The 72,089-nt window shown below is 36.1% G+C and overlaps 1 protein-coding gene and 2 long non-coding RNA genes across 4 annotated transcripts; 1 reads left to right on the forward strand and 2 right to left on the reverse strand.

Annotated features, from left to right (window-relative positions):
• Nucleotides 1-21,051: 21,051 nt before the first annotated feature.
• LOC149550479 (uncharacterized) lies at nucleotides 21,052-21,697 on the reverse strand. Its single transcript, XR_016354524.1, has 3 exons — nucleotides 21,611-21,697; nucleotides 21,445-21,510; nucleotides 21,052-21,358 (listed from the first exon to the last, which is right to left on the reverse strand). It is a non-coding gene; the product is annotated as an uncharacterized LOC149550479 (long non-coding RNA).
• A 10-nt stretch (nucleotides 21,698-21,707) lies between these two features.
• LOC149550480 (uncharacterized) lies at nucleotides 21,708-22,526 on the reverse strand. The gene is made up of 3 exons (XM_089794477.1): nucleotides 22,110-22,526; nucleotides 21,946-22,014; nucleotides 21,708-21,854 (listed from the first exon to the last, which is right to left on the reverse strand). The coding sequence occupies exons 1-3, from the start codon at nucleotides 22,524-22,526 to the stop codon at nucleotides 21,708-21,710; spliced, it is 633 nt and encodes a 210-aa protein (XP_089650603.1).
• Nucleotides 22,527-37,345: 14,819 nt separating this feature from the next.
• Nucleotides 37,346-38,602, forward strand: LOC149550481 (uncharacterized). 2 transcript variants are annotated; one of them, XR_016354525.1, is made up of 2 exons: nucleotides 37,346-37,587; nucleotides 37,692-38,602. It is a non-coding gene; the product is annotated as an uncharacterized LOC149550481 (long non-coding RNA). The 2 variants fall into 2 exon arrangements; XR_016354526.1 differs by having other exon boundaries at nucleotides 37,751-38,602.
• Nucleotides 38,603-72,089: the final 33,487 nt, after the last annotated feature.

Consider the following 72,089-nt stretch of genomic DNA (forward strand, 5'->3'; position numbering starts at 1 on the left):
AGGTTAAAAATCAATTGAAAAAAAGGGCATTTAATGAATAGCTTGCATTTAATTTTTACAATGGATCAATGCATGGTGTGAAATTTTATTTGGGTTTTTTTTTTTTTATTATCATTATTAAAAATTAGATTTTTAGATCTAACCCTAGTTTTGCATAAGTTGGATATATATTGCATATCTTGTGTTTGCTTGTTTTGCTTGTTGCTTTGTTCATTGCAAGTGAGTGTTCAAGCGTAAGTGATAGGTACAACAAAGAAAAGATGCATTGCAAGGATTTTCAGGTATTTTTTTGGATCTCTATAACATTTGGATTTGGAATTAAAATGAACATCTCATGTGTTTGGCTTGAGTGCTTTTACATGCTTTCATAGATTCACACTTCATTTGGTGCTCTAAAATTGGATCTAGGTTTGCTTTCATGCATCTATGTTTCAAATAGTAATGAGGCCCTATGAACACTATTTGGGAGATCTTGAGAGACTCAGCTTCATTCACCTACTTGACATGTGAAGCTCCTCTTGACGATGGATCCCTTTGTAGTTAGGGAAGATATTTGTTATTATCTCACTATTCTGCTTGGATTTGTCCTCAACATCTATTAGTCCTCTCTCTTTTGAGATTGGTAGTATTTGTTGTTGGATTTTTCAAATAGTTTGTGAGGTGATTTCAAATTAGCATGTCAAAGAATCTTGTTTGCTATGTTTAAGTAAGGTGAAGAGGCTAGAGGAGTATGCTCTGTTCCCTTTTGGGCACATCAGAAACTTGGAACCCTTGAATCCAAACTAAGTCCCCATGTGGTACAACTTTGTGAGTCTTTCTTGGTTAGAGAGGGTTAAACCATAGTGGAAATTCTCTTTATTGGGTCAGCCACATGAATGGTACCTCAAGCGGTAATAGCCATTTTTGACGTGGTAGTAGCAACTGCTATATAAATGTCCTTGTGGGGGAAATCCTCACCAGTGTAGTCTTTTGTTGGGCTGTCAAATCTCCTCAGTATCTTCAATTGATTAAATTCTTGAAATATGTCAAAACCCTGATGCGGCGGGATTGGATTTTGCCCACTCTAGATTGCAAAAGCTACAGAGTTGAACATTACTAAGAACCATAGTGCTACCAAATTTTCTTTTCTAGGACTATGTGTGTGATTGGAAAACATTTTGAGAACATACACAATAGTGGTTCTAGGGATTAGATTGATACTACGACATGTAGTGCCTGCCCCTAAGTCACATTTCTGTCATCCTTGCCAAACTCTTTTAGGCCAATTTATGTTTGATGATTAGTATTATTATTTTAGAGATTATCAGATGTTGTTTTACACTCAGTTTATTATATAATGAGATTACTTGGTACTCTATATTTCATGCATGTATGATGATTATTCAATGTTTTCAGTTATCGATGACGATTAGTTAGATGGTTTATTATCACATGTGCCTTCTTATGGATACTTACCCCATACTACATGTGTATGGTGTGCGTGTTTGTTTTATTTATGTATGGTGTTTCTGATGTGGTTAAGGAAGGGAGTCGTAGTCACCTGCTAGTCGGGATCTACACAATGCACCACTTCCTGCCATTGTCTGTCTAGTTTAGAATATTGTGTTTGCACATGCGTGGATTTTATGCAGGTTGCAGGTACCAGGTATCGACTTTCCTGAATTGTCAAGATGAGCGTACCCTATCGCATTATCTCAATGGTAAGAGAGGGGAGACAAACTCTTAAGTCCAATTCCTAAACCCTTTAGCCAATTGTCCTAATTGATAATTAGGACAAGTATCTGAGTTAAGTACCCTCCGAATGCATCAAATGATGTAATTTCGTGATTATAACCCTTTTTGTTTGATTTAGTATCTGTTTTTCTATGTAGGGTTTTCGTATGTTGTTTATGAGTCCTTGATGTGTTTTCTATTAATTAAGTTTAATTAAAAAGATTAATTAATGATTTAATTTAATAGAGAATTAATATGATATCTTTAATATTTAATTAATTGAGAAATTAATTAAATAAAAGAATTAAATTTGGAGATTAAAGTTCAAAGATAAATTTAGAATAGGATAATATTTATTTAATTTAATAATAATATATTGGAGTTCATTTTTAAATAAATGCTAAATATTATTGTTAATTAAATTAATTAAATATGTTATCAATTAAGTTTCTAAAATTAATTTAAAAAGTTGAAAGACATTAAATTATTAAAGGATTCTAGATCGCATGATCTAAGCATGAGTTTAAATATGAGAATTAAATTAAAAGATTAAATAATAGAAATTAATAATGTTATTTTAATTTCACAAAGTGCACATGAGATTAAAGTAATAAATTAATTTAAAATAGAAGTCAAGTAGAATATTAAATAAAGTTATTTAATAAATCAACTTAATGTGCATAAAAGATGAATGCAAATTAAAAGAAAAGATAAGAAAGGTTAATTTGAGTTAACTCAGTTGTGCAAAGAGTCTTCTCGGGTGAACGCACAATTAGTGCCCCGGTTTGAGGAGAAAATTTTCTTATCACAACGTTGGGAGTTCATTCTTTGGGGGACACGAATTGGGACACGTTTTTGGACGGGAATTTTTGGGAGACTACTTTTGGAAGCGAATTTCAGAAGGCTGATACCAAGAAAGTTTTCCAGAAGAAGGTTACTGAGAGGAGTGAATTCTTTTACAATTCTTGGAGATTGCATAATAGCATCAAGATTATGTAGGGTCTTGTGTTTTTGATTATCGATTAAATAGGCAATTTTCCTTTTCTGTCTTCTTCGTGTTTGGGGTTTGTAAATTTGAATTCTCTATGATGAATGTTTAAACATTACAATATTGAAATTTATCAGATGCTTGTCAATAAAATTCTGTATACATAAGATTTAAATGGGAAGGGTTGAATCTAAGACTGAAATTCTAAATTAGAAGTTCGGATGGTTGGCTTATATTTTCTATATCAATATAAGGAAAAAAACAAGTTTTCAATATATTTATATATATTAAAAAGAATTATTTTATGTATACATTTAATAGATTGAATATCAATAAATTTTATTATAATTTTGAGATAAAAATATATATACATATATGTAAATTTTAATTAACAAATCTTTTTTTTATATACAAGTTCTGATATAAATAAAATAGTTTTTAAAAATATATATATATATATATATATAAATTAATAATCAAGTATTGGGGAGGGACGGCTTAACCACCCCCTGCCCCTTTATTATATGTAGCAGGCGATTGCTATACGCAGTCGTACCTGCTGACGCAGGACGACTGTGACAACAGTCCTGTCCTGCGTATAAGGCAGGAAGCGATTGTTAATCGCTTATGTTTTTTTTTATATAACCACTAGTTTGCCATTTCGGATTTCAGGTTTGGTTATGATAATTTTTAATATTATAAATTATAATTAATATTAATAATTTTTAAATTAAATTAAATTTATGATATTATTTAATATTAATTTCATTATTAAATTTCAATAATATTTTATAATTTGTTATATTAATAACAATTGTAATATATATTTAAATAAAATATTGATTAATATTAATTAATATGATTTAATATTTAATTAAGAATAGAAGTTATTATTATCGGGTATTTAATTATTGATTTTAATAAAATTGTAATTATTTTATTCAAATCATTAATGGATATTATTTGATAAAATCGTATAATTAGACTATTGACTTAATGAAAGTTATTAATGTGGGTTTAAATAAAGATGATTTTTAATAAAGTCATAATTGTTTTATTTAAAATCATTAAGGATCATTTTTATAACTTAATAAATAAAAGATTATCCTTAGAATATTTATAGGGTAATTGTACAATCATGTAAATATAGAAATGGGTTAATTGTAAGGGCTAATTGTGAAAACTTAGTTACTTGAGATAGACGTTAAACTGGAACATAAACCTTATCTTAACTCAATAATATACTTTCAAATCCAATCTGTGAGACTTTGATGTTTTCTATGTGTTCTCTGTATTTTGGGGTTGTTCTAGTATTGACCAGTTTAGGTTGTTACCAGAGGGTCGAGATTGTGAATGTGATGTCATGATGATTTGGTCTCGATCTTTCTTAACCCGACCATGGTGATGTGATGAAGTGCTCTATGACATGATTGTGTTTACTGTTTGTTATTGCTTTCCAGTTTCCTTGTGTGAAGCTGAGATGTGTGTATTTGAGATACCTGACTTAACCATTTTCAAGTCTCGATCAGTTATATTTGATAATCATTTTTGAGTCTCGATCAGTTATACTTGGATTGCTTTTCGATCGCTTGAGAGGACTGAAGTGTTTGTTATGTTCTTGATGATGTCATGTTTTGACTTGACCATTTTGGAGTCTTCGATCAGTATTGTAATTTACTATTGGGATACTTTCTGGTTGCTCATTGGAGAACCATTGGATTTTGTGATTTATCATCGATGCCTTCAGTTGCTGATAGAGAACTATTGTGATCATATGATTATTATTGGATGCTTATCAGTTGCTCATGAAGAAATGATGTAATTTTGTGGCTTATCTTTTATGATGTTTTTCAGTTGCTTGTATAGAATTGAGGTGATTTTATTATGATTCTTGATTTGTGATTTCATGAGCCTAGGGTAGGTTATCTATGTGTAGTGTCGGGAAGTGGCTTGCAATGGGGGGGTAAGTGCACCAAGTTGTGGTGCCAAAAGGGGGGTATAAGTGGACACCTTTTTCCTGAAATCAGCAAATTCTGGACTTCAACAAGAATTTGAAGATAGTTACGCTCAAAATTTTAAGATATGACAAAAACAAAAGTCGTAGTCCTTTGAATCTAGTTTCTAAACTACTAATTTTTTTTCAAAATGGTTTAGTTTTAGGTCCTCAAAAAAGGGGGCCACAAAAAGTGGTACTATTTATTCCAAAAAAACATAACATAGTACAAAGTGTGGCCCCCCTAAAATTTTAACTTTTTTTTTGAAATTCTTTAATCGCTCTGGTCAAAAGTTACCTAACACTATGCAGTTTATCCTAGATTTTTCAGGTAATTTTATAATGTGTATTTTTTTTTTAATGAATTTTTTAATTAGACCCATCCCAAAAACGTGAAATATCTGTGTGCTCCCCCTAGAAATGATTGAAAACTAATCTAAAATCAAAACTTCTTTTTTTCAAAGTGTGTAGAATGGAGTCTAGTTTCTAAAAAACTAAGTTGTTACAAAATTCGATGAATGAGCTAAAATCTACAGCCCAATTAGTACATGGTGGTTTTTGACAAAAAAAGAACATACATTCAAAAGAAATTATAGATGAAAGACTTAAAATAGTTCAAATTAAAAATAAATTATATGGTTAGATAGCTAACACAAAGACCTATAATGTTATGTAACCTGATCTTATCAATACCCAACCATGAGGAATCTTGAAGGGGAGCACACAAGAAAAATCAATCATTTTTTGTATGTTTGCTGGAAAACACGTCTCAGACCTATTTATAAACTCCAAACCTTTGGGTTGGATCTCCAAGGCAGAACCAAGCCTTAGGCTTGGTTTTAATGCAAAGCTTTGAATAGCGCATGTGCCCTATAGCGCGCACACGCTATTAAAACGCTTTTGAATTCAAAGTAGTGCGCACGCGCTATAGTGTGCATGCACTATTGAGACCTAAATTGCAAACCAAAACCAAGAGAGAGCTGGGGGGGTGGGGCGAGGGAATGGCTATTTGTGTGTGTGAGAGAGATAGAGAGAAAGTAGGGGATGGGAGAGGGGAGAGAGGAAGTGAGAAAGAGTAGGGGTGGCAAAGAGAGTATAGGATGGGAGATAGAGGAAATGTGAGAGAGTAGGGGTGGCAAAGAGAATACAAGATGCAAGAGAGAGGAAGTGTGAGAGAGAGTATGAGATGGGGGAGAGAGATTGAAAGTAGGGGATGGGAGAGAGAGGAAGTGTGTGAGAGAGAGAGATTGAGAGTAGGGGATGGGGGAGAGAGAGAGTAGGTGGTGGGAGACGGAGTGGGAGAGGAAGAGAGAGAGAGAGGAGGATGGGAGTGCATGTGTGTGAAAGAGAGAGAGTAGGGAATGGGAGAGGGGGAAGATAGAGTAGCTTGAGAGAGAGTAGGGGATGGAAGAGAGAGTAGGCGATGGGAGAGGGAGTGGGAGAGGGAGAGAGAGAGGGGGGATGGAAATGTGTGTAAGAGAGAAAGAGAGAGAGTGTGAAAATGTGAGAGAGGGTAGGGGGTAGCAGAGAGAGAGTAGAGAGGGAGAGAGTGAGAGTGAGAGAGAGAGTGAGAGTAGGCAGTGGGAGAGGGAGAGCGAGTGAGAGAAAAAGTAGAGGATGGGAGAGGAGAGAGGGGGGATGGGTGTGTGTGAAAGAGAGAGAGTAGGGAATGAGAGAGGGGAGAGAGAGATAGAGAGAGTAGGGGATGGGATAGAAAGAGAGTAGGCAATGGCAGAGGGAGTGGGAGAGGGAGAGAGAGGGTGGATGGAAGAGAAAGATATTAGGCAATGGCAGAGGGAGTGGGAGAGGGAGAGAGAGGGGGGATGGAAGTGTGTGTAAGAGAGAAAGTAGGGGATGGGAGAGAGTGTGAGAGTGTGAGAGAGAGTAGGGGTGGTAGAGAGAGAGTGAGAGTAGGGGATGGGAGAGAGAGAGAGATAGTAGGCGATGGGAGAGGGAGTGGGAGGGAGAGAGAGAGAGGGGGAATGGAAGTGTGTAAGAGAGATAGAGTTGGGGATGGGAGAGAGTAGGCAATGGGAGAGGGAGTGTGAGAGAGAGAGAGAGGGGGGGAATGGGAATGTGTATAAGAGAGATAGAGTAGGGGATGGGAGAGAGTGTGAGATTTTGAGAGAGAGTAGGGGGTGGTAGAGAGAGCCTGTACAGGATGGGGGTGAGAGAGAGAGAGAGAGTAGGGGATGGGAGAGAGTGTGAGAGAGAGCAGGGGATGGAAGAGAGAGAGTGAGAGTAGGAGAGAGAGATAGTAGGTGGTGCAAGAGGGAGTGGGAGAGGGAGAGAGAGGGGGGATGGGAGTGTGTGTGACAAATCTAGAGAGTAGGGGATGGGAGAGGAGAGAGAGAGAGGGGGGATGGGAGTGTGTGTCTATGAAAGAGAGAGAGTAGGGGATGGGAGAGGGGAGAGAGAGAATAGGAGATGGGGGAGAGAAAGTAGGCAGTGGGAGAGGGAGTGGGAGAGGGAGAGGGAGAGAGGGGGAATGGGAATGTGTGTAAGAGAGACAGAGTAGTGGATGGGAGAGAGTGTGAGAGTGTGAGAGAGAGTAGGTGGTGGCAGAGAGAGCTCGTATGGGATGGGAGAGAGAGAGTGTGAGATTAGGGGATGGGAGTGTGAGAGAGAGTAGGGGATGGGAGAGAGAGAGAGAGAGAGAGAGAGAGAGAGAGAGAGAGAGTAAGGGATGGGATGGGAGAGAGAGAGAGAGAGAGTAGAGAGGGAGAGAGAGAACTTGAGAGAGATCTAGTAGGCAGTAGGAGAGGGAGAGGGAGAGAGATTGGGGGGATGGGAGTGTGCATGATAGATGTAGAGAGTAGGGGATGAGAGAGAAGAGAGTGGGGGGATAAGAGTGTGTGTGTCTGTGAAAGAGAGAGAGTAGGGGATGGGAGAGAGTGTGAGAGTGTGAGAGAGAGTAGGGGGTGGCAGAGAGAGAGAGTACGGGATGGGAGAGACAGAGTGAAAGGATGGGAGAGAGTGTGAGAGAGAGTAGGGGATGGGAGAGAGTGTGAGAGAGAGTTGGGAATGGGAGAGAGAGAGTAAGAGTAGGAGATGGGAGAGAGAGAGTAGAGAGGGAGAGAGAGAGATAGTAGGTGACCTGGGAGAGGGAGTGGGAGAGGAGGAGAGAGAGGGATGAGAGTGCGTGTGAGAGATCTAGAGAGTAAGGGATGGGAGAGGGGAGAGAGAAAGGGGGGTGGGAGTGTGTATCTACAAAAGAGAGAGTTTAGGGGATGGGAGAGGGGAGAGATAGAGTAGCCCAAGAGAGAAAGATAGTAGCAGATGGGAGAGAGGGGCGGATGGGAGTGTGTGTAAGAGAGAGTAGGGGATGGGAGAGAGTGTGAGAGAGAGTAGGAGGTGGCAAAGAGAGAGAATGGGATGGGAGAGAGAGAGAGAGAGAGAGAGAGAGAGAGAGAGAGAGAGAGAGAGAGAGAGAAGGGGATGGGAGAGAGTGTGAGAGAGTAGGGAGAGGGAGATAGAGAGAGGGGGATGGGAGTGCGTGTGACAAATCTAGAGAGTAGGGGATGGGAGAGAAGAGAGAGGGGGGATGGGAGTGTGTGTGTGTGTGTGTGTGTGTGTGTCTGTGAAAGAGAGAGAGTAGGGGGTGGCAAAGAGAGAGTACGAGATGGGAGAGACAGAGTGAAAGGATGGGAAAGAGTGTGAGAGAGAGTAGGAGGTGGCGGAGAGAGAGAGAGTAGGGGATGAGAGAGACAGAGTGAAAGGATGAGAGAGAGTGTCAGAGAGAGTAGGGGATGGGAGAGTGTGTGAGAGAGAGTTGGGGATTGGAGAGAGAGAGAGAGAGAGAGAGAGAGAGAGTAAGAGTAGGGGATGGGAGAGAGAGAGAGAGTAGAGAGGGAGAGAGAGATAGTAGGTGGTGGGAGAGGGAGTGGGAGAGGAGGAGAGAGAGGGATGGGAGTGCGTGTGAGTGATCTAGAGAGTAAGGGATGGGAGAGGGGAGAGAGAGAGGGGGATGGGAGTGTGTATCTGCAAAAGAGAGAGTTTAGGGGATGGGAGAGGGGAGAGAGAGAGAGTAGCCCAAGAGAGAGAGAGAGAGAGAGAGTAGCGGATGGGAGAGAGGGGCAGATGGGAGTGTGTGTAACAGAGAGTAGGGGATTGGAGAGAGTGTGAGAGAGAGTAGGAGGTGGCAGAGAGAGAGAATGGGATGGGGGAGAGAGAGAGAGTGAGAGTAGGGGATGGGAGAGAGTGTGAGAGAGAGAGTAGGGGATGGGAGAGAGTGTGAGAGAGTAGGGAGAGGGAGATAGAGAGAGGGGGATAGGAGTGCGTGTGACAAATCTAGAGAGTAGGGGATGGGAGAGAAGAGAGAGGGGGGATGGGAGTGTGTGTGTGTGTGTATGTCTATGAAAGAGAGAGAGTAGGGGATGGGAGAGAGTGTGAGTGTGAGAGAGAGTAGGGGGTGGCAAAGAGAGAGTACGAGATGGGAGAGACAGAGTGAAAGGATGGGAAAGAGTGTGAGAGAGAGTAGGAGGTGGCAGAGAGAGAGAGTACGAGATGAGAGAGATAGAGTGAAAGGATGAGAGAGAGTGTGAGAGAGAGTTGGGGATGGGAGAGAGTGTGAGAGAGAGTTGGGGATTGGAGAGAGAGAGAGTAAGAGTAGGGGATGGGAGAGAGAGAGTAGAGAGGGAGAGAGAGAACTTGAGAGAGAGAGAGATAGTAGGTGGTGGGAGAGGGGAGAGAGAGAGAGAGAGTAGCGGATGGGAGAGAGGGGCGGATGGGAGTGTGTGTAAGAGAGAGTAGGGGATGGGAGAAAGTGTGGGAGAGAGTAGGAGGTGGCAGAGAGAGAGAATGGGATGGGAGAGAGAGAGTGAGAGTAGGGGATGGGAGAGAGTGTGTGAGAGAGTAGGGGATGGGAGAGAGAGAGAGTAGAGAGTAGGGGATGGGAGAGGAGAGAGAGAGGGGGATGGGAGTGTGTATCTGTAAAAGAGAGAGTTTAGGGGATGGGAGAGAGAGAGTAGCAGATGTGAGAGTGTGAGAGAGAGTAGGGGGATGGGGGAGAGAGAGAGAGAGAGTAAGAAGTGGGAGAGGGAGGATGGGAGTGTGTGTGAGAGATCTAAAGAGTAGGGGATGGGAGAGGAGAGAGGGTGAGAGAGATAGAGAGAGTAGGCAGTGGGAGAGGGAGAGCGAGAGAGAGTAAAGGATGGGAGAGGGGAGAGAGAGAGAGTGTGTAGGGGATGGGAGAGGGGAGAGAGAGTAGGAAGAGAGAGAGAGTAGGGAGAGAGAGAGAGTAGGGAGGGTGGAGAGTGATGTGTTCTCACATAGTGTGTACGCGCTATAGTGCGTACACACTATAGCACGTACGCACTATGTGAAATCACCTAAAAACGGTCAAAAAGCAACTTTGGGGCCTGTTTCATTCATTCTCTACTTTTGGTCTATTCTGCACTCTATTATCTCGACAGAAATCACGAGTTTCAACACAACAAACAGTCTTTCAAGGTGGAAAACACTATTTCAAGCTAACAAACACTATTTAAAGGTGGCAAATACTTTTGGAAGCTAGCAAACACCAAATTCAATCATTGGATACACGATTTGAAGACTTTTTGAATATTCCTTGTATAGAAAAGGTTAGTGCAATCTATTTTAAATATTGTTTGTTGATATATAGATACAAATTTGATTATAATTTGACATGTTGTTTAATATATAGTGAATTCATTGAAATTTGTATGTTTCAATGAAATGTTATTTCGAAATGGTTAGAAATTTGACAAGTCGTTTTATATATATATTGTGTATTCATTCAAATAATTATAATTTTTATATGTATTTGAATAATTTGTAATTTACACATTTTAAGTAATTCAAATGTTTGAATAATTTGACATGTAGAAATCATCATCATGCCAAGGAAGAAATCAAAAAATCAAACAAATGAAGATAGGGAGAGAGATTTGGCAATTAAAAGAGATAAAATGAAATTACTACGTGAGCAAAGAAAATTGCAAAGCAATAATGAAGAATTGACTTTTGAAGAGGATCAAGAACCACCGGTACCAAGAAACAAAGAGGAAGAATTGGAAAGACAAAGAGAACGAATGAGACTGTTACGCTCAAGAAGACAATTGAATTGTGAAGCTACACCATCTTCTAATGTTGGAGTCATATCGTCCGCTACACCATCTTCCAATGTTGAAGTCATATCGTCCTCTCATGTTGAAGAGACACTAATTTGTAGATCCAACAATATACACACTCCATCATGTCATGTTGAAGGCACAACATCAACACATCAAGTAGGTGATATTCCATTTTTTGCATCTTATTGCCAAGGCACATCATCTTCGATTCAAGGTACGCAATACACTCAACCTTATGTTGATGTTCAAAATGTTGAGAGAATTGAAGAGATTATAACACCTTCTAGAATTCATTTTAGAAGACCAAAATATTTGATTGATATTGATAGTAACATTTTGAAATCAATGCCTGACAAGATTAGCAAGTGTACTTGTCAAAGAAAAGTTAATCGTATGTGGAGATTATTTTTTGATGAATTAAATATTATAGGTCAATGCCAATTATTTGTTGAAATGATGAGGAATTTAAAATTTAGGCCTATCATGAAGATTCTTGGGCTAAGAACGATGGATGATTCAAATGAAAAAAATATTGTAAAGAATCTAATGAATGCTTATGACAAAGTGGGTTCTAAATCATGCACCAAAGATAGTAATATCGCAAGATGAGTACTTACATCGACAATAGTAAGTAGCCAAATGAAGAAAGCTCGACTCATGAGAAAGACAAGCAAAACATTAAAAATTGGTAGAGGTACTCTAAGGAGAGCCATGCTAAGGCATGAGAGATTGGAAGATCCAACAAAAAATGAGTTATGGACATTTAGCGGTAGACTACTGTGAAAGGATAAAGAAATTAGTGAAGCCTTGAAATCATTGATCGAAGATTTTTGGAAAAATAACACACGTGTTTCCCCTAATCAAAGAGATGTTGTAAGAAGGAGGATTGGTAGCCAGAATCGCGAACCACATGCGAAACATTTTTTGGACACAACTCAGACACAATTTTTTGCAAAATTTATTGGTATGTATCCTCAAATTCGAATAAGTCAAAGATTTTTTGAGATGGGTAAACCTTTTTATGTGAAGATAAATCACACACGCACAACTTGTTGTTGTAGGATACATATTGAATTTTCTAACCATTTTGATGTTTTTAGGCATATATGTGTAATTTTGCATTCTCAGTTTGTTTTGCAGGATTGTGACATAAATGAGCCACCAAGATCTTCAAGGGAATTCATATCCAACATTTTATGTGAAATAGGGGACGACCAAAAATTTTACAAGACATCATGCTTGGATGGTATGTGCTTATTTTGTGATTCTTTGCAACTTTTATCAACTTGTCAACATATGGATAGTACACATGCAATTGGAAATGAAATAGTAGATTACGGAAAATTTAAGATAGTGATATATGCTCTAAAAGATGGGAAACATGGTAAAAGATGTGATTTAGTCATTGAAAACATTCCAGTGTATGAGTTCATGAAGATTTTTCGTGAAAACATTATTTACGAGTATGCAAGGCATACCCATAGAGCTCGATGGTTGGATTTGCAATTCAAGTTGTGCAAAGATATGTTTCCACTGGATACCATTGTTTTGGTTGTAGATTTTGCAGAGAACTACACACTACAACCACAAAATAAGGTGTAAGAAAAGTATTATACTTCTCAACAGGTTTCCATATTTGTTCACATAACATTCATGCATTCACCTACAAGTACAGATAATTACAAGAAGATTTTGAGGGAGTACCATTTTTACATCAGCGATGATCGATCACATTCTACGGAGTTCGTACATGGTTGTTTTCAACTATTTTATGGAGATTTGGCTAATAGGGGTATCACATATCGTCAGCACATTATTTGGTCAGAGAATTGTGCATCTCAATTCAAGAATGCATGGATGTTCTATTGGTTGAGCAAGATGCACAAGTTGTGTAGAATTCAATACATGTGGAATTTCACAGAGGCTGGTCATGGAAAGGGAGAGCACAATGGTGCAGGTGCATGCATCAAAAGAGCCTTAGCTCGTGAAGAACTAAAGTACAAAGATGGAGCAATATTGACAAATACAAAATCCATCTTCCAGTGGTGTAACGCTACAATGGGTCCAGGTAAGGAAGGTGAGTCTACGGTTCGTAGATTTTTTTGGTTGATAGATAATACTAACATTGCACCATATCAGGATTGTTGCACACTAACAGGATCCAGTGAGTTGCACTCTTTTAGAAGCTCTGATGCACGTTCATGGAGTATCCACACACGAAAAATGGCATGCTATTGTCCATCATGTGCAGAGGAAAATTGGGATGACTGTGAGTCGACTAAATGGGTGGACAAATGGGATATACGGGTTTTGGACGCAATTGACACCTATCGTCCCCCACAAGCACTGGAAATGGTACAGATGGAATCGTCTATTGACTTTGACCACTTGTCTGATCTAGTGCAACCTGGTAATATATATATTTATATATCTTTGTAATTTCAATATGTAACTTTATAACTTTTACCCAAGTATTTTCTGAATTAATGACCGCATTTTGTACATTTGTCACTGCAGGCCATGTTTTTGCTGTTATTGCACCTGAAGACAATGAAGAAGGGACAGATTATTATTTGTGTTGTTGTGTTCAAGCCAAACAAAAATTGGATCACTCGGTTATAGATGGTGAAGGTTTAGAGTACCATGTCGGTGCGGTGGTTGTAACCGGCACATGGCCTAGACGATATTCTATGAAGAACCCTAACTTGTGGTTATTCGAGGATTGGCAAACAGAGAGGAAGATTCTTCATTATTCAAATCTTGTTGTCGCATCAAATGTCCACTTGATAAAATATGGTGGAAAACCACATAATAAGAATCTTTGGAAAGTTCGTGAGTCAGACCATGAGGCAATACTTGAGACATTAAAATGTCGAGCAGATCCAGTTGGCTCATTAGATTGAATACAGAGAGAGGGAGAGAGAGAAAGAGTGATCAATTGGATCCAAATACATTGTTGCAACCTCTTCCCCAAGACTGTCCACATGACTAAGGTGGACCGTATTGTTATGATGCGTAAGTGATGAGATTTAGTTTAAATCATAGATTTTATGTTTTGATTTGTTTAGAATCTAGATTTTATGTTTTGATGTCTCCAATTTTTTTAAATCTAGAACAATATTTTTCATATTTTCTTATTGTGACGATATTTTTCTTTCATTGCATGTTCTCTTGGATGACAGGAGGGAGAGAAGAAAAATAAGTAGATTTCCAAACAGCCAGCCACCCTTCTTCATGTAATTTATTCATTTAAGGTAAAAGTCCCATTTCCTTTGTTTGGCTTTGATATTTGGTTATTTAAAGTCATTATTCTAGTTGGACCTTCGTATGTTTGAATTTGGGATTGTTTAGTGTCTATTTTTTATGATTTTACTGAATTATTAATTCTATGATGTTTCTATTATTTAATTATTTAAAATAAATTAAAACTTTTTGTATAAAATTATTATTTTTTATTTCTATCTATTTGTTATGATTATTTCTATTATTTAAAATAAATTAATTCTATAATATTTCTATGATGAACTATTTATATTTCTAAACTTTACATATTTTAAATTAGATATCTCTCGACTTAATTTACCAAAAAAATTAATTAAAATTTTAGGTATGCTAGTAGTACACCATGACCAACAATCAAACTATTATAACAATACAAATACATTTAAATAGTAATGTAAGAATGGTTTAGTTCACATAAAAAATAAGTCTATCTTAGATATTCTAAATACATCACAAAACTTTATCGCTTCAAAAAAATTGGAATTTCTCCCATCTACTTGAGTTCCCATCAATTGTCCATAAAACTGGGAAAGGGAATAGGTGTTATGCTCCCAATCCCAACATCCTCCTATCCACTACTAGGAGATGTGTGTAATGTAGGATTCAACTCCATCAACTTAGTCATTTTTTTCACTAGTTGATTGGGACTCTCACCATGTGTTGCCAACTATGGTGACAATGCTTGGGGTTACACTTATTAAGTAAGAATATTTCCTAATCTAGGGATTAGAGCATTGAACATATTTTGTCCATTACTCTTCAACAAAGTGTTAATTGGTTCATCTAATAAGCCATTGATTTTTAGGAAGGATTCAATAGTGATTTCCTCCCCCTCGCTTTACAACTCATCAATATTTGCATCATCTACAGTAGTTGCATCATCATTTTCAAACTCACTAGGTGCTCTTGCACCATTCTCCCCATGTGACAAAGAACTCATGGTGGATAAATCTGAAGGAATACCTTTCTTTCCAAAATTACTCTCATCTATCCATGTTACTTCAGATTCTAGTTGATCCTTCCATTTGATAAGATGCTCCATATAGGTGCCATGACAAGTCTTCTTCTTGATTCTTGAATCCATAACCTTTTCAGCTTTTGGCTGAGATTATAATGGGATAGTGACTTTTTCAACCTTTGATTTTGTTTGTCCTTCTATGAATGTAGGCCCTTTATATTGAACTTAGTCCTTGACATTAAAGATAAGGTAAATTTCCAAGTTTGGTGGGAGTTCTATTTTGTCGGCATTAGAACCATAATTTGCAAGTACCTTACAAGGTCCTATCCTATGCATTTGTAGCTTGGTTGGAACACCTTATGCAAGTACCAAAACTCATCCTTGGCATCATACCATGGCCTCAACACCTTGGATCATCTCAAAACATCTCATCAAACATGTTCCAACTCCTTGCACACTCTCAGCAACTCATCTCTTACACTTTCTCAATTTTGCCTCTTCTAGGCTTGTTCCAACTAGCCCTTGCTAGTCACTAATTTGATGTTTTCTCCAAAAAATTTCACAGAACTTCCTAAACTATTGGGTGATTAAAATACCCTTTTCCTCACACTAAAATATACTCCAAAACCAACTACACTTGTTTTGTAAAATATCACTCAAAACTGGCTATTTCAGTCTGCCAACTAGGCCTAATTTGAGGCCATTTACAAAGCAACTCACAATCCCTTGACTTTTGGAACTCCCATGACCCAAAAAGTCTTAATACATGACTCAAATGCAAGGATTCTTCTATTTTTTTGGTCTCATGATCAACTTTACAATGGTTTTTATAAAACCCTCCTTTCTAGCCCCTTTACCCTAGGGCTTTCTAGAACTCTTACTTTGCAACGTCTCTAGAACCCCAAAATGGTTCAAACGCCTTCACTTTGGTTATATTAGATGACTTCAAACATAAAATGCAACTCTTGTTTGGAGAAAACACTAAATCCACCTTGGGAGCAATCACATACCCCTTTTTATGCACTCAAATTTTAGGGAAAACTATGCAAATACTTCTTAAATGGTTTCAACACTCAAATTTTCAGATGGAAATGGTTATTATAGACTCAAAACAACAAGAAAAATCCCAAACTTGAGGTTTCTCAACACTCAACAATCAAATTTCAAAACCGTTACCAGCACTTACTACTAGGACAATTTCTCGTTTTAACGGTCAAACTGCCAAACCATACAAAGGACCCCCCGCTGTTTTTGTATTTTTAAACACTCTTTTTGGAGACCTACAATAACCTCTCTCTCTTTTTGGATATCACACTCCGTTTTCATTTTACGATGCCATCTCGGGTGATGCTGAAACTTGCAATGTCGGCTAGTACAAAGTTACCAACTGCCAAATCTCTCTCACCTTTCGTCGTGGGATCGAACTGTCTGCTCCGTTAGCTCTGGGTGGCCGAGTAAACCTTATCCCCAACCTCGTCCTATCCCCTTCAGTGCTCGAACATTCTTAGGCATGCCAATCTCGGAATGTCCCTAAGGGTCACTAAATGCCATAGGTCTGCGATCTTTGACAGAGCATATCTCGAAGCTCGTGCAAGGTATGGATGTGATTCTAGTTCCTACAGGACCATGTTGTGGAGACCTACAATAACCTCTCTCAATTTTTGGAGATCACACTCCATTTTTGTTTTACAACGCCATCTCGGGTGATGCTGAAACTTGCAGTGTCGGCTAGTACAAAGTTGCAAACTGCCAAATCTCTCTCACCTTTTGTCGTGGGATCAAACTATCTACTTTGTTAGCTCCGGGTGGCCAGGTAAACCCTATCCCCAACCTCGTCCTATCCCCTTCAGTGCTGGAACGTTCTCAAGCACGCCAATCCAGAATGTCCCTAAGGGTCAGTAAATGCCATAGGGCTGCGATCTTTGACGGGGCATATCTCGGAGCTCGTGCAAGGTATGGATGCGATTCTAGTTCCTACAGGACCATGTTGCAGAGACCTACAATAACCTCTCTCACTTTTTGGAGATCACACTCCATTTTTGTTTTACAACGCCATCTCGGGTGATGCTAAAACTTGCAGTGTCAGCTAGTACAAAGTTGCCAACTGCCAAATCTCTCTCACCTTTTGTCGTGGGATCGAACTGTCTGCTCCGTTAGCTCCGGGTGGCTGGGTAAACCCTATCCCCAACCTCGTCCTATCCCCTTCAGTGCTGGAGCGTTCTCAGGCACACCAATCTGGAATGTCCCTAAGGGTCACTAAATGCCATAGGGCTGCGATCTTTGACGGGGCATATCTCGGAGCTCGTGCGAGGTATGGATGTGATTCTAGTTCCTACAGGACCATGTTGCGGAGACCTAAAATAAAATCTCTCACTTTTTGGAGATCACACTCCATTTTTGTTTTACAATGCCATCTCGGGTGATGCTGAAACTTGCAGTGTCGGCCAGTACAAAGTTGCCAATTGCCAAATCTCTCTCACCTTTCATCATGGGATCGAACTGTCTGCTCCGTTAGCTCCGAGTGGCCAGGTAAACCCTATCCCCAACCTCATCCTATCCCCTTCAATACTCAAACGTTCTCAGGAACGCCAATCCGAAATGTCCCTAAGGGTCACTAAATGCCATAGGGTTGCGATCTTTGATGGGGCATATCTCAGGCACGCCAATTCAGAGGGAAGTGACCATCTTACACTTATCCAAATGTTGTGGCTTATTTGTATCCATGAGAGGTTAATGGAGTTAAGCTTGTGAGCATTTTTGAAGGAGACAAATATGTTCACTAACAAATTTTTGGTAGCTTTTTTGGGGATTCAAAAACAAAGATCAGTGTAGGATTAGATATCCTTAGCTATCCTTTATTCATGCGAAATTGGTGACTCTATATTTTATCTTGTATAATATTTGAATAGAGGGTTTCATTATATACAATGGATTTGGTTGCGAGAGAACCATGGGAAGCTCATATTGGGCCCTTTGCTTTTTCTAGTATTCATCTTTACCCAAGGGTCAAGAGAAATCATCCCAACACTTGATGGAGGAAAAATACAAGATCTAGATGACCACATCAAAGAAGTTACAATTGCTTGTGGAATTCTTGGCGTGCAAGAAGAGGATGTCTTCATCAGATTATTTTCTCATGGCTTTATTGAGAGTGTTGCTAAATGGTTTTAGAATTTGTAGGATGGTTGTGTCACTTGTTGGAATGATCTCAAGGTAAGATTTATTTAGATATTTAAGCCTACAGCTGATGTTGGCAAGTTATTAATAGATTTCTTTCAAATTCAAATGAGGAAGAGTGAAATTATGAGGGATTTTGTATATAGATTCAATAGATGTACTAGAAAAATTCCTCCATCCTATTAACCAACTGAAAATAAGCAATTGTGTATCTTTAGAAATTGAAATTAAATTCTAGTTAAAGCTCCAAGAAATGCATAATTTGGAAGATGCTAAAAAGGAAGTTGCAAAGATAGATGATGCTATGCTGATTAGTAGAATGAAATATAAAAATTCAAGCTATGTGAAGGCAACACAATCTGAAAATTATCATAATCTTTATCCCAAAAAGATGCCTTTACAAAAGAAGGTTGAAAAGAAAGAAGAAAAACCTTCATCCCCCTTTCTTTTTCATTATAAAAATTTAATGATTTTCAATCAAAGAGACTTTCAAACACCTCATGTTGTTGAAGGGAGATTTTCTAACAGTGCAGGAGCTTATCATTTGCATGTTGAACATGACAATGAACACATCTCTTAGCCAACTGATTTGGTGACTTTCTTAGCTGTTTCTCCTATTGAGAAGGAACTTGTTGATAATAAAATTCATGAAAGTTTGTCAATGGATGCCCCTTTTCTAGAATTTGATTCTTTTATATTTGAAGCTTCTAATATCATTCCAACCATTGATGTTAATCCAAGAAACTTGATAGATCAACACAAGCAAGAAGGGATTGATGGAGAGAAGATAAAAGATATTCCTCACCCTAACAGACAGATAGAATATGAGGCTTTCTCATTTGATTATACACCAAATCAAGAAGAAAGGTTGCTACTAGAAGCATTGGAGGATCATGAAGACATTCAAAAGAAATATGAAGAAGGTTTATACATTTTTATGCCATCCCATAACAGGATTAATGGAATTATTCCAAGTGGAATACGAGGATGAAGTGCTTAGTACTTATTTGGTGTTGGAGATATTTATCTTTGAAGAAGAACTTGGAAGTGTATTCATTGTAGATGAAATTTTAGTGAGCCTATATTTAGACTACAAAGATAACACTCTAAACACGTCTTTCCCCAACCATTCTCTTGTCAAAGGCGTAACTAATTTTTTTGAGATGGTGGATCTTGGTGTTGGCAATACGAACTAGCTCATTCCAAATGATGCCAAAATGTTGCAACCATAAGTTTATAATGCAAAATGGCTCTTTGGGCTTGGTATATTTTTGAAGAAACTTAAGCAATGTGTTGTTATTGAGTCTTTTCTTATGATTGCCAATAATGATATATCTTGCATATAAAGTTACAGCTCCCTCAAAGGATATTCAATGAATAACATTGATGGTATGCCTTTAATCGGAAGGCACAGAAGACAAGCTATCATCTATCCATAGACATGAGGTAGATGAGAGAATTTACAAATAAGAAAATACAAACTAAGAACTCAAAGATTCTAAATTAAATATTCACAATCAGCAAATCAAGGGGAAAGATCAAAATGATTTATTTTAGATTGTGTGATACATGAAACTCAAAGTTTTCCTTATATGCACAAACACAATTTACTCTATAAAGTTTATCAGAGATAACCAAACTGGTAGAAAGAACAACACATCTCAAATGAATATATTTAAATACAAAGATTTGAAATATATTGCATCTCCTCTCTGATAAAAGATAACAATTCACAAACTATCGTTCTTATTCACGCAGAAAGCCCAATCTAAAAATGAAAAAAATGTTTATAATTTTCCCTCTACCATTATTACAAAACTAAAAAAAGAATCCCTCTTCCTCTTTTTTTGTATCTACTAAAGATTTTTGGGTTTGGAAACCTTAGAAACATATTGGTTGAAGTTGTTTAAGGTGTGTAGAGGTGGAGGAAACAATTGGTGAAGGTAAATCCAAGTTTGGAGTCTTTGGTGGCATTGTGTGCATTTGGGAACACCATTTTGGAAAATATCAGAGATCCTTCACGCTGCTCCTGTTTCCAACAATGTAAGAATAATAACAACTATTTATTACACTTTTATTTTTACCTTAATCTAGTTACTATAGAATAATAACAACGCATTCCAATCAACTGGTGATTATGTTACAATCATTAATGTATGAAAACACAAAAAACTATCAGTGATTATGTTACATTTATGATATTTAAAATGACTTTTTTTGCAAATAATCCATCTTTTCTCTACTATCTCTGACATTTTTTAATTGATGATAAAGAATGGTGGTTATGTATTGAAGCTTAACAAATGGAGAGCTTCTCAAGCTACTGATTTCTTTCATGGAGTTCCTAATAAATCTGAAGGTTCTCATTTAGGTGACCAATTGCCTGGAGGTCCACGAATATTGCCTAATAAAGTTTATTGCCAGGAGGTCCTAATCGATCTTGACTGATAAAGTTTATTGCTAATCAATATTGTATCAAAAATTCAAACTAATTAGGTATTGAATTAAACTTGATAAACAAATGATAGAGAAGGAAAACTTTAAGCATGAACAAGATCATAAATCATATGACAATGACCTATTGCAAATGATTAACTTATGCTTAAACAGTGATAAATTTTATTGTTACTCAATATTCTATCAAAGTTTCGAACATATTAGGTATTGAATTTAATGTCATACATAAACATATCTAATTTAATGTCATACATGCACATATCTAATTTAATGTCATACACGAACATATCTTATTTAATGTCATACATGAACAAACATATAATATAAAATGATAACCAATAATGTCATGTACATTAACAAATACATAATATATTATGATAACCAATAATGTCGCATATGAACAAACATATCATATATTAACCAATAATGTCATAAGTCGAATAATGTCATACATCAAATAAATGTCATACATCAAATATAAAATGTCATATACATCAAATGTGTATCGAATATGTCCACTGATGCCTATATATATATATATATGTCTAGATCAACTATATCTTTTCCTTCCCACGAGGGGAAGGAAACAAATCTCTTGACGTCTTCTGTCGTCATGTCGAGGGAGATGGTGGAGATGATAGGGTCCTCCTGACATGCTCGCTCGTCCTCTTGTTGAGGCTCTTCTCCAACTCGAGCTGATACAAACAAAGTAGATATGAATCAGTATTTATTATACATTGAAATCAAATATATGTACACACAAAATCAATTATTTTCTTACCGCCATCAAATAGTCACTCTGTACGTCCACCTCGAAGGCTCGTGGATGATCAGGCGTGACGAGACCCTACAAAAATTCAATAAATATAATCACTTATAAATAACATTAGAAATTTTGAGACTAACTATTATAAACAACAACTAAAATGGAGAAAATTCTTTCATACCTCAATCAATGGCTGTGAGCTAGCCATAGCTGCGGCCACTCCATGATCAACAGACTGTCGGAGATGAGGAGGTGTGTCCGACGTCATGAGTTGCATGTCATACAATACACGTTACATGTAACATGAAACATGAAACAAATATAATCAAATGAATTAAATTAACATGAAACAACTGTACCTGTACGAAGCTCGTACGATGTCTATGCTCTGAGTCCATACTAAAGTTTGAGGGTCCTGTGGAGAACTGATGCACATGCATAATTTTTTTTGTCAATCCTTAATATGATAACTTAATAAATATATGTATTAATTTAAATGATTAAATCGATACATACCTCTGGACTCGTGGAGGGGACAAAAAATGGGGCCGGAGCATCGCTGCTAGGCTCGGCAACACTCTGACCCTGAATTTTGAACAATGTCAATAGATGCTAATTAATTAATCATTCACTATACATATGAAATGTGATCAAATTAGTAAATTATAATTGTAATTTACCTGTGTGTCAATGCCAAATGTTTCGTTCAAGAACTGATCAGTGACGAGCCCATCATCCGCAGCATCTCCAGCATGAGTGCCAAATGTGCATAGGGATCCGCATGAAGTGCACATGTGACTACGATGCATAGAAGGCTCCCCCTCAACTAATGGGCCCGTGGAATGGATGAGGGTCTGCGTCAAAGCATTAATGGTCCCTAGAGTGCTAGCCTCTACATGTTCCTTCACAACTGAAGGAATAGTCACATGCTCACGCTGTGGCTTGACCACAGGTGCCCTAACTACATTAGGGTCACGACGTGCTCTCGGCCTCTCGAATGATGACCCCCCACCTCTACCCTGGGAGTCTAATAGATCAAAATAATTGGGGATCTCCCCAAGGACAAACTCACAATACAATTTTTTCAAAAAATACATTGGGACCTTATGATTGTTGCAAGGAGGGGCATCAAAAACCATCCACCATCTATCCCAAAAATGATTTCTCATAGCATCATGTATACACCAATGGATGGGGAACCGTTTAGTACCCTCTCTAACAGTATTTTGCTCACCGGGTTTTCTAAATAATGCACAGATTGAACCTTTTGGTATTTCTTTTTTTTTAACATCTTCATATGACAATTTATTTGCATAAAATATTTTTTGTTCTTCCCTCTTAACCCGCCAAACTTCTAACTAACCAGTAACTGAAGCTATCTGGGTCTTAATGGATTCGAGGGATGATGCCAATTGAGCCCTCATTGGATTGGTTTGTCTAGCTTGTTTCAACCGACCAATGAGTCCTTCTAATTCAATTTTGCCTATCTCAATTTCATTTAATATATTTTCTTGTGTACCTGGTGGAGGTCTTGGAATTGGTTCGGGTTGTGGAATTTGTTGTTCTTCAGGAGGGTTTTGTGGATTTTGGTTTTGAGGTTCTTCAGGTTCTTGAGGGTTTTGTGGATTTTTCAGTTGATTATGGACATTTCCTGATAAAGAATCAATTGAAATCCAAATGAATAAACAAATCTAAATAAAAATTGTAAAAACCCTATAAAACAATATGAAAAACATATAAAATAATGCAAAGTCAAGTTTAGATTATATACGGCGTCGGCGTCGGCGTGCTGGTGATCTTGGGTTTTGTCGGCGAGGAGGCATATTGGCAAGGGATGTTGAAAATGAATTGTTTTCCAACTCACGTGCGCATTGCCCTTATAAACAGTAAAAATCACTATTAATATGATGGGCCGCGGGTGTGCAGCCCATCATTTATAAAAAAATTTTCTTTTTAATAGCGCGTACGCGCTATTGTGCGTACGCACTATAGCGCATACGCGCTATTGTGCGTACGCACTATAGCGCATACGCGCTATTGTGCGTACGCACTATAGCGCGTACGCACTATGGTTTGGGTAACCCGAACCATAGTGCGTACGCACAATAGCGCGTGCGCGCTATTGAAAAATGAAAAAAAAAAAAAGGCTTGTCACCTTTTTGGCACCACAACTCGGTGCATATGCCCGGGGATCGGGGCCCTAAGAGGCTGCCTGGAGTAACCCATTGTAAGTTGTTTTAATAAGTGAAAACATTTACACTAAATGAGAGAAAATGAACCTAACAAGATAATTGTATGTTCTCTCCCATGCCTTGAGTGCTAGTACAGACTAGGATGGGGTAGAGAGAATGCTTGGTTACGACCTTGCATTCTGTAGTATGCCTCGTCAGTACGAGAGGATACTAGTGGCCGCAGGGATCAGTAGGGAACCAGGATTCCTAAGGGATTGCTCGGGTAACTTCTACATGACTTTTGCGATGACACTTTCCCGCTTGCATAGTAGGTTTCCTACGTGTCTTGTGGTACCTCTCGGTTTTAGATGTCGATCTTTTTAGGAACCCTTGAGTTAGCATACTTATAGGATTTCCTGGACTTAGAGAGTATTTATGATTATAGGTTTTGTTATCCGATTTGGGACTTGAGACTATCTCCTCAGTGCGGTGGGAGTGGACCATTTAGGTTCCACGCGGTCGGGTGGTAGTGCTTTTTACTCTTACCATTGAGATCTGTTTCGTGGTCACCGTGGCTGGAGTTTTTGTGATTGGCCTTTATCTTCACTATGTTCTTGGATTATTATGATGGATGGTTAGATTTTATGATAGATGTTTTATCATTATGGATGTATGGATGTATCATGTATGGTGAATAGTTTTATATATATCTTTACTGCACTTTGTATCATGATTCGTGGAGGTTGATGCATTTCTATTTTTACATATGTATATTCTTTTAAGCCTTTCATACCCTGTGACATGTACAGTGGATGATTGAGCATTTCGAATTAATTTGCCAAGAGGCATTCGGAACAAATGTATAATATGGACATGGGACTTCTGATTATTCTTTCATATGTATGTGATAGTTGTTAGACTTAGAATTAATTAAATTTAAACGTGACTCAACGTCTTGGGATTTTTTAAGAAATGTAACTTGCAATGTATGTTTGTCGATGATTACATGTTATTGCTTCCGTTACTATGTGTTTGATGTGTATGTTATACTTTCTTACTTTAAAAAAAAAATGTTTAGCAAACTTAGTGAAACTTTAGGTTAATTCTTTTGGATCCCTTGGCGGGGCGTTACACGACACTATTCTTGTTCATGTGCAAGGTTGCTCTGTCCCTTGCTCATTGTTTGAAGACATTTTCTTGAAATCCCTAGTTGATGTCTTGTGTGCTTGGTTCATGATTAAAAATCTATCAATACATCTAGTTGGACATTTAAAATGAACAAAATCTGAGTTCTTGAGTCAAGACTTTATGATCAAACTACTTTGTTGTCCTATTATTTTCAATCTTCCTAGGTTGATCCAATTTGAATTAGGCTACTTACCCTATTGTTAAAAGCCTATTTGCACCTTAGGTTATTGTGCTTTGACCTCTTGAATTAATAATCATTGATTTCACAAGAAACATTGTCTGGATTCGGTTAGTTAGAGACCATCCTTGTTGAGAAAGATATACCTTGGATCCTTTGATAGTACACTTGGAGAGTCTTAGTAATCTCTTGTCCATCCACTTTCATCAAAATTCAATTTTAATTATTTATAATTTGAGTAAATCATCCTCCTAGTCCATATGTGCTAGGGTTTTCACCCAAAGTTGTGGGCACCTCTGTGGCAGTGTTGGTTTACACCTATTGCAATATTTTATCTTATCATTTCTCTTTCGACAAGTGAGTGCTTTTTCTATCCTAGTTTGGTACCAACGTTTCTTAGGGTTATCCTATCAACTAGTAAATTTTCTTTCATGATGGTTACAAGTGCTATTACATGTTGCTCAAAATTCAAATGACTCAAATGGTATCAAATTTCACAAAATGACTCTTGGTCTTCTTTCTTCTTCATCTTCCATGTCTTTCTAATCTCCCATTTCCATTCTTCCTCTTCTTCATGTCTTCTTGATTCAGTTCCTCCTATTATCATATAGTCTACCTTCTTCTATTCACCCTTTCACTGCTTCCATACTTGATTCTTCTTCTTCTAGAACCATGGATCTTGAATATATTTTTAGGGATCCTCATTTGAGCTCAGATGAAATCAACCTCCTTCTTAAATTTGAAAAGTGTTGTTACTACAATAGATATATGGATGCTAACCTTATGGCATAAATGATTGAAAAAGGGAAGAAATCAGATGTTCTTGTTAGGAACATACACAAGATCATATCACAATATCCTTCTTCCAAATATTCCTTATCTTCCAAGTCTTATCCTAATTCTTCTAAATATCATTCAAATTATTCATCTTCTAAGTCTTATCATGATTCTTCTAAATATTGTTCAAATTCATCATCTTCTAAGTCTTATCACAATTCTTCTAAATATCGATCAGATTCTTCATCTTCTAAGTCTTATCATGATTCTTCTAAATATCATTCACATTCTTCATCTTCTAAGTCTTATCATGATTCTTCTAAATATCATTCACATTCTTTATATTCCAAGTCTTACCATGATTCTCCTAAATATCATTTATTTAGGTCTTCACCTACCTCTTCTTTATGATATCATTCTTCTTCTACTTTTACCAAGAGTCATGTTCCTCTTATTGAGACATATGATAATGAGCAACATGAAAAGTCTTGGGATATGCCTATCTATAATGACTATAGTGACAATGATTATGATGATGATGACTATTATATTCCTACGCATCCTAAAAGTCCTTCCAATTCTATTTTTATTCTTAAAGGGGATGAGTCACAGAAAGATACTAATCGGAATCCATATGACTCAAATCTTGAAAAGAACGTTGATAAATTTTGTGAACAATACCTAAATGAAAAATCTGCATTTTTTGAAGAAGAGAAAGCATTTTTTTTAGCTGAAATAAAACATCAATGCCACAAGAGTTTCTCTTCTCAAAATCCTCATGTTGAAAACAAAGATTACACTCTTGAGCAAGATCATGTTAATGTTGAACTTTTGTCTCATGATGGTTCTCTTCTATCTTCTACTTCCTCCACTATCCATACTTCCCCTAAAGATTCTGAGTCTCTCAAATTTTCTATAAATCCTTCATCCAAAAAAGATCCTAATGCTTTTCATGCAGTTCCTTATAGTTATCCTCAAGGGCTACCTCTTAAAGAAACTCAATCTAACCTTCACTTGGCTGCAAATACTTTTGACAATGCTAAACCTAAAGAGCCTACACCTTCATGCATTATAAAGCCTACTTCAACTAGTCCTTCATCATCTATTCCAAAGTCTTCCATACAATTCCAACATGCTTCCTTCTCCTTAGCAGTGGCTTCATACCCTCAATGTCATCCAATTATTTTCACGATGTCTCTGATACGTTTCATGGTTCTTTTGATCCCTTACACCCTTTCTCATTCAGTCCACCATATCTTAAGTCTTCTCCTAAGCAAGATCAAGATACTGCTTGCACCACTGAGCTGATTGACAATAAAAATGACCTTAGTACACTTGCTCCTTCCAAAGATGATACTTCCCTTAAGGTTATTAAAAATAGTGTTGTTACTTCCAATGTTGAGCCTATTGAAAATCAAGAGGAAAACTCTACACTTATGCTATCCAAAGTTCCTTGTCAAGATCAAAGTCTTCCATCTTCTTGTTCTACCACTCCATGTTCCCTTCCACTTTCTACTCTTCCTAAGTCTTCTCAAGCTTCAAGTACTCCTATCAAAGAAGTTTCTCCTATTAAAGATGTTCATAATCCTATTGAAAATCCTAATGGTCACTCTAAAGATGCTAATATCCTTGATTGTCATATAGATGTTAATGAACTTATCGATTACCCTTTTGCATCTTCCATATCCATCCTTGGACCTCCCCCACCAATACTAAATGCATCATGTCTTCCTTCCATCTTGGGTCCTAATTTCCTTTCACTTTCCCCTCCCAACTCTCCTAATTCATCATCCATCTTGGGTCCTTATGTCCTTCCCTCTCCTATCTTTCCTCAAGATCAACGTAGATGCATATCCTTGAATCCTTTTCATCCACCCACTTATCTAAACCCATCATATCATCCTTCTTCTTTCACAAGTCCCAAGTCCTTTGGAAATAACTTGAATGTTCAATACAAGAAAAAGTAGCAATTCAAGAATCCATATAAAAAAGAAGACCACCATGTCTCCTCTAATCTACATGGGAGCATAAAGTCAAAAGAGATATCTAAGAAAAAAATTATAAGACAAGTATGGGTTCCAAAATCTATCATTAAAGATATTATCTCTAAATCATCAAAAAGAAATGGAAAGAGGCCTACGGCTATATGGATTCCAAAGTCTCTCTTGAGAGGGTCTAATGTTGAACAAAAATTGAAATTGACATTCAAGCTTCCAAATAATTCCACTTCATCTTCTTTAAAAAACATTCTTCCATTCTATGCACCTAAACTACAACCTCTTCTATCCACTCACCATATTCCTTAATGTGTGTTTTCTCTATCCTCTCACTACCCTTCAAGGTGTGTGTTGATGTTGATCTTGCCTTCATTTCCATCTTCCAGTATTCCTCACTTGCATAAAGCCATATCCTCCAATTTTTTCTTCCATCTTCCTTTTCCTATCAGCATCTTTGAGCATATCATTTCAACTCCTTTGTATGTCATGGTTTAAACTTTCAAGGAGCATTATCTCAAAAAGCTTGATTTCCAAAAAATTCAAAAAAAAATCAAAAATTTTGCAAAAAAGAAAAAAGAAAAAATTGAAAATGTTCCTTGGTGAAAACCTGGTAATCAGGCACCTTGGTAGCAAAAGTAAACAGAAATAAATTCATCCTATGGTGAAAACCACTCCCTTGTGGCACCTTGGATAAGTACCACGATGAAAACCTGGGAATCAGGCATCATGCGTAGTTCTGCTACATCTTCATCCATTCTATCTTCTCTCTTTGATCTTGACAATCTTGACCTATACACAAACATTTGGCTATCTTATGATTATCTTATTTTCATTCCTTTCATGTTTAGCCTTCACATCTATTTCCCTCCATTCATTCTAGTCTTTTGCTACCCTTTTCCCATTTATCCCTTTGGTCTTGATCTAATAAAATAGAGTAAAATACGATGCTATGAAGTCTCTTGACATGTCTATTCCTTTGGATTGCATCTTTCCCACTTTTACATTATGCTTTCTTGAATTGTCCTATGCTGGCCTTTCATTTCTTGTCCAAATGTGCTTTACATGACAATTTTTCCTAGCTCGGGTACTATTGAGGAGTTTTCCCTTGAGGATTTCTTCCCTTTATTCTCATTCATTCTCTTGTCTTTCATTTCTTCCACTAGCTTGCTAATCACTCTTGTCCTCCACCTTGCTAGACATTGGGACTGCACGATGTGATCTTGCTTGAGAGTTTGATGCTCGTTATGTTTGGGGTCATCTTTGTATATGTTTATTGATCTGAAAAAAATACAAAAAAATGATATATTTCAAAAAATACAAAAAAATGATATATTGTGAAAATTCTAAAAATTGAAAAATGTCCTAAAAAAATACAAAAAAATTATATATTCCGAAAATACAAAAAAAAAATTTAAAATTCAAAAAAAAAAAACTGCCTTGGTGAAAACTTGGAAATAGGTGCCTTGGTAGCAAAAATATAAAAAAATTTATAAAAAGTATTGAAAAAAAAATTAAAAAAATCCAAGTGGTGAAAAACCTAGAAATGGGTGCTACTTGAGGCCTTTGCACCCCTATTTCTTAGTGCGTGTCCTCCACACTTAGCCTTTCTCCATCATGCCTTGTCCTTGTTGCCTTGGTTTGGAATTGGTCTTTGTCTAGGGGGCATAGTTGGGTTAGTTTCAGTCTCTTGGATGTGTTAGTCTTTAGGATACCTCACAAATAGTGTTTTTCAACACCATCTCAATTTTATTTTTCAATACAATTGTTGACATCAAGTGTTTTTCAACACTTATTGGTTTGGTCTTACCTAGTTTCATCATGTGATCTTCCCTGCTTGCAAGCATTTGATCCTTATCCTCGGAACTCAGCATCAGTTAACACACTTAAATTTTTAAACGCAACACTTAATGTTTGAGCTATGTCATGATCTTTTCTTTGTGTGCTGACTATTATTGATTTTCGCTAAGTGCTCTTATTTGATAAGTCTCTCCAGGATGCATAGCTAGAGGACTTGGGGCATGGGGCATGTTTTTATTTTTTTTCTGCTTGTGGGTGTGGTCTTGAAACTCTAGAGTGTCTCTTGTTGTCCCCTTGAAATACTTAGGAGATTTGAGGCATCATCCTTGACTATTTTTGCACAACCGTTCTTCTAGTCATACTAGCATCTATGCCTTGATGCGAGCATGATTTTGCTATATTAAATTGGGTAAGCTAACATCGAAGTCATCTTGACCTCTATGTCTTTGATGCTTATGTTAGAATCTTTCCACATTCCAATCTGATATAAATCACATTCATATCTTCATAGTTGCGCTTGTGACTAGTGATGATTGTGTGATTTTTCGATATGAAGTCATGTTAGTTTGCATTTTTAGGCTACATTATGAGTTTGAGAGGGTTCTCTCTTCATCTTTATTGTGGAATTTTAATCAACTATGATCACATTTTGATCTCCATTTCCTTATCTTCTTTCGTGATCTCAATTAAAATTTCTATCTTAAACAGTTGATTGATTTTGGAGCATTCTATTTCTTATGAAAAAAAATATTTTCTTCTTTTTGTTTCTTTTCATATCTTCCAAAATTCTACCTTCCATTTTCTTTTACCCCACTTCTTTTCCTCTAAATCACCTTTGGGGCATAATATTTCATGCTTTTTGATCGACCTTGGTTCTATGATTCTTATATCTTTCATCTTACAACATGAACTTTATCTTTTGTTTGATTTCTTTTATCAATTTATTGTTTCTCCTCTATCTCATTTCAATTTTGATCATGAGGGAGAAGTACCTATCAACTTCAATCCTTGATTCAATTTTATCAATTTTATCTTCGACTTTTTAAAGTCAAAATTTATTTGTATTCTTTTTCTTGATGTGTTCCCGAATCGACCACACATATAGGTTGTTTTGTGATCCCAAATCGATCTCACACTTCAATTTTTTTCTTTGACTACATGTGTTCCCAAATTGATCACACATTAGTCAAAGAGGGGCAAATGTATGCACCCTAAAATGGTCGCCTAGACTATGGGCCCCCATTATTCAATTTATCAATTTATCAAATTTTTCGAATCAATGATTTGCAATATTTTATTAAATCAATTCAAATCAATTTCCTTGATCAAATTCGATTATTTTATTTCTAAGGTTGATCATTTTATCTTAAGTCTTATTTAATTAAAAGAAAATCTTCCTTTTAATTAAATAAAATAAGTCCCCATTTAATTAAAAGAGAATCTCTCTTTTAATTAAATTCATCCACATTTAATTAATTAAGAGAAAAACCCCTCTTTTAATTTAATTAAATATTTCCTATTTAATTAAAAGAGCTTGCTCCCTTTTAATTAAATAAATTAAACCCACCTGAAAAAAGAAATAAAATAAAATAAAAAATTAAATAAATCTTTTTTTATTTTCTCTACACTTAAATGCACATATCTCTAAGTGGGAGTCCTCTTTTTCCTCTTTCCACTTTCTTCTCAAACACTCCTCTTTTCTCATTGGTGGAATTTTGTCTCACATGGGTCAAACTCCATTATCCCATATTGGTTGTGAGAAGCCTCTCACCTCCATATTTTTATTTATAAGGGAGAGCCTTCTCCTTATTTTGGACATCTACAATTCATCCACAATTCATCCTCAATACATCCACAATTACCCTATTGTTATGCTATAGGTTTGGAGAGCAATTTTTGAAGAAGGAGTTTGAGCATCAAAGCTTTTTGTGGAGAACTTCTATCTTCTTGTCTTATTCTTTCTTGCATCCATGGCTTCTATCATGAGGTTTCATCCTTGCATTTGCCTATTATCTTAGAGTCATATTTATTTTCATAGATTAGTATTGCATTGTTATTACATTTCCTTTCTTACATTATTTGGCATTGTCATCATATAGATTAGTTTTCATTTTTATTTGCATGAATATTTTTGGATCTTTGAATCTCTTGTTTCATGGTGTACTTTCATAGGCACAAACTAGGTCAAGCTGGGGGCCTCCATTACAAATCCTTGCACTCCATGAATAGAGAACTATGAGTCGCCATTTGAGACCTTATTTTTGAGAAATCTTGAATATAATGACTCATAGAAGTGTGCTCACATTTTAGGCATACACATATAACTCTAGATCATAGGTAGAATACTTTTTCTTGGCTTCATTCAACTTCTCAGAGAAGAATGCCATAGGATGTCCCTCCTGACTCAATACTTCCCCAATGGCCTATTTGTTTGCATCACACTCCACCACAAATAACTGATTGAAGTCAGGGTACCTAAGAGTAGGTAGCTCTTCCATCTTCTTCTTCAACATATCAAAACTCTTACCCATTGCATCTGTCCACTTGAACTGACATTTAATTCCTCCTTTGATTGTGTTTAATATAGGTGCAAATACATGGCTAAAATTCCTTACAAATTTTCTATAATAGGAAGCTAGTCCATGAAAGCTCCTCACATCCCCTATTGATCTAAGTGTTTTCCATTCTAGTATAGTCTTGATCTTATCTAGATCCATCTTAATGTATACATTAGAAACAACAAACTCAAGATAGACTAGTTCAATTTTAAAAAACTCACATTTGTCTTGGTTAATCATGAACTTCTCTTGATGTAGCCTCCTCAAGAATATCTCCAAGTGTTTCATGTACTCCTTCTTAGACCTGCTAAAGATCAAAATTTCATCAAGATAAACAATTATAAATTTACCTATAAAATTAGCTAGTACTACATTCATGAGTCTCATCAATGTGCTAGGGGAAATTGTCAAGCCAGAAGGCATTACTAGCCACTCATACAAACCTTCATTTGTCTTGAAGGTTGTCTTCCATTCATCACCAGGCCTAACTTTGATTTGGTGATTACCTAATTTCAAATCCACCTTAGAGAAGTAGCAAAACCCACCCAAATTATCCAAAAAATCTTCAATCCAAGGCATAGGGAATCTATATCTAATTGTGATCTTGTTGATAGATCTGGAGTTAGTACACATTTTCATTTGCCATCTTTCTTAGGTTCAAGGATATTTGGAATAACACAAGGGCTCAAACTCTTCCTTATAAGGCTTTTCTCCAAAAAATCTTGTATTTGTTTTGCAATTTCAACATTCTAACTTGGGGTCATCTTGTAGGCTACCTTGTTAGGTAAATTAGCTCCTGGTATGAGATCTATTTGATGACTCACATCCCTCATAGGTGGCAAGGCATTAGGTAGTCCATTATCCACCACTTCATGATACTTCTCCAATATTCTTTTTACTTCTTGAGGCATCTTGACCTTCCCTTAGTTTCTTCTCTAGGCTTCACTATTATTTCACAATAGACTCCTTTCTCCTTCTTCATAACCTTAAGGAACTCTTTTCCACTCAAGATCATCACACTAGATCCCACATGCTTCTCTTCACTAAGTTCTGCCAAAGGATCCATTTGATATTTCTTGCTTTTCTTAGTAATCACATAATTGTTCTTTTCTCCATTATGAATGTCCTTGACATCAAATTGCCATGGATGTCCTAGCAAGAGGTGGCAGGGATCCATTGACATTATATCACATAGTACCTTGTCTTTATATTCCCCTATTTCAAACTCCACCAAGGTTTGTTCATCCACCACTATTTGTTGTCCCTTACTTAACCATGACACCTTGTATGGTGTGGTTTGAGGCATCCTCCTAAGCTTTAACTTATCCACCATCTCAGTTGACACTATGTTCTCTATGGAGCCAGAGTCTACTATCACTTGAAGATCTTCCCATGCAAACTATAAGTGGTCCTAAAAAAAGTCTTTCTTTGAGGTGGTTCTACAACATTAGACATCTTCAACAATGTCCTTCTCAACATGAGATTCTCTCCATCCAATTCTGGCCCTACCTTAGAAATTGGAGAAGTGATACTTTGGGTGTCTTCTTGCACTAATCGAGTTCTCATTTCTCCCATGGTTGATGCAAATCCCTTTTCAAGACATTTTCCCATAGTGTGACCTACTTGGTTGCAATTATAACACCTACCAGTGAAGACTAAACTGTCTCTACCTTGGGACTGAAATCTATGGCTAGGTGGTCCCTTTCCTCTATATCCCCCTCTTTGAAATGTGCTCTTGTTCTGATTACCTCCATTGTTGTCATTTGTTTGAGTTTCTTTTGACTTACTTGGCCCTTGTCCTTTTCCAAAATTACCCCTATCTCTGAAACCTCTATTACCTCTACCTCTTTGTTGTGAGTCATGTCTTCTCCTAGCCTTCTCTTTTTCCCTCAAGGCTAACTGAAAGCACTTATACATGTTGTCAAGGGCCATCATGTTGATCTCATCTTGAATCCCTTGCCTTAATCCATTGAGGTATCTTGCCACTCTTGTAACTTCCTCTTCTTATCTTCTTTCTCTTAAACTTAGTTTGTTGAACTCTTCAATGTAGGTACTCACTGTGAGATCCCTTTGCCTTAGGTTCTACCCTTTAATACATCTATATTTCATAGTTTGTGGGTAGGAATTGTGCCCTCGATCTAATCTTCATCCTTTCCCAAGACACTATTTATTCTTCCTTGTTGTTACCCTATCATCTTGTATCATATTCCACCATACTAATGTTGATCCCTTGAGTCTAGCCTTGGCATAGCTTACTCTTTTCTCCTCTTATACTTCTTTGTAATCAAACTGATTATCAATGACCTCCAACCAATCTAACAATTCTTCTCCATTCAATCTACCACTGTAATAAAGAATATGCTCCATATTGTCTTTGCTAAGAGATTTCTAGGCATCCACGAACACCTTTTGGTCCTTCTCTATCTCTAGATCCTTTCCCCTATCAGATGTCTTCCCTGTGTGACTATCGTCATCTTCCTCACTCTCATCTCCCCATTCTGTGATTTTCTTTTTGCCCTTTGTTTCTGCCTAATTGGCCTTGGCTAATAAATCCTTGACCAAATAAACTATGGCACCCTTGCTCATTGCCTTGGGTGGCATACTATCAACCTCTTTGCTATATTCCATGTTTGACATAAACAAAATTGAAAGTTGGCTTTGATACCACTCTAACATAGAGGGTCTAGGGATTTAACACTTAACCACTTCTAATTAAGGTTCTAATCCTTGAACCATCCAATTAATCCTTTCTTCTAGTTATTTTCACCAATCTTGGCCTCCAAGACCCTTGTCCCAACTTGCCTCCTAGGTATAGTGGGATTGGTGTAGAACTTAGTCTTGCTTAGTTAAGGCACATGTCCTTCTAGCCCTTCCTTCCCTTAGATCCCTAAACCCTTGCTTAGGATCTTATTCTCACACTTACTTGGTTCTTACTGGTGTTGTAGATACCCTCAATATCCTTCTAGAACTTGTCTACCACCTCTGGTCACATCTACAAACACCAAAAGGTCACTAACCTCAAATAGGGCTAATTAGGCCTAATTGCAATTGGCCTAGTAGCACTATTTTAATCAGTTTCTCCTATTTCTTCCAAACAACCCCATGGAAGACCCTAGAATTCTGAAAGCTATCACCTAGCACTTCTAGAATCCAAATTTAGAGAGTCTCAAAAAACCCATAACCCTATTCACCATCAAGCCCTAGTTTCTAGCCTATCTTTTAGGCCTTTGGACCAATTTTCATCAAAAGTCCTATAGAACTCTTCAAACTTCACTAAAACCTCCACAACCACTTGATTCATCAAGGTAGCTTCCTAGGTCTTCTAACCATGCCATTAGGTTGGCCATGGAAGATCATGTGCGTGCTCTGCAACAACTTCTTCTCACTGTCTTGGTTCACCTACTACCAGCAGTCAGTCTAGGGCATCACTCCATTGCTTGGTAACCAGTCAAAAAAATGCAAAAGGAAACAAAAACCATATGTACAAAGTCTAACCTATCATACCACAAGGTTTCATATATTTTCTACCATGGATGATCATATTAGAGCCATCAATGTGACATCAGCCTTGTGAATGGGAATCACAAACTAGTCACCAAGAAAACTTCCCCAACTCTCCAACCTTACAACTTTAGATTAAGTTTGAATATGCAAAATAAAGAAGAAACACTAGTAACTACACTACAAAATCCAAAAGTCAGATCATCTATCCCAATCTATACACAACTGTACTAGGGCATGAAAGCTTTGCAAAAATAATGATTCAAAATAAAGAAACAATTCATATAGTTTTCTTACACGTGTGGGTATGAATGGAAAACATTCTAACCTTCCAAAATATGCTTCCCATGCTCAAATACCCGAGCATGGGTAGTTACAATTGCCCAAACCTCCATTTCCAACTTTTACAAAAATTGCAAAAGTTGCTTAAGCAACTTTTGAGCAACTTTGCACTTTTTGAGAAAAAGTTTCTCTTTACAACTTTGTGATCAAATGGGTACCTCCAAGCCTATTCTAGGACCCTAGTTAGAATCCATAGGACCTATATAGTGACCAAACACCTTAGTTTCTCATCCTTAGCAACCTTTACCCATTTTACAACTTTTAACACTCTAGGACCTTATGAGCAATTTTGCTCTTTTACAAACATATTGAGACAAGTTGGATTTTTGGAATCCATTGGAACTTATTGGACACACATCAACACTTAACTAACCCTTAACAACTCACAAAAGCTAATAAAGGGAAGGTGTCTTGCACCAGTAGCTAATGTCATTAACAATAATATTTAGAAGAAAGTGAATAGTTAGTGTGTATATATACATACATATGTATTTATATATATTTATATGTATACATACAAATATATACATACATATATACTCTATTTCACAATGAAGACAACAAAGAACATAAGAAGAGTAATCGATAATCGTAAAATTTTGGTATCAAAGTTGCTCAAGGAAATGATTGATTGTGCTTTAGTATTCACTATTTTTCTCAAAATGGAGAAAATACTAATTCTAATTCATAACTTTGGTATCAAAGACACATAGATCATGAAATGTTGCCCGCCTTGGTGGTAATGCCAATGGGTTAGTTATTTCTTTTGACAAATTTCTTGTACAATGTGCATGTGCATATAGAACATGAATGTATGTATAATTTTATGAGGTGGAGAATTTTGACTTTCATGTGTTAGTAGTAGCATTAGCATTAGATACAATATATAGCTTTTTTCATATTGACCAAAGCTAGAAGATTATAATGAAAGAATAGCAATTGGGATAAAGAATTGTACAAAAAGAAAAGGAAAACAAAAAATACAGCCAAGTCCTACAACCAGTTATACAACTTCCCCAACATATCAACACAATTGATTATGCAGCTACACAATATCATGACGAATGGCTTAATCATCACACTAAGCTTCATTCTAAGACTAAGAGTGTTAAATAGTCAAAATTGACCTTTTTTTTCAAGCTTAATTTTCTCCTTAGTATATGATGATGGAAAGAAAACAATGCTTGACATCTACCTTTGGATGCATGCAACAAAATCCAAAAATAGATAACTTTATTTTGCTCGATATCTTTTAATAACTCGAATGTAGCTTTGGTTGCAAAATTAATAGATTTTTTTAAATTTATTTTTTGATAAATAGTCCCTTTCTATTAATAAATTAATATGCTAATTTTAGTATATATGAATTAGTAGATTTTGAGCATGTATTTGGATGTCATTCCAACACAGTGAGAGAAGTCTCCAAATCTTACTAAGTCTCCGTGAACTGGCTGGAAATAATGATCTCATTTGGTGACAAAGAGGTATATTGCAGTGTACACACCAGTAGATGCTTCGTCAACAGTATCATGTGCACCACAGCAACAATATTGCAGTCTTTGGTGTATATCTCGAGATTTTTTTCTGCAAAACGAGAACCTTCAGATCTTGAGAAGCAGCTGAAACCTCTGACGGTCAAAGAAAAAGAGGTACGCCTTTTTTTTTTAACATTATTTGACATTGACAGGGTTTTGTGTGGTTTCCAATTTACTTTGATGATAAGTGCGACAGTGGAGATGAATGTATTTAGCAGGTGTGGAAATTTGTGTGGAAATGTGAAATTATAAGCAGGATGCTTGAATTATTTGGCAGAATGCATCGAAAAGGACATCTCAGGGAATGAAGTTATATAATGGGAGCGTTTAAGCAGATATGCATGCAAATGTGTGGAAACATAGACAAGGAACACGAACTGTTTGACAAAATGCTTCAATAAAATGCGGCCTCACAGATGAAGATTGTAGGATATGCAAAAATGGAGTTTTGAAAAGACTTCAGGAACTTTCAAGCCATTGCATTGGTCCAAGCTTATGGCTCGAGATGCTTTGGTAAGACATGCACAGCACAGAGGAAATGCATGTAAACTATTTGACAAAATTTCTCAAAGGAATGCAGTCTTGCAGAATTTAATGGTTGCGATACATTCACATAAGAAAGAAGGGAAGCTCTCAATATATTTGAATTAATAAAGCACTCTGTAGTATCTCATAAGATTGTATGCTGGAGAAAACCTACATAGAGTTTATTAGGGTTGAGGGGTTTCATTTCAATTCATTCCATCATAGAAATGAGAAGAAGATGCCTGGAATCACTGACTGATTTGGATGGTGGACTTGGGATGCATTTTACATTGACATCTTTGCCAGAGGAGTAGAAGAGTGATTGAAAAATCTATTAGGAGGAACACCACTTTGTTTTGTTATAATTGATGGCATTGGGTTTTGTATCCCATTGATGTTACAAAGGGATTTTTTAGAGATCAATATGTTATATCCTTGGATGATAGTGTAGTCATTTTGGGAATCTTAGGCTGTCCCAATTGGCCTTGCACATTAGCTTGCATCAATGTTAAGCACTAAATTTACAATATTGATTCTATTTTTTCTCCAGCAAAAGGAGTGGGTACTTCAATTCAATCATTGGATGACTCCATTTAATCCAAAAGGGTATATGTAAGTGTTGCTGGTAATCTTAGGATGATTGGTGAAGATATGTAAGTGTTGCTGGTAATCCTAAGATGATTAATGAAGCTATAGATGGGGATGGCAGTTTTATAATAAATGTTTAGGACTTGGCTGAATTTGCCAATGAAAATTATCATATTGTACAAACAAAATTTCTTAAAAGGAGAATTGATTTTTAAAAAAATAGAATGCATACATACCTTGGAGATTTTTCTAGATATCTTGAAGATGCATTGCCAACAAATATTACCTGTAGAGGTTTCAAACATATCATTATAAAATATCATATAAATTTAGATATTTGTCAAATATGCACATATGAGGATTTTAATATTTAAAATAATGGTTTCTCATTAAAGGGAATTGATGAGTTTGATTTTCACCAATATCTGACTAAAATGTAAATAAAAGTAAATAGTTTTTATGAGAAAGCATTATTTTTAACCCAAGTTGAAGATGTTAAACATAAAATCTTTATGTGCAAAACATTCCACAGGAAGAAAATGAAGCTGTAGAAAAAGACTAAATTGTGCATTGCAAACTCAAAAGACAAAATATCTCAAGATAAGTGCAAAGTTTATTATTCTTTAAATTGTCCACAAGATAAAGGAGAGAAAATGTAGATATATGCAAGAATTAATGACAAAGTGCAAGTGTTAAATTCAAAATTACACATAAAGATGTTCATTAGCATGATGAAGGACATACAAAGTTAAAAAACAAATTTTAGGGACTAAAGGAAATTGCAAGGTCAAATGGACAGGATAAGGTTAGATTTATGTAGATTAGATTGAGGAAATTATGAAGACAAGCTGCCATTTGAAGAGAGGATTCTAATGAATCGGATTTTCAGAAGAGGCTAAGTGTCATCACAAAAATAGATTTATGTTATGTTCCTCGGGGATGTGTACCCCGCCTAAAACGAGGAGTTTCAAAAATGGGGATGTCCCGAGGATGGGGGGACGGGTATGGGACGTCCCCCAGCCGTCCCTAAAAAGGACAAATTACCAGGGGACGTCCCCAAAACTTGGGGATGGCTGGGAAAAAATTCGTTCCCAGTACGGAAAGGGGATGCCTAGGCGTCCCCCAACCGTACCAAGTAGGGCCAACTGTCCCGAATTTTTTTAATGCAAAAAAATTAAAAAGTGAATATTAAAAAATAAATTTAAGGCTCCTTACTAGGTCGCTAAGCTGGGCCCCACCCCTCCAAATCTGGGAGAGGTAGAATAGGAGCAACAGTCTACTTCATTTTTCTATGTTATATTTTTTATATTGAACTTCAACATGATTATGATACATTGATACTTATTACTTTATGGCAGCCCTCTAGCCTTTGGGCATATAGCTTTAGGTATATTTAGATTTAGATTTTCAAATTTATCATGTTTATCATTATGATATTGTTCACTAATATTGATATGCATTTTGACAATTGAGTACTCAAATTGGATATTATTTCCTAGATGGCATGAACAAATGTTGTATGTTATGGTTCTATAGTGTTTAAATGACATGCTTTATACTTAGTTTCATATGAATGACATGTATATTTTAAAATCCCCCCCCCCACCCCCCCCACTGCCTCTCTCTCTCTCTCTCTCTCTCTCTCTCTCTCTCTCTCTCTATCTATCTATCTATCTATCTATCTATCTATCTATCTATCTATATATATATATATAGTCGTCCTCGTTTGCCACCCGCCCCCACAAAATCGCCAAAAAAATTTGTCATCCCAGAAACCTGTCCCACTATCCCAGTACTGGAAACTCGAGAGAACATAGGATTTATGGCTCCGTTCTTCTCTTATATCTATTTATTTCCTTTCTATAGAGGGAACCAAATACAATGGTATTTTATTCTAAATGTTTGAATGCAATGTTTTGGGAAACAATAGAGTAACAAATTAGTCTCGTTCTTTTTTTCAGTGTGATTTTTTCTCCTGAATAAACTTTTGTGTTCAAGATGAATTTCAATGGAAGCACATATGTGAATATTTTTTGTTATTGTCTCAATGAGTATCCGTATGATTTTTTCAAACAATGGGATCAATAGTTTGATTTATTTGCTTGTTCAATGTTTTGAGTTGCATATCTCAGTGGTGACTTTCATTCAAGAAATGAGTTAAACTGTTCCTAAGTGGAATGTGAAAAAGTATGTTTTTGGATGTGGATTTAATAAAAGAGATGTAGGAAATTAGTTTTGGGTATGTTAACACAAGATAGCAATGTGTGTAAGCCCGTCAAATATAAATATGTAGTGTTATGAGGAAGCTTTTACAATGTGTGGTATTTAACTATGTTTTCTAAGATAGGTACTAGGGGAGAGGACCTAGGACTTGAACACCCTAACTTCACACTTATCAAAATCCTACATGGAAATTTCAAATCACTCCCAATTTTTTACAGCATTTTATTTGGCGATTCATCTACTTATAACTAAGGTTTCAATTCCACATCATCAATTATGATGCAACATCAACATGCTTTTTTCCAAGTTGTCCAAAACAACTGAAATAAAAAGTGAGACCAATAGTCATGCAAAATGGGTGTCCATACTTGTACAAGTGATGTGGCATCACATCATTGGTTACTTTTTAGAAAAAAGGGTACATTTCATTCAATTTTGGGTAATCATCATTGTACTAACAACTTTAATGTCATAAGTATTGGTGCAATGTTGTCAAAAAAACTAGGCATTAAGTCAGTAAGTGTAAGTATCAAGTCAACAACTCCTATCACAACCATTGGAACATGTTCAAGTACTAGGTCCTCTCCCCTCCTTTCTAAACCTAATAAAATCAAGTAGCTATAACAATTTAGATGTTATTGGATTAAGTCTATTAGATGTTGTAATATCCTTCCATGTTCATGGCATTCAATTGGGTGTATATGTAAATGTATCTATGTAATTTAATCCAATATCTTGTTCATTTTGGTTTCATATCTCAATACTTAATAATTCTATTGAAGACATATTAAACATATTGATGTTTTTTAGCACTCTTCTATGTGTTTTCATTTATATTTATGTGTGCAGTTGTTTTAGGACTTTGATGTGTGTGATTGACTAGTTGTGATACTTTGATATTTCAGACTTGATGATGATGTTTTTGATGATTTGTGTATCTAGAAGACATATTGATATTGTTAGGATTATTACTTATGTTTCTATGATTTTTGATGATTATGTGTTAAATATATATTTCATATAAATACATATAGTTGTATTTTAAGTTATGATATTGTTAATAAGGATAATCAGGTTATGGATATTCTTTATGTACTTGTTCTACATTATGTGTTTGATGAGGAGTGAGGGTGTCATATTACTCACCCATGAGGTCCTTACGATGTTTTGAGCCTCTCTTCAATGTTTTTGGTATTTAACGCATACATACATACATACATACATACATATATAGGTGATTTGTAGGTGTAGGCATTGGCTCCACTTAGGTTCACAAGGTCGAACGTGTCTTTATATTCCTCGATGGTGGTAGAGGAGAGATAGTATTAATGGCCAAATTGAACCTCGTCTTGTCATCACTCAATGTAAAGGAATAGTCGGGACATTGAAATTCATTGTTGGATTGTTATGTTGACAATTTCTAACTACCTGGCTTGTGCTTGGTTTGGTTTGAGAGAATCTATTTTATTGGGCTAATAGTTTTTGATGATGTGTTCATGTTTGGTTTAATTTATTCATGCATCAAGATTTTATTCAATTATGACTTATTTTAATTTAATTTCTATCTTAATGATCTAGTTTTATTTTGTTATAATGATTTATATGCTTAGTGTATGTTGCTCTATTATTTAGAAAACACACATGCAAGTACACATGTGTTCTTAGTTGTACATTAAATAATATAATTTGATTCATTAAGTAATGTTTTATGACCATAATAATATTAGAGTTATTTTAATTCATATTAGTTGCATGAAGTAGTTGGTATTGGTTTCTTTTTCCACTACTCCTAGGAAGTCTATTTGTATTATTTTCATTCATTTTTTAGGATGGTTAGAGTTGTTTTTTAGGATGGATTTTTGAAAATTGTTGAAGGAATTTTGGATTTGCATTCTTGAATATTTTTACCATTTTTGTGTGGATTTGAGTTGAGGATTTATTTGGATTTTTAGAGGGATATTTTGGCATTGGATTGCAGATTTTTTTGGTTGGATTTGGTTTTATGTTGGCCTTGAATTTCTAGATATTGTTGTTTGGAGTTGTTGTTTTGTGTTGGAGTTAGTCCTCATTTTTCTTCATTGTTTTTCATGGGATTTGAGGCAAAGTTTGATACCTTGTTTCTTACTTGTCAATTGATTTGAATAAATATATTCTATTAAAATAATATTGGAAATTAAAATTTCAAATTTTAATGAAATTCTGAAATTAAATTGTTATTAGTGTACTGTCTTAAAATGGACACACTTCATTTTGAGACCTTTTATCCCTCCTTATCACAATTTAAGTCACTTTTTCTTTTCTCCCCTTCCATTTCATACTTCTTCATCATCTCTAGCTTTCCAACATGGTCTTCTAGGTATCACTTTTCTACCCTTTTGATCATATCTCTTGATCAACCTATTATCTCTTAGTTTCATATGCACCTCCTTCTTAGCCTTTATGAGACCTTCTTGTCATGTCCTTTGGGATCAAGTCAACCTTGTTTGTACTAGGTCAACCCAAAGTGATGTGGTCTAGGACTATGTTGACCTAGCCCTCGTTGGTTGTGGGGTTCAAGGCCTAAGAGACCTTGAGTTTGACAATGAATTTAACTTACTCCCTAGTCGGCCTAGGTTATTTTCCCACCTAAAAGATAATATATGAGGAGGCTTGGGGGCTTCATTTTCACATCTCATTCTCAAGTTTTCTCATCTCCACAAGCAAGCAATCAAGGTGTTCTTCTTCAAGCAAGAATCTTCAAGCATTCAAGTCCAGGAATCTCCTTAGATTGCATCAAGCTTCTTCCTTCAAGGTGGTAGTGGATTTTGGCTCTAAGAAGAAGATTCATCATTCCAATCTATTCAATCTCTTGTATTACTCATCCATGACATGTCACATACATTTCCATACATGAGGTTTTGGCTTCTTTGATTTTCCTTCGATTTATTTGAGTCAAGGCTATTACACCTACGTACTTGATCACATATCAAACAAAATTGCATCTATGGAGGTAATTATATCTTTCATTTGATATTATTTAGATCTACTACATCCAAGAATTTTCTTTATAATTTATATTTAAATTTACAGTTAATTCCTTAACCTAGGCCTTGACCAAGGCAATCCCTCATCCAACCCAACAAAAAAACTCTTCATTTTTTGTGTGTAGGAGTAGGATAGAAAAAATTTCCATGTAGATCTAGAAATAAATCCTAGGAAGCTTTCTAGAGAAGTTCGATCGATTTTATTACAATGTTATTAGACTAAGTCAAATTTTTGGAAAGACATCCTTCCTCACGGTCAACCTATTCCTTTCTACCTTCTTGCCAAACAATTTCTAGGTTTTGTTCATTTCATCATTTCCATTGGGAATCCGTAGTTGAAAATTTAGAAACAAGCTCAAATCTACAAATTTCAGAACTAAGTACATCTTCCTCTACATATTTCAAGCTGAGTCTTTCATATGTCATTTCCTTTCATATCTTTATCTTAGATCTATATCTTAACTAGGATGGTTGTATACGCATAGCATCTAGATCTACATTATTTAAGCAATTGATTCAATTTTACATGCACATATATCTTATAAGAGCCAAAGAGTGTGTTTCCTTGCATTACATTCTCCTTCATAATTATAATTTGGTATTGGCATCCTTCTCCCTTTGGGTTCTAGCTAATCTAATTTGGATTATAAAGAGGAATGAAATTTGGAGATTTCCCTCTTTTCCTCACATACATAATTGTTAGTGGCTCAAAAAAGGGGAGATCTACAATCCTATTAAAGTGTCTCCCTTTTCCCCTTAAATAATTAGTTTTCAACTTTTGTGTCTTGGAGTCCAATTAACTATATTTATAGAAGGAAAATAGTGATATCTAGAATGGATCAATGCCTATTTTTATTTCCAAGGTCAAATTGTTTCTTGAAGATTGTGTCATTTGGATAGGGAGCTATGTCTAGTTTCAATTTGCAAGTAGGGTTTTGACATTTTTAGTCTTTTGATGCATATCAGAGGCTTCGGGATTAGCTTGAAATCTAATTTATGAATAATTGAAGGTTTGGATGTTGGATTTATAGTGATTTACTCATTCATATGCTTTGTATGTTTTTGTATAAAGATTGAGTTGGTTGTACATCTTGTTTTGAAAACAAGACTTGTCTATGCGGAAAAACTCTAAAAAAATTCCCAAATGAGATTGAATTCATTTTAATTACCATATGGAATCATGAGTACTATAAATTATTTATTTTGAAATCTTGGTTGAGTATTTCATAACCCAAATTCATAGTAGGTCGAGTGGATTTCAATTGGGGTCAGAGCCCTAAAGTGCCTAGTCTATCACAATCCATTGGAGATTTTGAAATTAGTTGATAACCTAAAAATGTGATACAAATTGAAAAATATTATTATGATTCATCTTCCATGCCTTGATTCATAGTATAAGATAAGTATGTGAGTGGTAGAAGATGCCTATTAAGACTAACATGATCAAACTTCTATGTCTTCACAAAAGGATTATTTAGTTCAACATAAGTCCTACTTGGGAGGTAGGGTCCAAAGAGACTAGTTTAAGATAACTCAAGATTATTTGGGGTTGAGATCTAGATATACCAATCCAAGATAAATAAATATGGAGGATATGTGATGACACTGTTTCTACATGTGCATACTAGAGTCCCTTTCATTGGGATTCTAATCTTTCCTCTAGAAAAAATTTCCTTATTGTATGGATCATTTCATTTCCTTGATATATCAGGAAGTTGGTCACATCCTTTTCCTTGGTTGGTATGGTGTAGCTCTTGGGGATTTGTGTCTATCTCCTTAAAGGTATACTCAACTACATATAATAGAGATTAAAGTGAAGAGGAATTTGATCAATTCCATATCCTTGATTACACCCTGTTAAGTTGGCCACTAAAATAAGTCCTTAAAGATTGTCTATGTTTGAAAATATTTTGGGGGTGATCAATTGGAATAACCAATAGGTCACAATCTCATGGTAAATAATTGAATCAAGTTAAAATCCCACATTAAAGACCTAGTTGATCCACAAGAATTTTAACATGGCCTCAAAGTCAAACTAAGATCCACAAGATCCATAATTTATGGATTTGTTAATATAATTAATATCCTAGGGGTGAATCAATAATCAATTGGATTCAATCTTTAACTAAAACTTTACAATATTGATTAACCAATATTTGATCCATAACTTAACTATTCATTCCATATGTTAACTTGTCAAACTATAAGTGAAGCATCTAACAAATATATCCACACTAGTAACACAATAACACCAATATTTTTATTACAGAAACCCTTGGTTAGAGGGAAAAGCCAAGATGGGAATTTATACCCACAAGTATTTTGCACTCTTCTAATATTCACCATGTTGAAGGCTTGGCCTAGTTAGGAGCTTACAATAATGTTGATTTAGGAGCAGACCCATTTAGGAGTAACCCGATTAAGAGATTTACCTCTAGCCCCCTTAGGATGTCTATCTTATTTGGAGTAACCTTGTAAAAGGATTCTCTAGCTCAAATTAATAAGCCACCATGTTTAATGAATTAACTTCAAACATGTTAAGATGTTTCTCACTCTATTAAAAGTGACCATGCTGGAGGCTTTGAACTTGAGAACCTATTAAGATTCACCAAGAAAAGTAATCTAGAATGATCACTTACCATCACTTGTAAAAATCTAATTCAATTCACCATTTCCATCTATATTCAAACAATTAGTTACTAACTCAAGCATACAACCATTTTGAATCTATCTCTCACACTCTTTACATTTGTTAAAATAACAATCTCTCATATAAATAGACATCTCACAATAGGTTAAACCATTGTCTTATCCTAAATATTCTACATCTAAAATCCATGTTAGATTGACCAAAATGTATTACCAAATTCTAATCCATCATTAGTCAGCACCACATCATCATATGTTTGAATCACACATCCATCCAACAAAGTACATCAAGATATTTGACTTTTTCTAATGAACATACACAAATCCAAGAAATTCAATCACAGATGACAATGTATAAATGATCCATCATAATACATTGACTCCACGTTATTTCCACATCATCGACTAGTTTTATAACTTGAATATCTACTAGAAATGACTTACATGTTATTATTCAAAGATCGAACACAAACATTCAACATGTTCTTCATTTTCCTTCATGTTCCTATACTTCCTTTAATCAATCCAAAGCATGCCTTTTTGTACACCAAATCATGCATGCATGATCATATAATCATACACATAACTAAGTGAACATCCTAAATAGTGAATTTTATCACTTGAAACATCATATATTTATTAGATCAAGATCAAATTAGTCATTGTCTTTTGTAAACTTCTCAGCTTGGATGCACTCTTACACTTCAATCAATTACAATTCATTCCATACTTGTGAACAGTGTATGAAAATGCATATACAAAACTTACAAACATCTATGATTCTCCCATATCAATTGTACTCCAACTCAACACACAAATAAGCCAAACTTAATTTGTACTCTACACAATCTAAACATAACTACTTTTGATAACTAGTACTCTTCAACTTTCAAGTTGACATCAATAACAATACAATAACTAACCAAACAATCATAAAACATATGTTGTAATATCTCTTAAAGAAAATAAAAAATCAATTATGCCAACAACCTACCTCTTGGAATTGATGAAAATAACATCTAATGGAAAAGAAATGTCAATTAAGTAATCAACATTGACCATAATTGATCCTACAACATAAATTATGTACAGTATAATAGGGCAATTGGATTCAAATCACTACCCACACAAATTTTAAGGTTTTGAGTTGAAAACAATCACAAGGAGAACCTTAGATAGTCTAGGTCTACTATCGTTCAATACTTCAATGTTAGGACTGATGAAAAGTCATGAATTTGTGTGACAAGGTCCATATGTCCATGCATATCAATTAATCCTTCAAACTTGGTGCAAAGACCAATTTATTTTCTCAAGACAAGTGAGTGGATCAAAACATCATTATTGAGCCTAAAATGACACAAATCAAACATCGAAGTAAACTCTAAAGACCGATTGATAGGATAAGGTCCTTATTGGCTTAGTTAGAGAGACCTAATACAATTAGGTCGACCTAATCAATATTTTGGACTTAATTTACAAAAAATTAAGAATGAACCTCAAAAAAAATCATATATAAAGACATCCACTTCGAAGGTTGACATGATTACAAAGTCTCAAAATAAATGTAGATCTTTTGGTATGCTAAACCCAAATTAGCCCAATTTGAGCAATTAGGCTCAATTAGGGTGGTTTGAACTACAACTAATCCTTTGTGGATTAGAAAAATAGATCCAAGGGTCTAACTAGATTGATGAAAATGAAAATCACCCAAACAATAAATTTATTTCTTTGATCAACTCATTGGTTCAAGTGTTAAGTCCTTTATTGTTAATCACAGGTCTATCACATAGAGACACTCGACTAGGGGTGATTGTAAAAATTGAAAAATGGGTTTTTATGAAAAATTGTATTGGAATGTTATTTTACATTTCTCCTAATTGAATTACACCAAGATCCAGTGAAACACAATGGTGAAAGTTCAAACTAGAGGCATCAAAACTCCAAACCTTGGCCAAAATGAGGGTTTCAACACTATCTACACAAAATGGATTATAACTTGAACAAAATATCACCAAATGAAAGCAAACCAAAACCAAACTCTCTTTAATTCACCCCTATCTAATCCAATAAAAAAATACTAATGCAAGAGCATCCTAAGTGTAAGAGTAATCTTGCATCACCCAAAAATGTTTCCTTTTTGTTTCTTGAATAAGGGTTGTCTCAGTGCAAAGTCGTTTCTAGAGGCTTGTTGTTTAGTAAGTCAATCATACAAGCTTAGAATGTCCTAATTTTAGAGGTAGATGTTCATCTTGGATATATCATCCTACTAGTTGAGGCTCAATACCATATCATGAGTATTCATAGATTAATTGTGGATTTTTGGTATAAATTTTTTTTGGGTCACCATTGAAGACCTTAAAGGTGTCGGATGGGCTTCAAAATGGGGTCGACTGCAACTTGTACAAGTTGGTTCCTAAAGATCAAAAGTTGAGGACTCCAAAAAGTGGTTATAATAGCCAGTTGGAGCAATGATTCAAAAGTTATAGTCTTCTAAAGTTGGGCCGACCAAAATTTCCAAAATAAGTGTCAAAGGTGTATCAGGCCAAATCTATGTGTAATTTTAGAGTTAGTCAGTCTTAAGGGTTAGAGTTTGATATCTAGAAAATTCTTAGGCAATGTAAAAATGTCTATTTCAGGAATGCCCATACATTGTCTAGGACAACTCTTAGTGATAGTTCATAGCTCGATGTTGCAAATTATTGTAAGGAAGTCACCCATGTGGGTTTGCGTATTGTACTTCAAATTTTATAATTTTGCATTTTTGATAATAATAAGAAGCCCTTTTTTTTCTCACAAATTATTGTTATTTGTTTGTTTATATCATGTTCTTGTGGTATTAAGGGGAGTACCCTTCATCAAATACAATGATTTTCACTTACACAAAAAATATAGAAAAATTGGTATTCTTATTATATTATCTAGCCAAAAACTCCTTCACAAGTGTAAGCTCTAATTGAATTTGACCATTAGAGGCTTATATAGACCTTATCCTATTTAACCAATGCCATTTAAAACTATTTATCTAGTGTAGGAGCACCTAAGGATTGCCTAAGTATTCTAAGTTTCATATTTTTGTTGTGTAAAGTGTGAACCTTAGGGAATTTTTGGATGTGGATGATAAGGTCATGTTGACCATAGTTGGAGTACATTGGACAGTTTTATTCATAGGTTCTTAGGGTCTTTTTTCTAGGTGCAATTAAGGGCTAGGGTGTTGTAAAGTCCTTAGATTGACATAAGGCATGGTGATTACATCATCACAAGGTAAATAGGGTCTAGGAAGAGGTAGGATGAGGTTTTTACCATAGTTGAGGTTTGTGGTTAAGTTTGAGAAGATAGGAAGCTCATTTGACCAAATTGGTGAAAAGTTGCAAAAAGATGTAAAAGTTGCATTATGCAACTTTTCAACTTTAAAAAGTTGCTTGAGCAAATTTTTGGAAAATAGTTGCGAATCATTAGAGAGGAGTTATAAGGAGTCTTTAACCACCCAGCCACCCTATATGAGGCTAGAGAAAACCTATGAATAGGGTTGGGAGTCCATTATATAGATGGTGTGTTTTTGCAAAAAACATACTAAAGCATTTTGTGAATATTTTGTTAGTTTTGTATGATAGTAGTTTTTGATTAAGTAAAATAGGTTTTACAGGGATCCTGAAACACAAAATAGTTAGGTTAGGTGTGAAAGATCCATATTGTTAGTTTTGTATGATAGTAGGATGACAGTAGTTAGTTAGGTGTGAAATATCCATATTGTCACTTGAGCACCTTTTGGTTTTCATGTTTTCTTAAATTTGTGTTTTGATGGATAGGATTTACTATTATTTTTATTTCCTTTTGTGAAATTACTTTGATTCCATACTATCACTGGTTTTGTCCACAAATTTCTTGAAGATGGAGCTCTAACTCACTTTAGCACCATTCAATTTGTACAAAATCTTGGGAATAGTGAGTAGTATCCATGCACATCATGTGTACAGGAGAAAGATCCCTCAAATACAAAGAACCTATTTTTAAGGTCTTTCCCTAGGCAAGCTTGTGGTGACCCCTACTAGGGAAGACCATATAGAAACCAACACATCTTGTAGAGAAGGAAAGTGAGAGTTAAAGTTTCTTTTGGACATGGAAGAAGGAAGTCTTACCATCATCCCATTAAGGATAGAGATTCATAACAATCCAATAACAAATCCAAAAAAATCTTGTTTGTGGAGGCATCCAGTTAAGCCGAGAAAGTCCAATTTCCATCGAATTTGGGTTAGGGTAATGAATGGAAGGGTATGACCCCAAGACCCCAAAAATATCCAAGGGGATGGAAAATGAACCAAGAATCCAAATTTTCTTTGTAGAGTTCCTTTGGAAGGCATAGAAGAAAAACCCTATTTTCTCACTATAGGAGACCTAATTGGGGCTACTAGCCTATTAGGTCTAATTGTGTAGAAAAGAGGAAATTAGGTGGGAAGATGGACTTGATAGGACTTCTAACTCACCTAATTGGTTGAGTTGAAGTGTTTTTGGATACCTCCATGCCTCTACAAGGTATGGTTTAGGATTTGGAGGATGAGAGCCTTTCTATTTTTGTAAGGATTAGAATGAAAAGGGGCAAATTATCAAGTTCTGCATGGATTGAGGAATTTTTATTGGTAGTTGGGTTGGCTAGGGAAACTAGGGGATCCTTAAGTAGTTAAGTTCCTAAAGGTAGAAAGTGGGTTGAAAGAGACACCCTTAGGGTCTTGTAGAAGACCAAGAGCATGAATCAGTGAGTGATTCATCTAACCTCCCTATCAGAGTGGTATCAGAGCCACAAAAGATTTGGCTTGTGGATAGATGTTTCATACTAAAGAATTAGTAGAAGAAACCACAATAGTGACCAATGCATAATTGGAAAAGAATATGAATGAGCAAGAAGAAGAAAAAATGTCTCTCAGAGAGAGATTAGCCCAACTAGAGGATAAGTTAGATCAAGTGGAAGAAAAGACTAATGAAGTCAAGGAAAAGCTTGATGGGAAACAACTAGAAGTTGTTGTAGAGGATTAGCTTCCTATACCAAACCCTATTCTCATAGAGGAGGCTTTCTTGAAGCCATTGAAGGCTATGAGTGGGAAGGTACTTAAGGGCATTCCATTATTTAGTGGAAAGATGGAGGTAGATTTAGTCATGGATTGGATAGAAGGGATGGAAAACCATTTTGAGTGTAATGGCATCACAAAGGCTCAAAAGGCTAATGTGGAAAAATCAAGATTGAGAGGCTCTACTTTGACATGGTAGAAATTCCTTTAGGTAGAGAGGGAAAAAGAAGGAAAGAAACCTATCATATCATGAAAAGGTATGGTTCTTAAGGTGAGAGAAGCATATATGTCAAAAGATTATGAAATTCAATTGCAACCAAAGAGGCATAATCTAAAGCAAAGGGATCTTGATGTAAGTTCCTACACTGAGAAGTTTCAAAATCTTTATATGTGATCACATGTGGCAGAGCATGAAAACCTAAAGGTAGTTAGATACCTTAGTGGCCTAAGATGGAACATTCAAGAAGAGATGACTCTTCTTAGCCCTAAAATAGTGCATCAGTGCTATCAATTGGCTATGAAGATTGAAGAAAAGAATAAAAGAAAGCATGATTAGTACTCTAAAGGTAGAGGTAGAGGAAGGGATCAAACAAGTGGCTACTAAGGTAGAGGAATTTAATCAAGGAACCAAGGGGATTCCAAAGCTCCAGAGCATGGGAGTGAAACCACTCCAAGAGGAGCCCATGGAAGAGGCAGAGGATGTCAAGGAGGTTATAACAAAGGAAGGGGTTCATGTAGATGTAACTTTTATTTTGGTAACATGAAATGCTATAGTTTTGGATAGTTGGATCATCCTACTTATAGGTATCCCAAGAAGGCATCCTCTTCTAATAATGAGAAAAGGGTTGGATGTGCTCAAGAAGACACATCAAGTGTCAAGTCACCTAAGATCAATCACATTGAGTTAAAAATGAGGGAGAACCTAATTTTTAGGAGGGTTTTGATTAGAAAACTTGTGAAGGAGGAGCTGAAGCAAACGAGAGCCTTATTCAGAATATGGTGCAAGATCCTTAGTAAAGTGTGCAAGGTTATTGTGGGTTCAAGGTCCATAGATAACATAATCTTTGAAGAGGCAATGAATAAGCTCAAACTTGATAAGATACCCTACACCAAAATGACATGGTTAAACAAAGGCAAAGTGTCCTAATGAATGAACTAGCATGGGTAGAGTTATCTACTAGTGGATACAAGGATAAGTTGATTTGTGATATCTTCCTATGGATGCATTCCATCTTCTATTGGGAAGACCATAGCAATATGATAGAGGTTTCATTAATTATGGGAAGGAGAATACTATTTATTTTAAGAAGGATGGTAGGACATGCAAGATATAGTCACTGATGGAGGATGAAGAACAAAAATCAAAGACTCCTAGCGTATTGTGTTGCCCCACTTTCTAACATAGTCCAATTTTTCAAAGTGGAGGATTTAACTTATATTGTGTTTAGGCCGGTCAAGTCGGTTCTTCCTTCCTCACGTGTTAAGTTTCTCCATCGAGTTTCCAAATTTTTTCCCCTTTTCTCGCATTATATAGCTGGGTGGGCGTTTCTTATAGTTTTGAGTCATGTGGGTAGTCGAGATCCTTACTTGATGGAGATTCTTAAAAAATGCTACCTTAGATGAATTTACTTGTAGCTCATTTGATCCAAGTATAAAGAAAGTTGAATTGGTATAAAATCAAGTTTCTTCTTCTCCTTAGCGGGTTTTCGCACCCCGAAGGTGAAACTTTGCAAAGATCTATAAATGCTATTTGTAGGCTGAAACAAGGAAAGGCGAGTCATAATATGGATGGATCATTCAAGTATTATCATGTTTACATAGTGGGAATCACTCAGAACTCACCAGGATGATCAGAATAAGCATCAGTAAAAAAACTCAGAAATAGCTTCTCCTTTGGTGGGTTTCGAACCAAGAACTAAGTTTTCCAAAAAGGAGTAAATAGAAGTGTAAAGTTACTAGTGGACCCCATTTTTCGCTTGCGAAGCCCTTTTTATGCTTTTTGAAGGCTTATAGTAAAGTTCTTAAGGCATAAAAGGTAAAACAAAAGCGTATGCAAAAAAATGGAAATCACCTTCTCCATTGCGAGTTTTCTACCCTCGACAACAATTTTTTGCATCCAATGAAAAATGGCTACTGCAAGCATGGTAAGTGTTTGAATTGATCACGAGATGTGTTTGGGACAAAAATAAAAGCAAATTAGTTAAAGTTGTAAGGATGTTTTCAGTGCAATCTAGCCAAGCGGATTTTTCCCCAGGGAGTACTCCATTCTTGTTTTCCCAAAACTGGGTGAAAATGAAAAGGTAAGTCAGTAATAAAGGAGAGTTAATGTTGGGCCAATAGAAACAGTGAAATGACAAGGAGAAATACATTAGAACCATTATATTTACTAATCCAACAAATTTATCCTTAAATTCACTCGTGTGGCACATATTGTGGAATTTAACGGGTAGATTAAGGGTTGTTATATAAAGAAAAACCTAATAGAATTTCAAATCATGGCCTTACTGTTATACTGTTATATTGAATAGTGCTTCCAAAAAAAATCAAATTTTAGGGTTTGTTCCTTTACATTATCACAATTTTTGAATTTCTATCATTCTATATCAGGCAAGATGGCATCGAGATTGTCTGGTTTTGATTGGTTGGGTGGAATCAAGTCAACATGGCAGAGTATCTCTGATACTTCATTACGTTTCTTTGATATGCAAGATTTTCAGAGAAGGCTGAGAACTGAGTTGATTCACCCTATAATGGAAAAACTCTGAGGAAGTGGATTGGTGGAGGCAGCCAGGTTTCCTGTCGCAGTACAAACTTTGGAGCTAATTGTGGAATGTATCAATCATTACAACCTGGACACCAAGAAGATCCTATTCCCTGATCAAACGGTATTGATTTCAATTGATAGGCAAGTGATGGTGAACTGTTTGTGGATTTCAGAATGAGAGGAGTTCTCTGAGCTAAAAATGAAAGGAGCCATGTCTAAATTCTCCCTGAGGAAGATGGTGTGGCAGAAGGAGATCATGAACTCTTGGTTCCAAAAGCCCAAGGGAGCAAAAAGTAAGGTCCCTAAAACCCTGTTTGGCATGGATCTTAAGCCCAAAATTGTGGATATTTTGGTCCTCTTGCATCAACTAAAAGGTGAGGTAGAAGCACTCAATTTTATAGAACAATAGTTCTTTATGGTGCAAATTATCTGCTCAGACACACAGTACATTGACTAGGTGTTTGAAGTTAGTGAACATCTTTCTAGGGATCTCAACGTAGCTAAGTTTTATAATTCATTTTATATGTCATCTTTCTTGATATATATTTTGGCTTCCCTACAATTGTGGTCGGGACTTCCCAGAATAGAGAATTTTCCCAAAAATGTAAAGAGCTATGAGTTTTATTCATGCTTGCAGTTATAGAATAGCTATGCAAAGTATATCCGAGTTAATGATGCATTCACTATGAGAATCTGCAAGAAACTCCAAGGGTGTCCAGAGCAGAGGTTCAACCTAGAAGCAATGGCAGTCATCAGCCAGTTTGGCTATTATTTTATTCAATTCTCATCTTTCTCTTATTTGCATCTTGCAATTTTTAACAGATTTCTCTTGAAGCTGCCTAGATATCCGGATGATATGACTGTGCTCATCGAGATCATTAGGCAAGCAATCCAAGTAAACGTGCTGAGCGCCAGTTTGAGAAAGAAGGGGTATGAATTCCCCATAAAAGTTGGAGCTTATAGTTGTGAATCCAGATCTGATGCAAAGAACATACTCAAAGTATTCGAAAACAAATAAAGACTGGAGGAGTATGAAGTGATAAGGCCCATGTTTGATCCAAATGGGTATGCTAGAGTTGTGCTTCAAATTGGAAGCGTCATCAAACATGTAACTACTATAGAAGATTACTGGGTTGATTGTAGAGATGAGCTAGAGAGCCAAGACTGTGCCTTTTCTAGACTTATAGTAGATCAAATAAAGACCTATGGCATTGAGTTGGATGTGGAAGGGCCAGAAGATGATGGGCAAAATATGTATAGTAATACATATTTGACCAAATTGAGAAACATCCCAATCATCTCTGAACCGTGTGTAAATATAGAAGAAGATATGATGTTATGATGGCCTGGATCATCAAGAGAATCAGGAAATGGGTTGAGTGGACAGCAAAAAAAAGCCAGAGTAGGAGCAAGACTACTCAAGCTTCTCCAGCCGCTGCTACTCCCACTTCCTCTCAAAGCGCCACACCCATTGTTACATATTCAACTACTCAAGGGCCAGCTCAATTTGTGGGAGGAGGTGATCAACCCCTAGAGAAGAATATTTCAATAGCTCCAACTTGCCAAGGAGGTTCTCTACCAGTGATTGGAGCTCAGGTTGGTACTGAAGAAAAGGGGACAGAAGAGCTAAAAGATGGAACCACCACTCCACCCTTGCCTCCTTACACCACTCCAACTCCATCTCCACATGCTACTCCAATTCCATCCCCCTGTGTTACCCCAATTTCATCACCTCATCATAGCCCTACTCCATCAGTAGGTGCTTCTCTTTTGAAGCCAACTGGTTCTCCCATCTAGATAGTAGAGATTGGAGATGATAAGTGTAGCAGCAGCAAGTCCACTGAATTCAATGAAGCTGCACAAAGAACTCAAGAAGAAGAGAATGTCTCAAGTTCATCTCGGCTCCTCTCTCAAGATCCAAAGAACCCCTTCTCTGCAACAACAATAGCAATGACTCTAGTAAAGAAGAAAATGTTTAGCATAGAGTCACTTGGAATGGCTTCTAAGGTGATTGGTATAGAGTCCTGGCTTGAAGACACCTTAGAAAGAAAAAGAAAGAGGAAAGATGAAAGTGTTCCTACAAAGGTTGTTGTGTCTCAAGCGATACACTATGGATCAGCCATAGTAAAAGCTAAGAAGCAGAAAACTTTGTCCATACTTGGGCAAGATCTAGAAACCAGACATTTGACTATGGAGATTGCAAAACCAAATAAAGTAGGGTGGATTGAGGAGATGACTCCTAAAGGTTTCACTTTGCATTCAATAGATCTTAGAGAGGTCAAACATGATACAAAATTTGGCTAATGGAGATCAGGCAATGAGATAATAGAAGGTCAGTTAGAAAACTTCAAATTATCAAAGATTAAGATGAAAGTTGAGATAGAAGAACTCAAAAGATTCGCCAAGTAGCTAGTTGTTCCATTGGAAACCATTACTGGTGTGCTTGCTACTGAAAATCCTATAGTAGAGGAAGTGTAAGCTTTCATCTCATAGCTCTAGAAAGATAGACATTTTGGTAAGATTGGGAAAGAGTGGATTGATAAACTCAATGCAGATGGAGTTGCTCTGATTGGTCAAATTGGGAATGTTATCCTTCAATTAGAGACTAAGAAAGATAATATCTTGTCTAATCAACACACTTTGATCATGGAGAAAGCTAGATGTGATGAGTGTATTTCTCTCCTGAAAATGATTATCCAAATGAAGGCAAAGGAGGCAGTTGAAATAAAAATTTTGAAAAAAGGAAATGAACCCCTATTTGAATGGCTCCAAGGTATGCAATTCAAGCTAGAGATGATTCAAGAAGCTAAAAAAGGACTCAAGGAAATTGAAGATAAAGTGAAGAAAACTCAAGATAGGGCATTTGAATTAATGAAAGGATTACAAACTGATTCACAAACTAGCGGTCAAGGGAAAGCCCTTATTGGAGTGGAGATAATGAAGAACAACTTCTCCATGTATTTAAGTAAGCTATCAGGAATGGCTTCAAGCATTCAAAATAGAGTAACGGAGCTACAGACACTAGGTGGATGCATACATGTAGCTGCTGAAGAATTGATAGGACACCTAAATTCTATGAAAGAATTGGCTTGAGAACATTCAAAATGGCTCTTAAGATTCACTAATGTACACATGCCTAGTCAGGAGGAATTAGTTCCCATTATAGTTGCCACTAAGGCATATAGGGCGAAAGTTGAAAAGGGGAAGAAGTCTAAATGATTTGATGATGCCTCCTTTCAATTTCTTTTGCAACTTGTACTAATTTTGTAAATTTTGTAATATGAAAAATTGACATCTTGCCATTTGTCTCCTGAGAAGATGAACCGATTAAAATTTCTGTTGTAACGGTCATCCATCAAAATCTATATGTATGGAGTTGAATGATTAATAAAGGGTCAAATTTTTTTTTGGTCTGAAGTACTATTTGTTGCAGAGACAATTGAATGGTATTTTATTTCAAATCATTTTTTGTTCCAATACATATTGTGATTAGTTAGTATTTCCTTTTTGTATCGTAGAGAACTAAGGAAGAAAAAAGTTTCATTTCCCTTGTTTACCAGAATCCAAATGAAAGTAATAAGTATTGTTATAATTCATTTGACGAAAGGATTCTATTAGATTTTCCCAATTCATCAGTTGTAATTCAAATTTGAGTTTGACTTGGTTTAGCATTAGTTGATTATGCGAATGGCTTTATGGATTAATAAGATGTGTGCATACGTGAATCTATTTCAATATGGAGAAGTTATTATCTACCTAAGTTGGATTTAATTTAGGTCTAACTTGGTTATTCCTATACTATTCTCAGGTTAGGAACATACCACAAAGTAGTTTAAGAAGAAAACAAAATTCATTGGAAATTTGTTTTAGGGAGCTGTACCTATCAATTCAGAGGAAAGCTAAAATATTCACAAGAGGCTTTCCAAGTGTTTGTGATCAGATATTGTTCTTCATTGGGTAATGAACAGTAATAATATAAAAGAACAATATATTTACCAACAAATTTTTGGCAACTCTACTGGGGAGACGAATAGTTGCTTGATCAAAAAGCCTATGTCATGAGGAAAAATGGTACTACCTCATGAAAACATAATCCTAGTGCTCCAACCTAATATTGGTTTTCAAGATGACCAAGAGGATATAATTTCATCCCTTAACACATTTTTTTGGAGGCACAGAAGGAACACTGAACATTATTGGAATGCTAGCCAGGTATTAGAGGAGGAAGAAAGAAGAGCTGAAGCCTTTGAAAGAGTTTGAAAGGAGATAAATCCGAAGAGCAAAAAGACAATTAAGACAATAAGATTAGAGTTAAACTAGACCTAGCATCCTAGAAATTTTTAGGTTCCTTAGAAGTACCAAGGAATAGGATGGACAAGATTCCACCTTTGATAAACTAACAGAGCTTAGCTTTCCTATTTTCGAAGTTCCAAAGTGGAAAGGTGAAGGTAAAAGTTGGAGTAGACCCCCTTCCCCTGTTAGAAATCAGGACACCAACACTTTGCATTCCACTTGTCAGGTGTTGGCACTTCACAGAGTTACTACACCTCTCGTTGTTAATTTTCTTTCATATACTACTAGAACAATCATGGCTGCTCCATGAGCCACGACAATAGGGCGGTTAGCATTAAATGCTTATCATCCACTTTGAGCTAGTTCAAGGAAGAATTTCCCTAAATTTTTAGGTGATGGGAAAGTCACTACAAATGAACACATTAAAGCCTTCTTTGCGGCTACCCATATATTAGGGGTGGGACATGAAGATGTTGTTGTAAGATTGTTCGTAGAAACCCTTACAGATAGTGCAACAGATTGGTTTTATCATTTAGCTGATGGCTCAATAACTGATTGGGACACAATGAGAACTGAATTTGAGGCTAGATTCAAAACTATGGAAGATGAACATGCCTTGCTAACACAGTTGACTTCAATTAAGAAGAAACTAACTATGAGCATGAGGGATTTCATTGCCAATTTCAATAAGATTAATAGCAAAATTCCTACTGCTAATAGACCCACACCTAGCAATCTAAAAACTTTCTTTATTAGTGTTATGCCTCCAAATATCAATAATGATCTAAGAAGAGCACGCCCCACCGATCTGGCTGATGCACAGAAGAAAGCTATTGAATGTGAGGATGATTTAATTTCCACAGTAAAATGGAAATGAGAACTGTAAACTAAGGGGAGTTCTACTAATACCACATCATCAGAAGAGATGATTCAGAAGTTGTCTAATGAACTAGTAGTGATGAAAAATAAATTACCCGGATTCAATAGCTCTTATCAGTGAAATTACCAAAACTCACCAGGAAGAAGCAATGAAAGTAGGTTCCTACAAATTACAGGTTCACAACCTAGGTTACAAATTGAAGCAGCACCGAAAAAAAGGAAATATTTGTGTCTTTCATTTGACCACAGATCATGACAAAGAGAATTGTACAGAGACTCTTTGTATGATGCAGTTGTTATCTACTAATGAATTAAATATTGCAGCTCCGTGTTCAAAACCTGATTCTTATTCAAATGGCGGCTTTGGAAATTTATTTTTGGAATATGAATCGGATTCTAAATCAAAAGGTGAATGTTATGCAACCATTGATGGAACTTCATACATAGTACTTACCCCTAGACAAAGGATGAGGAATCAAGCCTCTAGTCATACTCACATAGATGACTCCAGTCCTTCTACGAGTAAAGTGCATACTGATCAAGAAACATCCACTTCACAAATGGGTAAAGACAAGACATCTTTCAATTTCATTCAATTTTGTGAAGAGTCAAAAGTTTAAATTTCCACTATTGATTATTTAAAGTCACATCCTTCTTAATTAAAGAGATTAGTGGATAGATGTAAAGGGGGTATCTCAGACTTTAACAATAATGTGACTATTGAAATTGAAGATGAAACCTTAACATCTAGCTTGTTTAATCAAGAAGATTCTACTATTTTAGCAACCTTCCCTAGATAGAAGCCTGGACCTTTTTATGTTTCATTGTACATCAATGAATGTAAACTTAGCAATTGCATAATAGATTTAGGTGCATCAGATAATGTTATGCCATATTCTATAGCTAAAGCCTTGGGACTAAATCTTACTAAAGTGTATGGGAGATGTTATTCTATGGATTCCAAACAAGTTCCTTTACTTGGACAGATCAAAGACGCTCAAGTAGCCTTCGCTTCACATCCAAAAAAGAAACTCCTATTGACTATCCTAGTCCCCGATATTCCACCAAGCTATGGACTTCTATTAAGTAGAAGTTTTTGTCAAGACTTGGGAGGAGAAATAAAACTATATTGGTCTCAAGCAGTGATACCTATTGGGAATAAGAAGGTGAAATTAGAACCTGAAGAAAAAGAAAAGTTCATAGTTTTGAAATCAGATGATCCTAAAGCTCAAATTCTATATCAAGAACTAGAATTCAGCAACTATATGTTGTTTACTAAGAAGGTATGAATGAACAAATAGATGAAAATCTAGGTGATGAAATTCCCAATGAAAACAAAGATGTACCAGGCATATGGATGCTTGAATTTGATGGAAGTTGTGCCTCTTCAGGATCTGGAGCAGGTGTAGTATTGATATCCCTAGAAGGAGAACCTGAACCTATGGCTTTCAAATTGGAATTTGGGAATACTAATAATACTACAGAATATGAGGCTTTATTACTAGGAATAATGTCAGCAAAGGAAAGAGGGATAAAGATTTTAAAAGCTCAAGGTGATGCTGAGCTTATTATAAAGCAAGTAAAAGGGCACTATTCTGTTAAAAACCATAAGCTTAAAATTTATAGGAATAGAGTCTGGGATGAGATCGAAGGTCTGGATGCTTTTTCTATTGAAGCAATTCCAAGGGAGATGAATATAGAAGCTGTCTCCTTAGAGTTTTTGCCTCTTTATTGCTCCCTCATCTAGATTTCAAAGACAAGAAGTACTAGATCAAAATTGTATATCGATCTACTGTCCTAGAGAACACAGAATCTTGACAAGTCTTCAGTGATGACAAGAGTTTGTAGATGTTTTTAGAGAATGACAAGTCTAATTTTGAACATGAGTCCAGTGGAGGTGATCATGAAAGCTGTAATGCAATTGAGAAATAGGGTCAAAACGGAGAAGTTTTGCTGAAAGGTAATACCATTCCTCCATATTTTGTGGCTTTAAAAAAAATGCTTAATAGACATGGTGCTTACATAAAGCAAAAGAGAGTGGAAAAGGGACCTACCACAGGTGAATATGAAGGAGTCAACATTGGACACATTCATGATCACAAATTGATTAACATTAGGAAGTGTTGTTCACCTGAAGAAAAATAGGCCACAAAGAATCTATTTATGGAGTATAGAGATGTTTTTTCTTGGAGTTATGAAGATTTGAAAAGCTATAGAGATGGGAAGGTAAAACATCAAATTCTTCTTAAAATTGATGCAATCCCTTTCCAGCAAAAATAGAGGAATTATAATCCTAAGGTTGCAAATGCCACTTTTTGGGAGGTAGATAAGATGCTAAAGGTGAGGATAATTTATCCCATTCACCACTCCACCTAGGTAGCCAATATAGTACCCATCAGAAAGAAGAATGGAGAGATAAGGATCTATGTTGATTTTTACAATTTGAACCAGGCATCTCTAAAAGATAACTTCGCTCTCCCCAATATGGATTACTTATTGCAAATGGTAGCAAGATCTAATTGATGTCTATGCTAGATGGATTCTCAGGTTACAATCAAGTTGAAGTAGAAGAGAAAGATCAACATAAGACAACATTCACTACCCCTTGGGGTACATTTTCATATCACAGAATGCCTTTTGGGCTTATTAACGCTGGTGCTACATTCCAAAGGTGCATGAGTAAGACATTCGCTGATTTGAAAGACCGAATCATAGTCCTATATCTAGATGACCTCACCGTGTTCTCAAGAAAAAGAAAAGATCATATGAAAGATTTAAGGAAAGTACTACAAAGCTGCAGAGAGCAGGGAATATCTCTTAACCCAAAGAAGTCAGTTTTATGTGTGATAGAAGGAAAGCTTTGGGGTCATATAATGTCCCAGGAAGACATTAGAATTGACCCTGAAAGAGTAGAGTCTATTCAGAGATTAAGTCTACCCTCAAACAAAGCAAGGATTAAGTCTTTTTTTGGACAAGTAAATTTTCTCAGAAGATTTGTGCCTGATTTCGCAGAAACTACTAAACATAGAGTAGACACGATGAAAGGAATTTCAAAATTTAAATGGAATGAGGCAGGAAAGAAAGCTTTTCAAGATATAAAGACTGTTATTGCCCATACCCTAGTTTTGAGTCATCCAAATTATAAACGAGATTTCTTTATTTATTGTTATGCTTTGGAGCATATTTATCTGCAATATTAATGCAAGGTAATGATGAAGGGGTAAAAGCTCCTATAGCTTTTATGAGCATACCTTTGAAAAATCATGAACTAAAATATTCACAAATTGAGAAGCATGCTTATGCAGTAGTCAGAGCACTTAAGAATTTTTGGTTTTATATCTTACATTCACACTCTGTCATCTTTGTCCCAGACATAGTAGTAAAAAGTGTACTAACACAACAAGAAGTAGGTTGCAATGTCAGAGGAGTGTGGGTAGCAAAGATATAGGAATACAATATTGAGATTAAACCTACAAAGTTGATAAGAGGGAATGATTTATGTAAGGCAATTGCAAAGAACAAAATCACTGGAGAGTCAAAAGAACTAGGTGAGAAAAAATTGGTGTTAGCTGTAAGTCTCCACGATCCATGGTTTAAATACATCATTTACTTTTTAACTTATGGTGAATGTCTAGAGGGCCTAAATGTAAAGCAAAGAAGAGACCTTAAACTGAAAGTAGCTAAATATGTGATCTGGGATGGTAAGCTTTTCAAAAAATCTATTGATGGCACTTTCATTAGGTGTGTAGATAAGCAGTAGCAAGAAAAGCTATTGAAGACATTTCATCATGAAGCTTGTGGTGGAAATTTCTCTTCCTCAATCACAACATTTAAAATACTAAGGCAATGTTATTACTATCCTGGGATGTTTAAAGATGCATATGCTTGGGTAGCAAAGTGTGAAAGGTGCAAACTATTCTCTGGATGTCCCCAACTGGCTGCCCTACTATTGAGACCTATTATCATAGAAGGGCCTTTTCAACAATGGGGCCTTGATTTTATTGGTCCTATTAATCCAACATCCAATGTTGGTCATCAATATATAATAACAACAATCAACTACTTCACTAAGTGGGTAGAAGCTAAAGCTACAAAGAAGACTACTTCCAAGGTGGTGTGTGGATTCATAAAAGAGAACATTTTGGTCAAGTTTGGTGTTCCTATCAAACTAGTGATGGATAACACGTCTTACTTTTCTTCAATTGAAATTATTGATTTTTGTTTTCAATATGAGATCACTATTGGTCATTCATCTGATTATTTCCCTCAAGGGAATGGCCAAGAAGAATCTAGTAATAAGAACTTAATTAATATTGTAAAGACACTAGTTTTAGATAATCAAAAGACCTGGCACAAGAAACTTCATGAGGCAGTCTAGGTAGACAGAGTGACACCCAAAAGGGCAATCAGTATTTCCCCTTTTGAATTGGTTTATGGAACTGAAGCCAATCTGCCTCTACCTCTAGAGTTAGCAGCGAGTAAGCTCAAAACAATAATTGAGGATGATGTCTATAAAGATGGTCTAGAGAAGAGGATCTTATATCTGAACAAACTTGAAGAAGAAAGGAGAGAAATTGTAGACCATATTACACAGCATCAGATATGAGTAAAAGAACTATTTGATAAGAGAACAAGACCACAAAAATTCATGGTGGGAGACAGTGTGCTACTTTGGGACAAAAGAAAGGCTTCGAAAGGGATGCATAAGAAGTTTGATACTCTGTGGAAAGGTCCATTTAGAATTCACCAAACATTTGAGAATAACTCTTTCAAATTGGCTTATGAGGATGGTGAAGTACTCCCCCTGACTTACAACGGTCAGGATTTGAAGCTCTATCAAGTTTCAAATTGAAAATAGGTAACCCCTATAGTGTACTATAGTTAAATCTAGTGTCCTATGTGTGCCTTAGTTAGCCTTTTCCTTTTTGTTCTCTTTTCCTTGTTCCCTTTTTCTTTTTCTTTTAGTTTTTGTTGTGTTGCCACCTTTTATATCCTTTTGCAAAACCAGAGATTTTGAGTTCCTCACTTGGGTATACTCTACACAAGTCCCCAATCAAAGCTAGCTATTGCCCCACTTTCTAACATAGTCCAATTTTTCAAACTGGCATATTTAACTCATATTGTGTTTAGGCTGGTTGAGTCAGTTCTTCCTTCCTCAAGTGTTAAGTTTCTCCATTGGGTTTCCATTTTTTTTTCTTTTCCCGCATTATATACCCAGGTGGGCATTCCTTTAATTTTTGAGTCATGTGGGTAGTCTAGATCATTACTCGATGGAGATTCTTGAAAAATACTACCTCAGATGAATTTACTTGCAGCTCATTTGATCCAAGTATAAAGAAAATTGAATTGGCAAAAAATCAAGTTTCTTCTTCTCCTTAGCGGGTTTTTGCACCTCGAAGGTGAAACTCTGTAGAGATCTATAAATTCTATTTGTAGGCTGAAACAAGGAAAGGTGAGTCATAATATGGATGGATCATTCAAGTATTATCATGTTTTCATAGTGGGAATCACTCAGAACTCACCAGGATGATCAGAATAAGCATTGGCGAAAACTTTAGAAATAGCTTCTCCTTTGGTGGGTTTCGAACCAAGAACTAAGTTTTCCAAAAAGGCCTACATAGAAGGGTAAAGTTAATAGTGGACACCATTTTTCACTTGCAAAGCCCTTTTTATGTTTTCCAAAGGCTTATAGTAAAGTTCTTAAGGCAGAAAAGGAAAAACAAAAGTGTAAGTAGAAAAATGGAAATCGCCTTCTCCATTGCGAGTTTTCTACCCTTGACAGCAATTTTTTGCATCTAATGAAAAATGGCTACTGCAAGCATGGTAAGTGTTTGAATTTATGACTAGATGTGTTTGGGATAGAAATGGAAGAAAATTAGTTAAATTTGTAAGGATATTTTGAGTAGAATCTAGCCAAGCAGATTTTCCCCAGGGAGTACTCCATTCTTATTTTTTCGAAACTGGGTAAAAATGGAAAGGTAGGTCAGTAATAAAGGAGAGTTATCGTTGGGCCAACAAAAATAGTGAAATGACAAGGAGAAATCTATTAGAACCCTTATATTTACTAATCCAATGGATTTATCCTTAAATTCGCTCGTGCAGCACGGATTGTGGAATTTAACAGGAAAATTAAGGGTTGTTATATAAAGAAGAACCTAATAGAATTTCAAATTACTGCCTTACTATTATACTATTATATTGAATAGTGCTTCTGAAAAACTTCAAATTTTAGGGTTTGTTCCTTTACATTATCACAATTTTTGAATTTCTATCATTCTATATCAGGCAAGATGGCATCAAGATTCTCTAGTTTTGATGGGCTGGGTGGAATCAATTCAACATGGCAGAGTATCTCTGATACTTCATTACGTTTCTTTGATATGCAATATTTTCAAAGAAGGCTGAGAACTAAGCTGATTCACCCTATAATGGAGAAACTCTGAGGAAGTGGACTGGTGGAGGTAGCTGGGTTTCTTGTCATAGTACAAACTTTAGAGCTAATTGTGGAATGTATCAATCATTACAAACCTGACACCAAGCAGATCCTATTTCTTGATCAAATGGTATTGATTTCAATTGATAGGCAAGTGATGGTGAAATGTCTATGGATTTTAGAATGAGAGGAGTTCTCTGAGCTAACAATCAGAGGAGCCATGTTTGAATTCTCCTTCAGGAAGATGGTGTGGTAGAAGGAGATCATGAACTCCTGGTTCCAAAAGCCCAAGGGAGCAAAAAGTAAGGTCCCTAAAACCCTATTTGGCACGGATCTTAAGCCCACAATTGTGGATATTTTGGTCCTCTTGCATTGACTAAAAGGTGAGGTAGAAGCACTCAATTTTATAGAATAATACTTCTTTATGGTGCAAATTATCTGCTCAGACACACCGAACGTTAACTAGGTGTTTGAAGTTAGTGAACATCTTTGCAGGGCTCTTAGTGCAGCTAAGTTTTATAATTTGTTTTATATGTCATCTTTATTGATATATATGTTGGCTTCCCTAAAATTGTGGTTGGGACTTCCCAGAATAGAGAATTTTTTGAAAATGTAAAGAGCTATGAGTTTTATCCATGCTTGCAGTTACAGAATAGCTATCTGGAGGATATCCGAGTTAATGATGCATTCACTATGAGAATCTACAGGGAACTCCAAGGGTTTCTAGAGTAGAGGTTCAACCCAGAAGCTATGGCGGTCATCAGTCAGTTTGGCTATTATTTTATTCAATTCTCATCTTTCTCTTATTTGCATCTTGCAGCGTTTGACAAATTTCCCCTGAAAGTGCCTAGATATTTGGATGATATGATAATGCTCAACGAGATCATTAGGCAAGCAATCCAAGTAAATGTGCTGAGTTGTGAATCCAGATCTGATGCAAAGAACGTACTCAAAGCATTCAAAAAAAAATACAGATTGGAGGAGTATGAAGTGGTAAGGCCCATGTTTGATCCAAATGGGTATGCTAAAGATGTGCTTCAAATTGGAAGCATCATCAAACATGTAACTACTATAGAAGATTACTGGGTGGATTGCAGAGATGAGCTAGAGAGCCAAGACCGTGCCTTTGCTAGACTCACAGTAGATCAAATAAAGACCTATGGCATTGAGTTGGATGTGGAAGGGCTAGAAGATGATGGGCAAAATATGTATAGTAATACATATTTGACCAAATTGAGAAACATCCCAATCAGCTCCAAGCCGTGTGTAAATATAGAAGAAGATATTGATGTTATGATGGCCCGGATCATCAAGAGAGCTGGGAAATGGGTTGAGTGGATAGCGAATAAATTTCAGAGCAGGAGCAAGACTACTCAAGCTTCTCCAGCCGCTACTACTCCCACTTCCTCTCAAAGTGCCACACCCAGTATTACAAATTTGGCTACTTAAGGGCCGGCTCAATCTGTGGGAGGAGGTGACCAACCCCTAGAGAAGAATATTTCAATAGCTCCAACTTGCCAAGGAAGCTCTCTACCATTGATTGGAGCTTAGGCTGGTATTGAAGAAAAAGGAACAGAAGAGCCGAAAGATGGAACCATCACTCCACCCTCGCCTCCTCACACCACTCCATCTCCATCTCCACATGCTACTCCAATTCCATCCCCCCGTGTTACCCCAGTTTCATCACCTTATCATAGCCCTACTCCATCAACAGGTGCTTCTCTTTTGAAGCCAACTGGTTCTCCCATCTAGATAGTAGAGATTAGAGATGATAAGAGCAGCAGTAGTGAGTCCACTAAATCCAATGAAGCTGCAAAGAGAACTCAAGAAGAAGAGAATGTCTTAGGTTCATTTCAGATCCTCTCTCAAGATCCAAAGAACACCTTCTCTACAACAACAGTAGCAATGACTCTAGTAAAGAAGAAAATGTTCATCATAGATTCACTTGGAATGGCTTCTAAGGTGATTGGTACGAAGTCCTAGCTTGAAGACACCTTAGAAAGAAAAAGAAAGAGGACAGATGAAAGTGTTCCTACAAAGGATGTTGTGTCTCAAGCGGTACACTACTGATTAAAATTCATGTTGCAATGGTCATCTCTCAAAATCTATATGTATGAAGTTGAATGATTAATAAAGGGTCGGCAAAATTTTTGTTGTGAAGTACTGTTTGTTGCAGAGACAATTGAATGGTATTTTATTTCAAATCATTTTCTATTCTAGTACATATTGTGATTAGTTAGTATTTCCTTTCTGTATTGCAAAGAACTAAGAAGAACAAAGTTTCATTTCCCTTGTTTTCTAGAATCCAAATGAATGTAATAAGTATTGTTATAATCCATTTGACGAAAGAATTCTATTAGTTTTTCTCGATTCATCAGTTGTAATTCAGATTTGAGTTTGACTTGGTTTAGCATCAGTTGATTATGCAAATGGATTTATGGATTCATAAGATGTGTGGGTATGTGAATCTATTTCAGTATGGAGAAGTTATTATCTACCTGATTTGGATTTAATTTATGTCTAACTTGGTTATTCCTCTACTGTTCTCAGGTTAAGAACATACCACAACGTAGTTTAGGAAGAAAACAAAATTCATTTCAAATTTGTTTTAGGGAGCTTTACCTATCAATTTAGAGGAAAGCTAAATCATTCACAAGAGGCTTTCCAAGTGTTTGTGATCAAATATTGTCCTTAATTGGGTAATAAAGAGTCATAATATTAAAGAACAATCTATTTACCAACAGATTTTTGGTGACTCTGCTGGGGAGATGAACAGTCGCTTGATCAAAAAGCCTATGTCATGAGGAAAAATGGTACTACCTCATTAAAACATAATCCCAGTGTTCCAACATAACCTTGGTTTTCAAAATGACCAAGAGGATATAATTTCATCCCTTAACACATTTGTTTGGAGGCACAGAAAGAAAATTGAACAATATCAGAATGCTAGCCAGGTATTAGAGGAGGAAGAAAGAAGAGCTAAAGCCTTTGAAAGAGTTGTTCAAAGGAGAGAAATCTAGAGAGCAAAAAGACAATTAAGACAATAATCTTAGAGTTAAACTAGACCTAGCATTCGGGAACAATTAGGTTCCTTAGAAGTACCAAGGAACAAGGTGGGCAAGATTCCACCTTTGATAAACTAACAGAGCTCGACTTTCCTATTTTAGAAGTTCCATAGCAAAAAGGTGGAGGTAAAAGTTAGAGTAGACCCCCTTCCCCTATTAGAAATCAAGACAACAACACTTCACATTCCACTTGTTAGGTGTTAGCACTTCACGGAGTTACTGCACCTCTAGTTGTTAATTTTTTGTCATATACTACTAGAACAATCATGGCTGCTCCATGGGCCATGGCAATAGGGTTGTTAGCACTAAATGCTTATCATCCACTCCCAACTAGTTCAAGGAAGAATTTCCCTAAATTCTTAGGTGATGAGAAAGTCACTACAGATGAACACATTAAAGCCTTCTTTGCAGCTACCCATATATTAGGGGTGGGACATGAAGATGTTTCCATAAGATTCTTCGTAGAAACCCTTACAGATAGTGCAACAGACTAGTTTTATCATTTAGCTGATGGCTCAATAACTGATTGCGACAAGATGAGAACTGAATTTGAGGCTAGATTCAAAACTACAGAAGATGAACATGCCTTTCTAACACAGTTGAATTCAATTAAGAAGCAACCAACTATGAGCATGAGGGATCTCATTGCCAATTTTAATAAGATTAATAGCAGAATTCCTACTACTAATAGACCCACACTTAGTAATCTAAAAACTTTCTTTATTAGTGCTATGCCTCCAGATATCAATTATGATCTAAGAAGAGCACGCCCCACTGATTTGGCTGATGCACAAAATAAATCTATTTAATGTGAGGATGATTTAATTTCTGTGAGAAAATGGAAATGAGAACTTCAAACTAAGGGGAGTTCTAGTAATACCACATCATCAGAAGAAATGATTCAAAAGTTGTCTAATGAACTAGTAGCGATGAAAAAGCAATTACCTGGATTCAATAGATCTTATCAGTGGAATTACCAAAACTCAGCAAGAAGAAGCAATGAAAGTAGATTCTCGTAACTTATAGGTTCACAACCTAGGTTAAAAATCGAAGAAACATCGAAAAAAGGAAATATGTGCATCTTTCATTTGACCATAGATCATGATAGTGAGAATTTTCCAGAGACTGTTCGTATGATAAAGTTGTTATCTACTAATGAATTAAATATTGCGGCTCCATGTTTAGAACCTGATTCTTGTTCAAATGGTGGCTCTGGAAATTTATTTTTGGAATATGAATTAGATTCTGAATCAAAAGGTGAGTGTTACGCAACCATTGATGAAACTTCATACACAATATTTATCCATGGACAAATGATGAGGAATCAAGCCTCTAGTCATACTCATAGAGATGACTCCAGTCCTTCTACGAGTAAAGTGCATACTGATCAAGAAACATCCACTTCAAAAATGGGTAAAGACAAGACATCTTTCAATTTCATTCAATTTTGTGAAGAGTCAAAAGTTCAAATTTCCACTATTGATTATTTAAAGTCACATCCTTCTGAGTTAAAGAGATTAGTGGATAGATGTAAAGTGGGTATCTTAGACTTGAACCATAATGTGACTATTGAAATTGAAGATGAAACCTTAACATCTGGCTTGTTTAATTAAAAACCTAGTTATGACTAGTTAATTAAACACCTAGCTCAAAATTTGACGTCTAGGTCAAAAGTTATGACTCAATTTTTTTTGGGTAATTAAACACCTAGTTTTGAATAGTTTTAGTTTAATTTTGTTGGTTTTTATTATAGCCACATAAACATTTTGAATTCATGGCTATAGTGGCTTTTGATATTCCATCATTGTATATATATTCTTTCAATTTCAATTAATAAGATGGCTTTTGGTTTGCATACAACTCTTTTGAGTTTTACAAGATTTTCCAAAATTTGAACATTGGTATGGCAGGTATTTTGATTCACCAAATATTGTGTTAGCAACCCACTTCTTAAATTTAGATCACAAAAGGAGGTGTAGAATTAGATTGGTAAGTTCAAAGACATCATCAATGATGGAACACCTAAAAAACTACCTCCTAAAAGGTCTATTATCCATTAGATTGACTTTATCCTAGGGGCCTCATTACCTAATGAGGCATCTTACAAGCTCACTCTAGTGAAGAAGCAAGAAGTGGCTAGATAAGTGCAAAAGTTGCTAGACTGAGGATTGATAAAGAAAAACATTAGCCCTTATGTATTACCAATGGTATTAACATCCAAGAAAGGTGGTAAGTGAAGAATCTTTACTGATTCTAGGGCTATCAATAGAGTCACAATCATATAAAGATTTCCCATACCTAAGATTAAGGATTTGATGGATTTATAGGAGGATCTAGGTACTTCGCTAAGTTGGATTTAGAAATTCGATTCCATCATATTAGGATCTAGGACGAAGATTAATGGAAAATAATGTTCAAGACCACCGAAGGGTTGTATGAGTGAAGAGTTATGCCATTTGGGCTTACAAATACCCCTAGCTCATTCATGAGGTTAATGAACGAAGTGCTAAAGGACTACATTGGCAGGTTTCTAGTTATGTACCTACATGACATACTCATCTTTAGCAAAACTAAAGAGGAGCATATGAAACATTTGGAGATTGTGCTCAAAAGGTTGTAGGAGGAGAAGTTGTCTCTATCAACTTGGAAAAGCGTGACTTCCTCAAGCAAGAATTAGCATACCTAGGATTTGTTGTGTCACAAGGTTCAATGAATATGGACCAGAGAAAGGTGGAGGCTATTTTGAATTGGCTAACACCAACCATAGGGATAGAGGTAAGGAGTTTCCATGGGTTAGCTCAATTTTATAGAAAATTTATTAGGAACTTTAGTAGTATTTGTGCACTAGTTTTGGACACTATTAAATTTAGATTGAAGACAAAGTTCACATGGACTCTTGAGGTAGGAAGGTCCTTTGAAAGGTTGAAACAAGAAGTAGCTACCCAACCTATCCTTTTCTTACCTAGTTTTGACAAGTTGTTCACATTGGAGTGTGATGCAAGTGGAATTGCTATAGGGGGAGTATTAAGTCAAGAAAGCAGGCCCATTTCTTTCTTCAGTGAGAAGCTTAATGAAGCCAAGAAGAAGTACTCTTCTTATGAATTGGATTTATAT

The sequence above is a fragment of the Cupressus sempervirens genome, chromosome 7, assembly GCF_028749045.1.
Source record: "Cupressus sempervirens isolate cs-2001-9-10 chromosome 7, ASM2874904v1, whole genome shotgun sequence".
Lineage (NCBI taxonomy): Eukaryota > Viridiplantae > Streptophyta > Pinopsida > Cupressales > Cupressaceae > Cupressus > Cupressus sempervirens.

Bases quoted from the DNA above. Each gene is read 5' to 3' on its own strand.
- LOC149550480 (XM_089794477.1), bottom strand. From the start codon at position 22,526: ATGTATTTTTTGAAAAAATTGTATTGTGAGTTTGTCCTTGGGGAGATC. The intron at 22,015-22,109 runs GTAAATTACAAT...TTCAAAATTCAG, and splicing joins CATTTGGCATTGACACACAG to GGTCAGAGTGTTGCCGAGCC. The intron at 21,855-21,945 runs GTATGTATCGAT...CATGTGCATCAG, and splicing joins TCCCCTCCACGAGTCCAGAG to TTCTCCACAGGACCCTCAAA.